Below are 71,700 nucleotides of genomic sequence, written 5' to 3' on the forward strand. Positions count from 1 at the left end.
CCTCACCCACGCACCGAGGGGACACGAGAGCGCGTGGCTGGGTGAGCGACGTGCCCCACACTAGACACCGGATAGGTGCGAAGTCAGAACGTGAGCAATCGCATGATGGGTGGATCAGGCAAACACGAAACCAAATATTTAAAAAAATACTGTAAGAATGGCAAAAGAGAGACCGAAGAGAGAAGTCTTTAAAACCTCTACATCATCTGCCCCGATTCGGCACCTCCCCGGGCTCTGTGTTCCAACACTGAGGGCTTTCCCAGGCACGGAGCAGATGCCCTGCGCTCAGCCCCTCGTCCACTGTTACAGGGTGGGTGCTGTCACAGAGACTGGGGCTCAGGCTCCAAACGTAGCCCGCCTGGTCCGGGTCCGCTTTAGTGCTGGAGGTACCGTGGCCTGTGATCTGCTGACCCTACATCCCATGGGGAGCATCGTGGGTGTTTTTACTCGCCTGTGGGAGGAGGTAGGCCTCCGTCTCCCTATTCCCTTAGGACTGAACAGGTACACGGCGTACACAGACACAGAGCTCCAGCGTCACACCTGAGAGGTAGGACGTGAACTTGGATCTTCCGGCCCAAAGTCTGTCTGGCTGTCCAGCTCCCCGAGCAAGCAGAGCCTGGTGGGAGGACCGAAGAGCGTGGCGGCAGGGAGCGGAGAAGGAGAAGCTGCTTCCTCTCTTTAGAGCCCAAGGAAGCAAGGCACTTCGGAATTAGGGGGAATTAAGATGGTGGCAACCAACTCTCAAACTGGGGGCTTTGCCAGGTGCGTGTGGATGTCTTCCGGGACACGTAACCGGGAGAGGGGGTCACAGAAGAGAGCCTGTTCTTTGAGTCAGAGGCTCTCTCGAAGTGAAGGCTCTCCTCTCTCCTGCAGAACCCCGCGCACGGAGCGTGCTGCACCCCAGACCACCACGTGATGCTTCCCGTGGGGCGATTTCACAGAACGTCCAACTGGAAGAATCCTGCAGATTCTTGCAGCAAAGGAGTGACTTTCTGGTCATTTGCAGGGAAGAGTGTCTCCCTTTTAGTGGCCAATTCAGGCCCGGCTATTAGCATTTGAATCAGCCAGCCATGCTGTTTTGATTGAAGAGAGAAACCCAGCCTTTGTTGTTGCAATTTAGGGGCGTAAGTAATTTTCTGTGCTCCTTTAATCAGTTCAAACAGTCGGGGAAATGGCAATATATAGGAAAAGTGTGGTCTGGCCTCGGAAATGCAAATGTGGCTCCTGTCCCGAAGATTCCCCATGTCAGCTTCTGATCCCGCCTGTGGCAGCTCCCTGAGCTCCGGTGACCTCCCTCGGCCGGCTGTCCTTCCCATCAAAAATTGGCCGAACGTCTTCAAAATATTCTCTTTGTTTGGATTAAACCGATCCAAGTAATCACAGAAACGCGCAGACGGGGGTCAGCTCCTTTTCCGTGGGCTGACCCCTGCTTCCTGCCCCTGGATGTGGCCAAGCCAAGGGTCACGTCCAAAACATCAGTGACGTTGAGGTCCCCGAGTTCCTTGGGGCACTTTATAACATGTAATTTACTCGCTTAGGAGACATCCGATTCACTTTTGTACCTAAGAAAACTGCAAAATTTTGAGTTTAAATAGATGGAAGACCAAGTTTTCCAAAATCCTGTTTGCTTTGCTTTTCTGCATTTGGTCTGCATTACATTTGCTTATCTCGTGTGTGTCTCTGTGTGTGCGCGCAGCCTTGGGCGAAGACTCTGGACTCTTTGCAACGCAGTGACTAGGGAAAACCCACTTAGAAAAAAAGAATGCCTTCGCAAATTGACGCATTTGCTGCCAAGCTGGGAGCAAAGTTTCACCCGGTGTGTTGGTTTTTGCACTGATGCTTGGGCAGAGGCCTCGAACGTGTGGGGTGCATCTCAGCGCTGCAGGGCGTCAGCTCCCCGGCCAAATGGAGGGTGACGGGGTTGGCCCAATCTCCTCCCTGAGCATTGACCCAAGGCATCGGTAAACACCCCGAGGCCCCAGGCAGGGGTGCCCCAGGACCCCGCCCTCGGGTGGTGGGCTCAGGTTCCAGCCAGGGAGGGGCTGCAGAGACAGGGGCAGCAGCCTGGCCAGCTCTGCCCAGCAGAGGTGAACCTGGTGAACCAGGCTCAGCACTAACGTGCCTTCGGACGGCATGTGCGCACACCAGACCACGTTTTGTGGACTCTTCCGGCTAACATATTTGCTAGCTTCCTTTCTCCACTCCAGTCCTGTTTAGATGGCAGGCAAAGTCTGTCCTTGGAGACTGGGTTCCACGCACTCCGTTGAGCTCTTCCCTCTTGGTAGCTGACCCATCACCTCCTCCAGGAGGCATTCCAGGATGTATCTACCTCTTTCATGAGCTCCTGCCTCAGTTGGGGCTGAACTTGCCCATCCGCAAGTACATTCTTTAGCTGTTTGAGCTCCTGGTGCCTCAAAAGCCGGCACCGCATCTTCTAATTCTTGTGTACCCACCCGTGGGCCTGAGTCCTTTCCCAAGAAAAGCAATTTGTCAACAGCTGTTCCCCAGGAGCTGATAAAAGGCTGTGTTTGTTTCTACCTTGGTGTTTGCTGTATCATGTGTACAGAGACAAATGGCAGGCCGGGCCTTTAGGCACCTGCCTCATCCCAGCGTGAAGGGGCACCTGTGCGGGGGCAGCGGCTCTTGCTTCCCCTCGGCCTGCTGCCCCCCGCCCCCCCCCGCTCAGAGTGCCCAGGGCCTTGCTGTGGGCTTGTCCAGGGGGGCTCACCCTGGACCCTGCTTCACGAGCCTCACTGGGAGAAGCAACGGGGAAGGAAGGAAGAAGTCCCCTGGGGCCTGGCCCAAGGCCACCCTTAGTAGCCGGTGACACTGAGCAGTTCTCTTGTTGGCTCTAGAGTCTATGTCCTCGAACATACTGCAGCGACGGCCATCATTACTCCATGTTCTCACCGAGCTGTTGTGAGAACCAGTGGGGTCTGCAGTGGTCACCATGGTGTTATGGGGAGGGAGACGTCCTTGCGGCGGTCACTGTGGGGTCTGTCGTTTGACCTGGGACAGAGCCCAGGGGAGGCCACAGGTCCTCAGCCTCCAGGGCTGATGGAGGCCTGAAGGGAATTCCTTACGAGACAGCTTTCCCTCCTCTGTCCCCAAAGTCACAGGGTAGCCTGGGATGCAGGCGGGGGAGGGGACAGCACGGGGACACATGTTCATTGCTCACTAGCACTGAGAGCCAAGTGGCAGCTAGTGAGGGCCCGTGCAAGCTTCCCTGAGCACCTGTGTCACTTCATCCCCCTGACATCCCTCTGGCTGATCCGAGTTCTCATCACAGATCAGAAAACAGGCTCAGAGCTATGAGGCTGTCGTGTCCACACCCACAAACGGCCCAGCAGAAACAAGCCCCGCTCCGGGAGCCATCCCTCCAACCATCAGCTCTTCTTTGGCCCCAAACTTCCCAGACTGAGGCCCATTTTATTGCCAGACTTTCTTTTTAATTCTCTGAAGGAGTGCAAGGAAAATGCAATTTCATGGGCTATAATAATGGGTGGGGTTCATACTGAAAATCCGTATAATCTGTGTAATTCTTCCGAACACGAAAGCATGTTGCATGGGATCCGGAAGACCTTCTTCACCCACCGTTTACCTTTGTTCAAGATGAATATGAGCCAAAGACTCCGGCAAGAGAAAATATTGGGGACATTCTGACAACAGCACTGTGTGTTCAAGGAGTGCCGAGCTTGACAGCTTGCTTCTGTGTTTGCTTTTCTCTGCTTGGTGCGACCCTGAGCAGACTGCTGGAGAGGAACGGCTGGTTTGCAGATGTGGACCCAGAGGGCAGAGCTGGAGAGCTGGTCAGTGTTGTCTTGGGCTGACGCCGCACAGTGAGGCTCTGTCTCAGGTCCAGGGGGGCCGTGGGCGAGGGGCCAGCACCGGGAAGCTTCCCTGCTGCGTGTTAGCAGACTCTCCAATGACAGCTCTGATGCATGCAGGAGGGCTGCCTGTAAGCAGTGGCCACCACCTAGAGTGTGGGATGAAGAAGCATGCCATTTGTACCCAACTGCATTTCCATTCTGGATCTTGATGTGGTGGCCAGAGAACAGAGAGGTCAGTTTTAGTTTTACAGGGATAAAAATATAACCTTGAGTCTGACTTAAAAACAAAGCACAGCCAAAGCAACGCTGGCCTTTCCGCTCTCTGGTTTCTCTGCCCCGTCCCTCCACCGCCAGGGCGCTGCCCAGCGAGGCCGCTACTCGGGTGGGCGATCAGCAAGATGAGCTCCCGGAGTATGATGGGGGACGTAATGGTATTTCTTGGCAATAAGGAACTCTCTCCTAAAATATCAAATAGTATGCAATGAAAAAAATTAAAATATGAATAAATAAACCTCTTAATGATCCTTCTAGTCCAACTTTACAAAGTTCTGTTTTAAAAGTTATTGCTCATATTCTGACGTTAATGAAGATGGCAACAACAAAAGCTGAAGGTCACGTTTGCTTCCCAAAGCTGGATTACCTGATCCCAAGTGGACACGGGCTACGTAGAGTGTGGCCAGGGCCCAGGGGCAGGAGGACAGGGGACGTGGGGCCACCTGGACAGCACGGCCCACCGCCCACAGCACTGCCCACCCTCCGCTTCCTGAAAGGCGACAGCCCAGCTGGTAAAACAGAAGATCCCAATCGGAAAACCAGAGGACACCGAGCAGCCCAGTGTGGCATGTGAGTGGTCTAGAAAAATGCCAGAAAGGATAAATATTGCAAAAATCCCAAGCTGCAGATTTTGAGAATTGGACAGTGACAGGGTAAACGGAATTGAGAGCTAGGAGTGCCAGATCGAGTGTGGCAGGCTCCCACGCTAGATGTCAGCCTGAGCCCACTTTCCCAGGGAAGCCTTGCAGCGGGGCCCCGTCCGAGGGTGGGTGCTGTGCTGTCCCTCCCACCGAGCGATGTCCGCCCCTCTGGCCACAGATGGGCTCTTCGCTTGTCTGTCTACCCCTCCCCAAATGCCCCCCCAGTTGGAAACCCAGTGACGGGGGGAGGGGGGCACACACCGGCTGTCTTGCTCACCACAGTGCCCCCTGCTCCTGGTTCACTCACTGGCAAACAGCAGGAGCTCGGTTAATTTTTCTTGAAGGAATGAATGAGCTCCTTCTGGTTCAGTTTTCCGTCTGTGTCTATGTAGTGCCCACCGCCCTTCTCGCTCCAAGGCAGGATGGCATCATGGGCATTCCCGGTGCTGATTTGACTGCTGTCTGCCCCGTCCGCCTTTGTCAGCCTGGCCTTGCTTTCCTCCTTGTGTCGTTTTGTACAGTGGTTATAGGGGAACCTACTGTAGGGTTGTGAGGACTCAGCTGAGTAAGGTCGATAAGGTGCTTTACGTCCACCTAGCACGTGCCACCAGCTCTCTGACGCTGAGCTCTTTGTACAAGCCGAGCTCCACATCCCCAGGTAATGCAGGGAGCCATCGTAGAGAGCATCCAGTATGTGGTGGAGTACGTGCTCCTTTGCCTGGCACCCTACATCCGTTCCCATTGACCAGGTCTGCCAGCAGAAGCAGCATCGGCCAGCCTGCCTCTTACCAGGGAGAAACACAGTTGCAGCCCGGCCTCTGGTTAGGTTCAGTGGTGTTTGTGGGGCAGGTGTTTTTAGTGGTATCATTCTGATGTGGCATGGGAAAGCCTTCAGGACGAGGCACCTGGAGGCAGTCTCTCACTACCTTGCAATCTTGTCAACATCCACTTTTTTTTTTCGGAGTCCTTACAAAGTTACTATTTTAATAAATAATGCACCTTGCACTTTAAAGTGTAACCATCATACTCTTTCACCATAAAGTTGAAGCTTAGCCCAGAGGCAGGTGGTTTTTAGAAAGCCTGAGAAATCTGGCACACACTCATTGCTGGCCGATGGCTGGTAAGGAGTTGGGCGTTCCTCTTAATTCCAGTTGACTCTGTCACAGATGGCGTTCTTCTGGGCACCCAGATGTAAACCCATAACTGAAGACAGGACAGGATCATCTCACACCCGTTGTCCTCTGATCTCTGTTTCCTGGGTTGTCCTCAAATTCTACTAAATTATAGATGCTTTACGGATGTTAACTTCAGGCCAACACATACAGCAGGTGTACGCTCTTGAGTCATTTTGTCGTTTGGATTTTCATGCAAGTTGCAACAGAGATTTTTTTTTCTGCACACACACACGAGCACATGCATGCACCCACACTCTTGTTAATAGTGATTTGTTTTCATTTCTCTGGTAATTGGTTTTGGTGAATATTAGTGTGTTTTGTTAGAAGCAGATACAGTTTTATTTAGCCAATATCTGTGGCTCTCAAAACATTTTCCGAAGCAGAATTGTTGAGTATAAAATGCTGATACAAAATTTATATGCTTTATTTCCAAAATTTTGAGGAATGTTTCCATGATTTCCCCAGTGATCGTAATTTCCAATCTGAGATATAATAGCCTTATGGATTCATATGATCAAAAAAAGAGGCATAGATATTGACAAGTGTGAACATACACACAATAAAAAATTTACAAGTGAAACAGTCCTCAGAGAGCCACTGAATGGGGAAATCTATTGGCAAGTGTTAGTAGGTTGTAGTGTTTAACGTAAGATTTATAAACTTGGGGGTGGTGGTTAAAATGCTTAAAATATATTGTATATGATTATGTACCTATGATTTTTCTTGGAGAAAGGATTCATAGAGTGTTTTTTTTTTTTAATTAAGGTTTTAAAGGGGGTCTTTGGTCCAAAAATGTTTGATGTTATGAAGTTCAATGAAGTGGAAAAGATCTTATATTTGCAGAAAATAATGTGCATTGGCATTAATACCATTTTTAGATTTGCGTGGAGACAAAAATAATTTAAATATAGTTTTCAAGTCTCTCTGTCTCTTTCTCGTTTCCTTTAGGATTAAGCTTCCAGAACACAAAAGGGGTGAGCCTGCTCCTCCCAGGATGACCACAGTACCTCTGACTCTGGAACAAGCGATTCAAACTCACCACGTTGTGGTTGGCTCCTGTCTTTTCTCTGCCCAGGGGGTTAGATGACATAGAGCCCCAGGAAAGCAAAGGAAAGTTAAGAGTGGGAAGGAAAAAAGGAGATGTTGGAGGATGGGAGGTTGTGGTCAAAGCAGGATGCTGAGCAGGATTTCTGAGTCTGAGCAGCTCTGGGCAATGCCCAGAGGCAAGAGAGTGAACACCTGCCCTGGGTGGAGTAGGGGCAAAAGTCACAGGGATTTTGGTACTGAGAATTAGATGGGTCAGCAGCCTGAAGAGAGGAGAGTCCCAGGATCATAGCAGGAGTGGCGTGGTGGTGGTGGTAAATTGTTTCTTAACTCCTTGGTGAATAAGAAAAATGGCCAAGAATTAGGGTTCTAAGAGGCAGTAGGTACACTTGGCTTTTGGAGTTTATATATAGTTTTCCCTTTCCTTCATTCCAGGAGGCCAGGACAGCAAGACGATATTGGACCAACTATGTGGACCAGGAATGAGACTAGCATCTTGCCATGATGGAAAGGATGAAGAAATGTTGAAATTCTCAAACAATTAAATGGCAGATTTGTTTCTTTAATTCAAAGTTATGATAGGCAACAATAGCATCATCAACTAAATCATATATTCATTATAAATGTGACATTGTTCATACAGAAACCCAGAACCATGAATGAGAACAAATAGAAAAAAGAGTCAGCAGAATATGACTCACAGAGGGTCGAGATAACAGAAATGAAAAGATGAAGAAAATACCTAAGTATGATTTATATGTTTAAATTTTAGAAAGAATTTTTAAATTATGAGTAAGCATTAGGAGACTCTTAAAATAAATCAAAAGTGTTTGAAAAAGAATGAAATAGAGCCTTTAGAGTGGAAAATTAATAAATATAAAAATAATGAAGGGGTTAAAGAATAGGTTCGACATGCCTGAAGATAGTGAACTATATAGATCAAGACGGATTATCCAAAATACAGCACAGAGAAACAAAGCAATGGAATATATAACAGAGAGGTCAAAGGAAGCAGAAGCTCTAGTAAGAAAATCCAACATACGTTTAATTATAGCTCCAGTAGGAATAATTGAGAGAATGGGGAAGAAGCATATATCAATGAAGAAATTTTAAAATTCCAGAGTAGATGAAAGAAACCAATCCTTAGATTTAGGGATCCCAAGGAATCATAAGAGCAATACATAAAAAGAACAGCGAATGTAAAATGAAAATCTTTAAAGAAGCCAGGGAGAAAATACGGATCATTACAAAGGAATAACAATTAGAAAAACAGATGACATCTCAATAGTAACATTGAATAAATTCTTGTAAATTATTTTAGTGAGAAGAAATAGAAAATTTAAATAGTCCTAGTTATTGAATACATAATTTCCAAAACCTTCTAACAAAGAAAATGAGAAAACTCTAGGCCCCTATGATTTCCCTGGTGAATTCTCCAAATACTTAAGTAAGGAATAATGTCACCATTCATATGTGAGCTCTCCAGAAAATGAGAAAGGAAGGCACATCTCTCAACTCTTTTTGTGAACCCAGCATAACCTAGAAGGCTGTTCTCATTCAAGAATGTAGCTGTAAAAGTCCTAAGCAAAATCTTAACAAATTAACCCCAGTAATATAGAGTTCATTTCAATAACTTCTGCTCTAATAAAAATTATTGCAATTGATGAGTAAAAAGGAAATTACTCAATTTGTTAGTGTACCTAAAAATGTATTTGTAAAAAAATGTACTTAATGGTGAAATATAGAAACCTTTCTGAAGTTGGGAGCAATTGAAGGATGCCTGTTCTTTTCATTTCTATTCAAGACTCTTCTGGAAGTTTGGCCAGTATTATAAGCAAGAAAAAGAAAAAAGAAGCTACAACATTTACAAAAGATACAAAACTACTTTTTGTAATAGAAAAATCCCAAAGAACACAACAAGGCAAGAAGGTACCATACGTTTCTGGAAAATGGTTAACTTTAAAAGGGAGAGAGGGGCTCTTGATGGGGAAGGGAACTTGGATGCTGGAAATGGGCTATTTCTTGACCTGGGTGGTGGTTACTAAGTGTTTGCTTTATAATGAGATTCTGTATGAGATTTATATGAAATTTTATAATGGGATAAGTGTCTACATAAAAATTATAAAAATTTTATAAAATAGTTTTTTAAAGATTACATTTATGGTAACAATCAAAATTATCTATGAGTTAATTTGGAAAAAAATGTGTAAGCCCTTTATGAAAAAAAATCATAAAACATCGAGAGACATTAAAAAAGACCTGTGCTCTTGAATAGAAATACCACATATTTAAATGGTGTGAGTTCTCCTCAATCTGATTTTTAGATTTAATGCAATTTCAGTAATTTTTCATGGAATTTGACAAACTAATTCTGCAGTTATCATAGAGGAGCTACTGGCTGGAACAGGTAGGACACACTGGGAACAGAAGGTGGTAAGGTGGGGCTTGTTCTACAAGATCTCAGACCCTGATTTACTATAGCAATTTAAATGGCACTTTTTTGGTTCAAGGGTGGATAAAAGCATCCGTGAATTAGAATAGGGAGAGCCTAGCATAAAAAATCAGACTCCAAAATCAGATGCATAATGGAAGCTGCATAGCAGATTTGTTGCTGATCTTTGGTGAGACAGTGGATGATTTAGCAAACGGTGCTTGGACGATTGGTTTTCCCCATTGAGACTGGATCTCTGCCTCATCTCATGCACAGAAGTCAATTCTATGTGGATTAAAGTCCTAAACGTAAAACGACAGGACTATGAAACTTTAAGAATATAGGAGGTTATCTTGGGGATAGGAGTGGCTCTCTTAAACAAAGGCACAAAGACAGTAAAATGGAAAGAACAGGGTGATAAATTTGACCATGTTGAAATGGAGATTTTCTTTTCACAAAAAGACATCATCAAGGACGGGAATAGTCTAGTCACAGAGTGGGAGAATGTTTGCTGTTCATAACATCGACAAATGATTGGTACCGACATTTAAAAAGAACTCCTGTAATTGAATATAAAAAAGAAGATTCAACAGGATACTCAAAATCCTTAGTAATCAGGAAAATGCAATTTGAAACCATAACATTCTTTTTAAACCTAACAGGAAAAATGATAAAATCTGATGATATCCATTGTTGGGCAAGCTGCAAAGCGAGTGGAAACTCACTCACTGCAGGTGGCATATACAATTGGTGTAACCTCTTTGGAAAACAATTCAGATCTTCTGGAAATACTGAAGGAAGACATTACCCAGAAATTCCCTTTCTAGGCTTATAACCCAGCTATGGAAATTCTTGCACCAGAGCATTAAAAGATACGTATAAGAATTTCCTCATGAACTCATGAGACCAACAGGGAAATTTGAACACTGACTAGATTTTTTAAAAAAGATTTATTTATTTATTTTAGAGAGAGAGAGAACAAGCAGGAGGGGCTGGGAGAGAGGGGGAGAGAGTGAATCTCAAGCAGACTCCATGCTGAGCACAGAGCCCAACACTGGACTCTATCCCAGGACCCTGAGATCATGACCTGAGCTGAAACCAAAAGTCAGACGCTTAACTGACTGCACCACCCAGGCGCCCTAAACACTGACTAGATTTTTGATGATATTAAGGAATTCTTTTTTAGGTTTGATAATGGTATTAGTATGGTTAGCTTCACCCAAAAAGAATCCTCTCTTTAAGGGATACATACTGCAGTATTTCTCTTATGGATGAGGCCCTGACATCTGGGATTGCCCTCAGAGTGAGCTGTAGGTGGAGGAGATGGGGTGACGGGTCAGACGAAACAAGACTGCCCACAAGTGTGTCCTGTTGCTGCTGGGTCATGAATCCATGAAGGTTCGCCATAGGATTTACTCTCTAGGCATCTACTGAGCTGGTTTGCTCAGCCTCAGCGCTGGTCCGCATCACCACACCATCATCGGGAATGTGATGGAGCCACCAGATACCTGGGTCCACGTAGTGAGGGTCTTCCACCCAAGTGAGCTGACCTGCCCCATTTCCTTTCCTTTGTTTCTCACGGTGTGTCTCTAGTTGATTTCGTTGAATCCTGTGATTTGAGCCTCTTCATTTGGTCTGTGAGTCCTTCTGTTCTGTGATTCCTGCAGCAGCCTTCCTGGTCGTGAACTTGAAGGCTATCTCTGTAACAGAGTCATTTCCCAGCGTGCCAGCACTGGAGCCCCGCTGTCCACAAGTACCTGGGGCTAGGGAGGGACATGGGAGAGGAGTTTATTTGGACTACTGTGTTGAGAACAGACTATAGGGGCAAGATGCTCGTGCATGGCCAAATGGATAGGGAAGCCAAAGGCACGTAAAGAATTTGCCAGATGGGTCTAGTAGTTTAAGCCAAGGATTATGGCAAATAGTTGATCAGTGGTTCGATACGCTTGTCACATTTTTTGTAATGGAAGGTGTTTCCGCAAGCACACTTTTTATAATGATACTGCTCCGCACGTTGCAGTCCTGTAGATCTCAATCTTCTGCTAGTCTGCTAGTCTGTTAATTGGAGTGCTTGTTTTCCAAAGACTCAAGAAACAAGTTGTGGCCCTGTATTGGGCACCGAGCCCATCGATTTTAGGAGGACCTTTGCCTCCTCAGTGTACAACTGAAAATGGCACTGATTCAGAACGGCATCTTATTAGCCTTCCCAGATCTTTCCTTGGAACCAGCGTATCTGTGTTATAAATGGTGACAGAAACTCGGGCTACAGGCTACAGGTGTCAGATGATTTTCTCATTTGAAGGCCACGATTTACCTGATCTTTAATCCCATTCTCTGGCCAACTAGCCAACTGATGACTCGCATTATTGCCTGTTGTAAAAAAATAACAAGATTCCCACATATTTAAGTTTTAATTGGGTTTTTAAGTTTAAACACAATTTTGTTTTGCCCGGGATGTGAGAAATCCATGACAGCATATAGCCTGAACTCAAACCTTGGCAGAGAGCTCTATACGAGCTTCCTTCACGACCTTCAACCTCCCGAACCCCTCCCAGGCCCCGGTGAAGGAGGTCTCATAGTAGCATGGCGTTTGCAAAAACCTTCCTCTGGGGTTAATGATGATGGTGGGAAGCTGGGCAGCAAGTGGACAAGCATAGACTGAGTTAGTAAAAGACCAAGGAACATGACTTGAGTTTTCCTACTCCTGTTTTGGAATCACTGTAGTCCACTCGCATCACTTGGCTTTCTCGCTGTGTGACCCTGGGGAACTTCTCTACCTCTCGGGTCTACATTTACTTTACTATGGAAAGTTTCAGAGGGGGAGGAGATTAGCACAGACTTCCATAGGGTTCTGTGGAAGGGTGATGAGGAGCAAGTATTCAGCCGTAAGCTCTAGTCGGCTTTTGCTCTTCCCTCTAGTTTCCAACCTCTCTCACTGGATGGAGAATTGTTTAAGGGATGAGATTTTCCTTCCTCCTAGCATATTGTCATCCTTCATATGATTAAAGTTTGTTTCAGATTTCAAAAGTATTTAAGCCAACCTGTTCCCTTCCCCAAACACACACACACCAGGTCTCCTCTAGGCCTGGCTGAGCGCATGTGGTGGGCGAGGGGAGGAAGGTGCCTTTGTTCCCACTCGCATGTGCAGAAGCTGGTCTAGTGGAAACTAGGTGGGTTTAGAAGAAGAGAAGTCAGAAATCCAGCTGCCGCTCCGTTGTTTGTCTGCGGGCCTTAGCTGCCTGAGCATATGAGCCAGGCCCTCGGCCCCGGCAGGGCTGCTGCTGTCCGGATGGTGCTGTGGACCATTCCTTGTGTGCAAGAGGCCTCAGCTCCCGCGGTTGAGCCGGGGCTTGGGCTGGCAGTAGCCCGTCGGCTGTGTGAGTTCGGTTGTACGCAGAACGTGCCAATTCTCACTTCCAAATGGACCACTGCTCGAGGATCTCTCCTCACAGCCCTGCTCAGCCCTCCTGTGGCCCCGTTTTTAGCATCAGTCTGGTACCTGATATGTGGGGAGCTCCTATCTTAGTTCCTCCCTCCCCATCCTTCCAACCAGACACGGGGGAGCCAGGCCGGCTCCCCTCGGGCACTTCCGTCCTCTGTCCTCTCCAGTGGGCCCCGCCCGGCCCCAGCTGCAGCCTGCCTGGCTCTGCCTTTGTCTTCTCTCTCCTGCCCCCAGATTAGCCACCCCCAAACCATTCTTGTAATTTGATCGCTGTCTCAGTCTTTGTTGTTCATTTTTTGTCTTCATCTGTGTATTTATGGGAATTTCTATAGGACCCCCCTGAAAGTGCCCCACTCGTTTCCAGGCTACCCTGCAGACCTTCTCAGGATCTTCCCAACTATCCTTGAAGATGCTGAAAGCCCACCCCCTTCAAGCAGTCTGCTCAGGGCCTCACCCCCCTACCTCCCGGCCCACTGCCCCCTTTCACTTCCCATATCTCACACTTAGCACGTCTGTCTCAACACAGAATGTCCTGCCGGCTTGGCCTTCCTAGATCGGGGACTCTGTCTTTGAATCTCTGCTGTCACGAAAAGGCCACTCTCTCCTAGCTGCTGTTCTCATCTTGGCCCCAGAATCTCTCGATCGGGATCTCTATCCCGATGCTCTCTGCCTTGTCGGGTCTCCGTGTCTCCACATGTCCTCAAATCCCACGTGCAGCCTTGCTGCTTCTCGCTGGCTTCTTCCACAGAAAGCGCGGTCTGCCCTCCGCTCCCGGGCCCGGAACGGCCCTGTCCCCGGCCCGCACCCCCAGGCTGCCTCTGCTCCCTCAGACAGACGTCAGGTCTGTGAGCTCTGAGCCCCGGCCGCTGCACCAGCCCTCGTCGGAGCAACGATCACAACCCTGCAGGATTCGGCCCTAAGGTCCGCCCTTCCTGCTGACGAGCGATGATGGAAATCAGGGCTGGCCAGGCGTGGGTCCTTCCCAGGGAATAGATTTGAGACCTCATACGTCATTTGGTACCAAAATGGGGTTTTCCAAAATGTAGGTGTAGGTATAGAGAAGATACAAAGAAAGGAGCGAGACGGTCCCACGGTGCTATGCGTATAATCATCACCTCGATATTAAGTGGAGTCTCCCGTCAGGATTTGCGGGGTAATTTTAAGCCTGGAGGGAGGCTCCTTCCCCTTCACACTCACTGCTTCCTCTGGAAGAGTTAACTTCTGTTCGTTCTTTGGGCCTCATTTTATACACAGTGTCCACAGGGGCTCCCCCGTAACGTCTCTGAGACAACTGACTGCACCCACGCGTGTGCGCCTGAAGAAAGACCAGGCTCGTGCATTTTAGTGAGTGTTGGCTGACGGGGCGGCCTGCGTCGTGACGATGCTCCCGAGCGTGTGTCCAGGTGGATCTGGGGACAGTGGCCCCTGCTCCTCCTGGACACACCCTCCAGGCTGCATTTCAGTTTTGCCAGCGGGGACCCGTCGGGTCCCCAGCACAGGCTGAGACCTGGCGTCGCGGTGAGTGGTCGGAGCCTGCATCTCGCCTGTCTTCGGGGCGTGACGGCGTCCACTGCAGCGGGGACCACGGAGAGCCGGCCACGGGCCGCCCTGTGCGGGGCGAGTGAGCGGGGTAAGGGGATCACGTGAGGCCAAGAGCCGAGGCCGGAGGGTGATGGGATTATCTGTAGGGATCCGAGGAGAAGCGGCCCCGGGGCAGAGGGAACTACTGGAAGCAGACGATAAATCCAGAAGCCTGCTGGACCTTCTCGGTGAGGCCCCGAAAGCCGTGGCCTCTGGGGAGCAGGAGCAGAGCCTCGAGGAGCGGGAGGCCCGCAGAGGCCAGTGCGGCCAGGACCGGGGACCTGGGGGAGGGAGGGCCGCGCAGAGGTGAGCTCTCTGTCCCACGCAGTAGAATCAAGGGCCACGGAGGCCGGTGGACACGTCACAAGCCACTTACTGTGTGCAGAGAGGCCCGGGGCCACAGCCGCGGGAGCACGCAGGCGAACGGAGCAGGCGTGGGGCCGGGGGGCCGCAGGGAGCCCCGAGGAAGACCCGATGACGGCAACAGCCACGGCAATTGGGCCACGGCCGGCCGGACCGTGGAAGGGCTCCGGCTGCGTTCAAGGGAGGTCAGGAAACGGGACCCCACTTCCACAACGTGAAGAAGCCCGCGCCCCAGGGCTGGACGACACGAGGTGTCCGCACGGGACACGCTGCAGCTCCCCCCCCAGCAGGGGACAGCCCGGCCGCGCCCCGAGCTCGCCTCTGCCGCCTGGACGCCGGAGGGCCGGCAGCCGCCGTTCCGGGTCGGAAGGCCCGGGTCGGCCCAGGCGTGAGCCTCTCGCCCCGCGTGTCTGTTTGCTTTTCATGTGTCAACTGTCAGGAAACCATGCGCCGTCCCGTGCCACACGGAGCGTCTAGTGAGGGGGGACCCGGCTTCCGGGCTCTCTGCAGCTGACAGTCAGCGGGCCGCGGCTGAGGGGGTGCCCACCGCTGAGGGGGTGCTCGCTGCTGAGGGGTGCCCGCCTCTGAGGGGTACCTGCTGCTGAGGGGGTGCTCCCTGCTGAGGGGGTGCCTGCTGCTGAGGGGGTGCCCGCTGCTGAGGGGTGCCCACCGCTGAGGGGTGCCCGCCGCGGAGGAGGCCGTGTGGCGCCTGCTTGACGGCCTGGCGCAGGGCCCCGGAGCTCAGGGAAGGCAGGACTGTGTGTTTGCCGCAAACCAGAGGCACCCCAAGGAACCCAACGGCCTTGAAAACATGTTAAGGGTGAAGAGTCCAAAGAATTACGTGATGCAGCTTTAAAACCGATACTAAAATGAACTGGGTTTCATTCAATGGGAGACAAACCGACCAACTGGTGACAGAAATGACTTGCTAGGAAGCGCCCTTCCTTCATGGTCTTCGTTTTAGGACTTGCCGACGCCTTTGGCAGCTCGGCTTCCCGGGGTGGGAGACTGAGCTCGGTAGAAGGACAAAACGAACAAAGGCGAGGAAAACCCGCCAGCATGTGCCCGTGATTCAGGCTTGAGGTTTTTATGGTCACACACACACTACGTGTCTGCGTGACACACAGTATATTCTACACGGAGCGCGAAGTATAGAATCAGAAAATAAATGTAGTGTTTCTCCCAGCAAAGAAGGGTCCCCCAGTGCTGTCCCCTGGCCCCCTGGCCTTGAGCCTGTTAGGGCATCATGGGTGCCTGCTCCTAAAAGACAGACGGTTTTGTTGCTTGGGAAGGGTTGGGCCTGGGGAAAACTGCCTCTCTGGGAATTGAGGGGTGTGTGTGCGTGTGTGTGTGGGGGAGATTTCTGGTAAAGGGTTTGCCAGGTTATTTTGGGGGTGACCATCTGCATCCTGAGGTCCAGCCATCGGCCCTTTTGGGTATTTCACTCGAATGGCTGGCTTCCCAGGCAGAGACAGACCTTGGGGGAGAAAGAGCTGGGAGCGCCGCCTCCCTCCCAAGGAGGCACATTGTTACCAGCCGGGAATCCTTTACAGCTGGGCCTGAGGAAGTTTTTGGCCGTAAACTGTCATGCACCGCAGCCTTCATTGAAAAGGCTGGAGAGTGCAGGCGCTTGCCCTGAGAACCAGGGAACAAAGATCCAGAAAATGCGGCACAGAAAGGTGGGGGGACGAACAGGTAGTTAAGGCCTGCAGAGCCCCAGAGGGACGCACAGTCAGTTACTCCCAGCCTCTAGCTCGGCCAGCAAGTGGGGCTAAATTTCTGGGGGCTGTTCTCGAACACTTGGGACTTTCCTTCGTGGAGGGGAAAAAATGTCATTGCAAACGTTTGAAATTTAACATTCTTTTCCAATGGAGTTTTGTTCTTGTTTGGTCATGCCCACTGCTGTTAGGGGAGCCAACTGAAATCAGAGCCACGGTTCTGGAACGATCTGAAAGTCCTCCGGCTTTGGCGAGCTCTTTTGGATTTTGGGAAAACGACCCCAAAACGGTCAGCGTGAGACAGCTGGAGTCTTAGGACAGGGGGTGTTGGACTCGTAGCTTTGGACCCTGGTTTTAGAGACCCTCAATCGCCACCGGGGACCCCCCTTCCCCCCCCCCCCACCTCACACCCAGCTTTCCCCCTTTATTCCAAGGGCGGAGGAAGCTCAGGCGGTCTTAGGCCCAGAAATGACCTCTGAGACACTTTTATTCTCTTAGGAAAGACGCACTCACAAGCCCTCCAAATCCCATGGCCCCCGAAGAGCCGGATGGAGGGCGACTCAGGAGGGTCCGGGTGTCAGGGGCAAATGAGGTCCTTTTGGTGCCTCTTTCCAGAAGAAAAACTCCCCCCTCGGGTCATCCCCTTGGGTATCCCAAGCATCTGAGACAACAAAAGAAACTGAGAAATGCCGACAGTATGGAGGCGCGCCGGCCTTCCCGACTCTTCAGTACCCATTTGGAGAGGGGCGGAAAATCAGCCCTGGAAGCATCCCCACTCCGCCCGCGGGGCAGCAGGAGTCCCCCTTTATCGCTGGGCTGGCTCCGGGAAGGCGGAGGCCCGGCGCTCCTCCGCCCCCGGCCGGGATCCCTACAGCGGCTTGCCCCGCGCTTCCAGACTCCCGAGCGAGCCCGGCCAGGAACGGGGTAGCCGGGGCGCACAATCCGAGTCCTTCCGGGAGAGCCCCCTAGCTAGGGCGCGGGGCTGTCCTGGACGGGGCGCCCCGCCCGATGCACTGGCTGTTCCCACAGGGCGGGGGGGGGGGTGCGGTGCGCGCGAAGAAGACCTGGAAACAGCCCGGAACCCCACGCTCGGGCTCGAGTGGTGGGCAAGGGGCTCCGAGGCGCACAGCCAGCGCTCCGAGCTTCTACTTCCTTCTCTCTTCCTGGGCTCCCGTTTTGGGAGGAATGTTACTGTTTAAAGAGACCTTATTGAACTATTTCCTGCTCATTGTCACCTTTCCTTCGCTCTCCTCGCGGAGGTTCTCACCGAAAGGTAATAAACCACCCGCTCCCCACACCCCCGGGCGCGGCGGCTGGCCGGGGCCCGGCAGGGAGGCGCACCCCAAACCCCGCTCTCGGGAGGGCTCCCTGGCCAGCGCCTTCCCGCTCCCACCTCCCACAGGAACAAAGATCAGCCCACAGAAGCCACGCAAACTCCCAGGTCACACTGAGTGCACGCGCAAACCTCGTCATCAAAGTCCTCTTTTCACACAGGAAGCGGGAAAACTTCTAAAAAGGGCTCGTTTTGTTGATCTTTGAGTATTTCCCTCTGTGGGCGCGGAGCCCAGCCTGCGGCAGAGACTCCGGGCGCGGGGCTCCCCCTCCCACAGCGGCGAAGGCGCGGGAGCAGGGGCCGCCGGGGTGCGCCGCTCCACGGGCTCAGGTGTTAGCGGAGACACCTGCCGCGCCGCGGGCCGAGGGACGTGTCGGGGCGACTCCGCTCGGTGCAGCGCCGAGCCTTCAAAGGAGCGAGAGCCGCGGGGCTGGGCTCGCCGGGGCAGGCCGGCCGCAGGGGAGCCCGCGGGGCGGTCCCGGCTGGCACCCGTGGGAGAGGTGGGGCGCGTCGCCGGCGGCCCGGCAGCCCCTCGGGGACGTGCGGGCCGGGGCGAGCTCGGGCGCCCGGCTCCTCCACCCCCACCGCGCCCGCGGCCCGCCCCGCCGCTTTGATGGAGGTGCAAACATTTGGGGGAGGGCGGAGGTGTCGGGGCTGGGCCGCGGCGCGCTGGGCCCGGGCCGGGATTGACAGGAAACAGGCGCGGGAGCCCATTGTGGGCCCCCGGGCGCCCCGGCCCGCCGGTCGGGTCTGAAATGGCCGCGCGCGGCCAATGGGCAGCTGCCCCCGCACTTCAAAGGGCGCGCGGCCCAATCCGCCGGCCCCCTCCGCGGCCGCCGCCGCTCTATTTATGGGAGGGGACGCAGTTTCCCTCGGCAGAGACCTACTCTGGCCGTGCCTCGCGGGAGTTCAAGTGGAATAACCTCCCCCCCCACCCCCTCCCCGCCCCCTCCCCCCCAGATCTCGGTCCGCGCCCTCCTCCGGGGCCAGTGCTGGGAGCCCCGCGCCGTCTCGGCAAAGCGGCCGCCGACGGGGGTGAAGGTGGCTCTCGCGTAGCGAGTCGGGGCTTCGGGGGGCGGTGGGGAGGGGGCGGGCGGGAGGATGAGCTCCCCCGGCGCCGAGAGCGCGGGGAAGAGCCTGCAGTACCGAGTGGACCACCTGCTGAGCGCCGTGGAGAGCGAGCTGCAGGCGGGCAGCGAGAAGGGCGACCCCACGGAGCGCGAGCTGCGCGTGGGCCTCGAGGAGAGCGAGCTGTGGCTGCGCTTCAAGGAGCTCACCAACGAGATGATCGTGACCAAGAACGGCAGGTAGGCGCGCCCGAGCTCGGCGTGCGCCAGGCGTTCCGGAGGCCTGGGGGACACTTGCCCGCTGTCCGAGGTTTTCTCCCAGTGGGGGTCTTCTTGCTCCTTTCCGCTCGGCTAGGGAACAGAGCCCTGTGTCCCCTCATCGTCACTCTCTGGGGTTTTCTCCGCGGAAGTTTGGGAGAAGTCTCCCAGACCCGCGTCTTGCCCGCTCGCGGGAACCCTCGGCCAGGTCCTCGGGGACCCTGCCTCCGGGGGCGGTGGGATAGTGTGGAGGACGCTGGGGACTTGTGGGGGGCTCTGGGAAGGCTTCTCTTTGCCCCACAATGACAGATGCCTCTGTCCCAAGCTTTGTGCCTTAGGTCTAAAGGTCTAAAGGCTCAGATCCGGGGTCCTCCGGCTGCACTCCTTCCTTTGCAGGAGGATGTTCCCGGTGCTGAAGGTGAACGTGTCTGGCCTGGACCCCAACGCCATGTACTCCTTCTTGCTGGACTTCGTGGCTGCCGACAACCACCGCTGGAAGTACGTGAACGGAGAGTGGGTCCCGGGGGGCAAGCCTGAGCCTCAGGCGCCCAGCTGCGTCTACATCCACCCCGACTCGCCCAACTTCGGGGCCCACTGGATGAAGGCGCCCGTCTCCTTCAGCAAAGTCAAGCTCACCAACAAGCTCAACGGAGGGGGTCAGGTAGGTGTGATGAAGCCTGCGGGGCGTGGGGGGGGGGGGGGGGGAGGGCGCGGGGGGGGGGGGGGGGGGGGGCAGGGACAGCGCCAGGCGAGGCCGGGTCTGCACCTTCGGCGTGGTGGAAGGGACTGTGCTTGCGCGGGAGGTGACATCTGTCCTGGAGAAACTGCCACAGCCTTCCTCAATTAAGCCTTCAGTGTTGTTTATAGTAAACTGATGATGGTAACACCAAGGCGGGGAGCGCGGGGGAGGGTGCAGAGCTTCACCTTTGACGGCTCAGCAGGTCTCAGGCTTTGGGGAACTTTTGCATTCAAGTCTTCACCTTGCCTAGAGGTAGAGAAAATATCAGCCTTGATGGTAAGCGGTCACTTTCCAGCTAAATATATGCCATCGTGTTTGCTGCGTGGTCTGAACAGATTTGTAAATTTGTTTTCTTCTAAGAATGTCTTTACTTGGGGGATTTTTTACTGGGAGGCCCCATGTTCAAGCAAGGCGCAAACAAGCTCAGGCTTTTAAAGATGTCTCTAGCCATCCTGGAAGCATTAGGACGTTATTGTACCCGGTCAAAGGATTTCCCGATGGGCATTCATTCCCTTTAATGGTGTGTAGCACCTCACATTCCTTTCCTTAAACCAGTTGTGGGAAGCAGCACCTGAGGGGAAACCCACCAACTTCAACAGTAAAGACACTTTCTTGTGAGCTACAGCATTTTCTGCACCTTGGATGTATTTTTCTTCTCAACAGCAGGGCAAATGGATGTCTTGTTATCTGAAGGTCTTGTCTGTGTGCTTCCCTCAGATCATGTTGAACTCCTTACACAAGTACGAGCCTCGGATCCACATAGTGAGAGTTGGGGGCGCACAGCGCATGATCACCAGCCACTGCTTCCCAGAGACCCAGTTCATCGCAGTGACCGCTTATCAGAACGAGGAGGTGAGCGGCCGGGTGGGCATGTGCCCCCTGGGAGGTCGCAAAGAATGCGGACATCCTGTGTGTTGGTGTACTTTAGACTGAAAAGTTATGCCTTTTCAAATAATCTACTATGACCATAAAATTGGGACAGAGGGGAGAAATTTTAAAATGTGTGCCTGTTTAAGCATTTCTCTTTTAATTCTCTGTTAAAGTGTCTATAAAACTAGAACCATCTCCTAAATTCTCTGAGTGAAAAGAACAAAATATTTAGGTTAAGTTCTATGAGAATTTCTTGAGAACAAGATGAGTGAGAGAGGCAATCTTTGGAGATCTTCCTGAAAGGGTGGGGGGCAACCCTCCAAACCTGGGCAGTGTGAAGGGTCATCTAGAAACGAAATACCGGTTAGTGCCTGTAAATCTCTAAGTCTGACCCCAAAGTACAGACATTTTGTGATTAGCTGGTTAAGTTGTCAGGGTTGAGTGCCAACTAGAGGTAGCAAATCACTATTTCCTAAGCAGATTCAGGGAATGTTTTGAGCCATGTTTGGGTGATTTATGCACACAGAATGTTGTCAGCAGTAGGTTAAACTCACTGTGAATTCCACTCAGAAAAGCAGCATTTAAAAACTTCCATAAATGTACTGTTCTTTGTTAAATATTACAATTACTCAGCCACTTCAGACCCAAATAGAAAAATAGACCTGGAAGAAAGTCTGATTATGTTTGAATATTTAAAGGAGGGGGTACTGATGTTTCCCAATTTCTCGGGACTGAATTAAATCCTCTGGCTAATGGACAATGTACCAGTCAATGTGATTTCTTTTTTTTTTTTTTTCAGATCACAGCTCTTAAAATTAAATACAATCCATTTGCAAAAGCTTTCCTTGATGCGAAGGAAAGGTGAGAGAATTCTAACTATACCCTTTGGGCAAAGAAATATGCAGAAAGAGGAAATATTGCTGCAAATGCTATTTTCTGAATGTTCTCCTTTTTGACGACTCAATACACTTTTTTGACAGAAGTGATCACAAAGATATGATGGAAGAACCTGGAGACAGCCAGCAGTCTGGGTACTCCCAATGTACGGTTTGTTGCATTCTGTCCCCACGTCCCTTGCTTCCGGGACGAGGCTGCTGAGAGGCAGAGCTGGGGATGCAGCCGACAGCGGGTTTCTGAGTGTGGCTGGGGAGCAGACCGCCCAATGTGGGCCCATGATGTTGGAGCTATGTTAGTACTGACTTCAACCTCTGCTCTACCTGAGGGCTGTGGATGCGCATCTGGCACTTGGGACTCTTGACAGAGAAGCCAGGGGAGAACTTACCTGGGCTCGGTTGTTTGGCTCCGAGGCAGCTCCCACCGTGGCTGTGTCAGATGGTTGAGATCTTGGTGGGGTTTAGACTCTGCTCTGTTGGGCAAGTGGAGAAGCCAGCTCGTTATAGCCACTTTGAGATGGTTTCTCTTGTTATTAATGATGGCAGACCGAAGGACCACCTTTGGAAGGATGCTTATGAGCAGATGTGGTTTTTCCTGTAGCCCATTTCAGTTCCAGGAGCGGCCCAGCAACTCCGGCTGGTTTTGGTGGTGGGGACAGTGGCTTGTAGGATGGGGAAAGTGCTTTAAGTCCAGCTTCCTTTCCGAGTTCCACGAGCCAGAGCAAAGTGGCACAGGTCTAGGGAGCAGTGTCTGTTAGGAGACAAAGTTTTGTGTGGCTCTCCTCTCTATGCAGGGAAGGGGCTTGGAATTTAAATAACTGACATTATTGGGAGAGAAAAGTTAGTGCTTGCTGCCACTTCCAGAGGCCGCGGGGACCAACATGGCCCATTCTGCGGACACTCGTTTTCTGTTCTCTGTTTCTTCGTTGATCGTCTTCTGGGCTAATTTAACAAACAGCTCTCCTAAAGTGGCTCGTGGGCTGCCATCACTCGGGCATTTGATGGGGGGCAGGCTTTGTGGGCAGATCCGGACCTTTCTCTCATTTCAGTGTTGTCTGAAGCATTGTTTGTTGTTTGGAAGTTATAGCCAGAGTAGTTGTCCTCTTAGAGGTTGCTTTCCTGAATTAAAAGCAACAACAACAGACTTAAAAGCAGGCAATGGAGAAGAGATTGGAGTGTGAGAGGCAGGCAGGGTAACATCAGAGTGATTTTTCTGACGGATGTGCACAGTGGGGAGAAGGTGAGCCTAAAGCAGAAGAAAAGTGGGCAGAAAACAACACACGTCCAGCCAGGACACAGCTCCCCGTTGTGGTGAGGTGGTAGGAGCAGGCCAACGGGGCGGGGGGGGCACCACACACGTGACTTGCCCCGTGTGTCTCCAGCGCATCTGGCTCTGAATTTTGTGTTTCTATGTTTTTTCATGCTCAGCAGGTAGGGCTTGGAAGCTGATGGGCCTGGGAAGATTCTGGCAGGTTTGAATAAGAGAGGTTGAGGAAACAGTGGGCGTTGGCTGAGGCTGGGGTCTCCCAGCTCTTCTCAGGTGCCCCGTGGGTTTGGAAACCCTGGTCAACCCGTGGCCTCTCATGTGGAGCTGAGGCCCAGATGCCTTAGGACTTGGACTGGGGACTCAGTGCAAGACACTATGCGTCCTCACTTCATCGGGGACCCCTCAGGAAGAGACCCACCGATTCCAGGTCTCAGCTCTCCTGTCCTTTAAATAATGGAGGTAATGCAAATGCCAGTTACTCAGCATTCTTTTCCCACAGCAGGGGGGTGGCTCATCCCTGGAACCAGCAGCCTGTGCCCACCTGCCACCCCCCACCCTCAGTTCGGAGGGCCCCTCTCACTTCCCTCCACGCATGGCTGTGAAAGGTACCCCGCCCTGAGGAACCACCGGCCATCCCCCTACCCCAACCCTTACGCACATCGGAATAATTCTCCAAGTAAGTCCTAAGTCAAAGTCCGCCTGGGGTATGGGGGTGGATGGAAAACCACTGCAGGAAAGGCCTCTGTAGGATGGAGACCAGAGATCAGGCTAGGAGAACCTCTTTTGGAACACACACCCAGGCCAGTTCTTTGGTGGGCTCAAGAGGGACCTTTATTTCAGGTCCAAGCTGTGGCCGCTGGCTCAGCCGCTGAGAGGTTCAGACCAGGGGCTGTGGTGCCGAATGCACTCAGTCACTGCTGGAACTTTTTCACCCTACAACTGTGGGTCCATCTCTAGGGGCCCAGGTTTGGATCGTTTATGAACCTCTCTAAAGTGATGGTGTTGGGTCAGCCAGGTATAACAATTACTGGCTTAACTAGAGCCACGCACGATTTTCCGTGACTCCCACTGATCCATGAAGCATGTTTCTCCACATGTGGTGGCTGGAGCAGCATCACCTCGGAACCGGCCCAGGCGGGCGGAATCAGCAGGCTTCCAGTGATCCCGATCGTGCTTATGGACTGTGAACACAGGGCTGGACCGCTGAGAGCCCTTTATCTAACTTCCTCTAACACCACGTACGCCCAGACTTAATTTTGTCTGGCTCTAAAAGGAGGAACATAGCTAATGAACACCATAAAACAATTAAGCAATTAAAGCTGATTTGAAATGAAAGGACCTTATTGATGAAGAAATAGTCATGGGGTCTTGTTGAAGCAGCGCTAGACTCTGAGGCTAGAAGATCATATTTTAGTGTTGCCCGGAGTAATGGTTTTTAAGGTGTTTTCATCTCTTAAGAAATAATATTTTGGGAAAAGGCAGGTTAAAGTTATACTTATGTTTATTTTTGAGGATAATTAATCCCCAATCAAGTGATCGTAGGATCCCTTTCTACAGGGCATCTATTGATCTGAAGATAAAGAAAAAGCTTGGGTTTACTAGAATTTATTTTCTAATATATACATTTGGCCATAAATATTTGCCTTTGATGACCAGTTAAACAGGCCAACGGATAGTCTTCTTTTTTTAAAAGATGTTTTATTTATTCATTTGAGAGAGAAAGATAGAGAGAGAGCACGAGCAGGGGGAGCGGCAGAGGGAGAAGCAGACTCCCCACTGAGCAGGGCGGCTGACGCAGAGCTCGATCCCAGGACCCCGGGATCATGACCTGAGCCGAAGGCAGACCCTTAACCCACTGGCCTGGGTAGTCTTCTGTTCCATATCCCAGACTCATTTTGTTTTCAGTGTTGGATAGTGCCAGTTGTTGCTAGTATTTCACTGCATTCTGTCGCTCCTGGAAGACCGCCTCCCCTCCAACTAACGACGCTTTCTTCGCCCCACAGCCTATTCTGACAATCCATCTGCATGTTTGTCCATGCTCCAATCCCATGACAGTTGGCCCAGCCTTGGGACGCCTGCCCATACCAGCATGCTCCCCATGAGCCACAGCGCCGGCCCACCCACCGGCTCTAGGTAACGTATGTCTGGACATGATGCGCACTGTCCTGGGACCCTGAGTGTGACATCATGCCATCTCCATCCATTGGTTTTTATTCTGCCCCTTCACCTGTGGGTGGCTGGCTGTTACTGGTAGTTGCATCACTAACCCGGGATCCCAGGTTACATGACCCTGGGTTACTGTTCCAGTCTGACTTCTGGGAGGACCAGTGGCCCCCTCGGGGTGGCATGGATGGAGCTGGGCTGTAACAGAGGGAAGCCAGGGCCCCCATCCTGGCTCTGGCACTTACTAGTTCCTATAGAGGACACGTCTCTTAAACTCTCTGAGCCTCGTTTCTACAAGAAAAAATATGTTATATAACCCCAGCTTCAGCATGTCTTTACAGAGCTGTTGGGGTCAGCAGGTGAAATTTGAAGGAATGTTTCTAGAACCATTTTTGACAAGAGCTATTAAATTGAGGGAAAAAAATGTGTTGGCTTTTCTGTGGTTACAGGATCAAAGTCCTTAACATATATGCTGGTAACTAGTACAGAAAAATGAATATTTTATTGTTAGCTTGAAAATAATGTACCGGGAGATTGGCTTAAAAATCAAGCTGCTTGGTAAATGTATTGCTGTTTTTCATAGGATTATTATAAAAAACGAAGTCAAAGCTGAAAGTCAACTTTCATTTTCTGAAGAAACAGGCTCAGAGATATTAAATGATTTAACAAGTTGTTGGCTCAGAGCAGAGTGAATCTATAAACAAGTTATCTTGACTACGAAAGCAGTGCAATTTATTGTATATAGAATACCAAAATATGCCCAAGATTTTAATTCTTTTGTCTCGGAAACAATTCCTTTATAATTAGAATCTAATTGTCTTCTCTTAAAAAATAAAGCAAACAATGCACAAGGCAGCCAACAATTCAAGGGCCCAAAGGTCGCTCGGAAACCTGCACATAAATGGACTAACCTGCAGGTTACAAACAGCCGGCCTTGGGGACCCCATAGTCCCATTGCGGCCCCATTCTGATGGGGCATCTCAGAGCTGTTTCTTCTCTCTGTGAAATGGGGATAGTAAACTACTTCGTTCAACTCAGGTTTGTTTTTGAGGTCAAATACATCTGAAATACAGAACAGGGCTTGGTGAACAAGACAGCACAGTATGGAGTAAGGGAAAGACATTTTCTCAAAGCAATTTTAGCATAGTTGGATGCTGTTTAAATCTGCGTTGCTGGACTGAAGGACTTCGTACTTGTTTCTAGCTGCTTCCTCCATGCATCGGGAAGCGGGCTCGCACCTGGCCGCAGGCCGGGGTACCCACACGGCCGTGCAGGGCAGGACTGGTGTGCGTCCGGGGCTAGCTCCCGGCTGCTGGTCCCGCACTGCATCCCGCCGGCCTGCGTGTTCCTGCGCGGGACAGAGCGCGGGACGGTGCTTGTATCGAGCACCTTTTGTACCTTCATGTTCCAGGAAGGTGCTGTTTCCACGGCCAGAACCCCAGCGGCGGGGCGGGGCGTGCTGATTAGCACAGACACCTGGGCACACCCCCGAAACCTCTGATTCAGGGGATCCGGGGACCTGGGGTCTGAACGAGAGCGCCAGACGCCCAGCCTGGAGGGGTTGGCAGCAAGAACGGCTGGCGCCCCGGCCGGAGCGTGAACCGCACACAACCTTTGCACGCGGGGCCCGCAATTTTGTTTCTTGTTGACAGATAGAGAGTGGCTTCTGTGGCGCCTCAGGGTGTGGTTGAGAGCCCCCGGCCTGTTGGGAAGACGCCGTCGGGCGGTGATGGGGAGCGGGAGGTCTCGGTGTTCAGTCCCTGCGCGCTGGTCCCGAGCCTCGCTCCACCTCTGCTTGCCTGAGTGTCTCGGTTTTCCCCTTGCAGCCAGTACCCCAGCCTGTGGTCTGTGAGCAACGGCGCCGTCACGCCCGGGGCTCAGACGGCGGCCATGTCCAACGGGCTGGGGGCGCAGTTCTTTCGGGGCTCCCCCTCGCACGCTGCGCCTCTCACCCACCCGGCCCAGGCCTCCTCCTCCTCGGGATCCCCGCTGTACGAAGGGGCCCCCACGGCCGCAGACATTCCCGACGGCCAGTACGACGCGTCGGCCCAAGCCCGCCTCATAGCCTCGTGGACGCCCGTGTCACCACCTTCCATGTGAAGCAAGGCCCGCGTTGTGACAGACGCAGGACTTCTGTGTGGGGCCTCCAGTGTGGATTCGGTTGATCCCCGGGTACAAAGTGGCAGCTCACGTGTCCAGGGAAGGAAACAGGCCCTATCACCCTCCCTTTAAAATGGGAGGGATCCGTGTTCTGTTCCCCAGGAGTGCGTGCCCACCGTCTGGGGCCGCCGATGCCCGCAGGTGAACTGGGCCTGGAAGCCATGCGGCTGGCCAGACTTACCACGATTCACAATAAAAATGATTTGCTAGGGTCCAGAAACTTTTTGTTTGTTTCTCCTACGGCCCATAGGTGACTTGGCACATCGGAGTCCGTAAACCCCACCAGTCCTACTTGAGCAAGAGAAAAAGCACACTTAATTCTCTTCCTTGTTGCGCGGGGCTGGTTTCCAGGCCCTTGGTGGCGCCTGCCACAGTGGACACTGCTGTGAAGGACAGAATCCTGTCAAAGCTGAGGACAGCAGATTGTAGTAGAAACGCAGATCCGCCTGCTCTGCCCACTAGAATGTGTTTATTTTGAGCATAGGTAGTTAATCTCTTGTATTGTTAAACCTATGATTGTTTATATTTTTCTTTTAAGTAGCCAAAGACAATCAGCAGGAAACATTTTCTGCAAAATAAAGGCAATATCCAAATTTGGTTGGTCTAGTTAGTATTCAGACTCCTCTTTTTTTGGGCGAGATTTTGTGAAAGCTGGTGCGAAGACCTTGTCCCAAAGGGGCATTTTAATCTGTTGTGAACCTTGGTACTTTCTCAAGTGAGCTGCAGAATGGGAAGTGAAATCTGCATGTATTTACTCAATGCTAATTACCACAAAAATGCAAAAGAGGACAAATGATTTTCCAGAGATTTAGGTAGACAGCACTGAACCGTGGATGATAACAGCGTAAAACAGTAAAGATGAACATGAGATGCCTACCCGATTGGAGCAATTCAAACAAAAGCACATCAGATGAATTGACAAAAGTTACAGCTTACATGTTTGGACAACATGGCGTTTATAAATATCTTTACTGCTTGTGTTTCCAGCAGAGAACCGGGATGGTGCTTTGTGCTTGACTGGGGCAATTTCTCCATCTAGTGGCTGAATCCTTGTTTTGATGCTACTTGTTGGAGCTTGATTGATCCTCAGAACCCCTGCTTGCTGAGCGTTACGGATGGCCGGCCCATTGGAGCTCGGCCAGTAAGGCGGCGTTATAGCGGTGTCGTGGACCGTAGAGGTTAAGAGAAATAAGGCTGAGGGGTTTTGAAACTTCCCAAAGGAGAGGAAGAAGTGTTTCTAAAAGTCAGCATTGCTCACTTATCAGTTAGCTCATTGACCCCTGAGTTATCATTGCCCGGGGCTCAGTCCACGCTCGGGCTTCCTTCGAGTCCACCTGTGATTTCTGGGCCACACACGGATCCCAGTTCGCACGAAGTTCACACTTACTGAGTGTGAACCTAGAACCCCGTGCCAGAGCTGAGTGTTTAGGGTATCGTGTCTGCCATACAGGCGGGACGTAGTTCTCCTCAGCAATTTGCTCCTTCAAAGTTTTTCTCGATGCCATAACTACTAGATCTTATCGCCGCTCACATGTAGGTATAGCCTAAATCAGACGATTTATTGACAAATGTATTAGAAGAATATTTTTTGGATAAACCGCTGCCCGGATAGAACTGGGAAATGAAAGCGGCCCCGGTCTGCACTGTGGCTCCTGCCCAGCCCAGGTACCAGCAGGGGCTGCTGGGGAAGGGCTGGACGTCGAGGGCGTGGACAGTCCCTTGGGGTCCCGCGGCCACAGCACCGGGAGCCCACCTCACAGAAAACTTGCAGCCCTCTGTAGCCGGCTGCTCTGTGAAGGCTGCCACCAGGGTCTTGTCCTCCTAGGGTCCACTCGAGTGCCCGCCCCCTGGCAGGCCGGCAAGTGTCAGGACTCCAGGAGTGACCTGAGGGCGTAAGAGGAGCCTGGGTGGAGGGTTCTGGAGGGCATGGCCAGGGAACCCGGGGAGCCTGAGGCACACGGCCCTTTCTGCAGGGGCCTTCGACTCTGGCTGGAGAGACTGGTTTTACATGTAGAAGACAGGCAGGATCTTGGCACGTTTGAGTTTCTAAGTGTGACCCAGATTCAGGGAATTAATATTTAAATAAACCAAACAGTGTTTTTCTGGTTATGCAAGGGGGCAGTGGCAGCCACATGGTGCAAAGAGCTTGCAGTTTGGTGCAAAAGACCTGGATTTGAGTGAGAGTTACCCACTCCAAAAATTCAAGTTCCTTATCTGCAAAGATGGAGAAAGAAAATGCTCGTCTATCAGGGTTGTTGTGAGAAATGAAAGAGATAAAGGTCTTGGAAAGTGGGTAGAAACAGTGACATGTGCTATAGCATCGTAGATAGGATTCCAAGCCAATAAAACAAATCGTTGCCTGGCTCTATTTATGGAACCCTTAGAATAAGGTATTGCTGCGTATAAGAAATCTCGAGATCTTGTTGAGATCCTTGGCATCTGTCCTAATTCAGAATGCAATGGGAAAGTCCTATGAATTATCTCTCTACCAAGATTAAGGTAGGTTCTAAATTTTTCACGAACAATAAATGTATAGCCCAATTTTTAAAAAAGGAATTATACAATCTGAACTCCTTGTCTTTGGGATTACAGAGGGCCTGACTCCCTGTATGTATATAAGGTGAAAGTGACCTTTAAAAATTGATCCCTGCCACTTTGAATGTATGTGGCCAGATTGTTTTATTCTTTTTTCTTTTTTGGGGAAGGTGGTGGTGATAGATAGGGATTATGCCTTCTAAAAAGAAAAATTACTTTTCAAAATATGTATTTAAAAGGAGAATGTGTCATGAACACATTCCTGACCAAGAATATGAGCAAGGGAATCCATGATATCTATGTAGGATTAAGATGGCACATCTGTAATCAGGTTAAAATTACAGCCAACCAGAAAAGTAGAAGCTCACATAAAGTTAAAGGGATCTAGACCCCAATTCTATTTTTCTGGCCTAATATTATATATATTTAAAAAAATGTGTTAGCCCACACTAGAAAATTATAGAGCTCTGTAATAAAAACACTACCTTTGGATTATGGCAATATACCCAGAAACCTACAAGTGGGTTGTGATTAAAATCCTTTCTCCCCAGTTCCCAAAGCTATAGTTTTGAGAAGAAAAGCTTATTTTTCTCATATCTAAATATGTTTATAATTCTAATGTTTTTTTCTTATGTAAAAAAAGAAGAAGCTAAATGACTGTCTTTTTTTTTCCAATTAAAAAAAAAAATTCCTGGGGCGCCTGGGTGGTTCAGTCGGTTAAGTGTCCAATTCTTGATTTTGGTTCAGGTCATGATCTCAGGGCCACGGGATTGAGGCCCACATGGGGCTCCGAGCCCAGTGGGGAGTCTGCTTCTCTCCCTCTCTCTGCCCCACTTCCTCCCCTTCTCTCTTTCTAAAATAAGTAAATAAATCTTTAAAAAAATAATTCCAGGGCGCCTGGGTGGCTCAGTTGGTTAAGCGACTGCCTTCGGCTCAGGTCATGATCCTGGAGTCCCCGGATCGAGTCCCGCATCAGGCTCCCTGCTCGGCGGGGAGTCTGCTTCCTCCCTCTGACCCTCCCCACTCTCATGTGATCTCCCTCATTCTCTCTCTCTCAAATAAATAAAATCTTTAAAAAAAAAAAAAATTTTTTTTAAATAATTCCAAATTTGGAATTATAAATAAAATTTATTGTTTTTAAGTTTTAAAACATATTATTATAAAACTATGATATCATTAGCCTGCAGAAAGTTAGTATTTTATCAAATAAATTTTATATAAACATAACAATGCAGTGTGGGTTTATAACATGCTTAAGCAAATATATGACCAAAGAGCTTTAGGGTCGGGGACACACGTAACCATAGTGGTGTAAAGTGCCCACACTACCCGAAGGCGTGGGCGGTGATGAGTGGAAGGTAAGTGCCATCAACTCAAAAACAACCATGAAAATAACAGAGTTGTAGCTCAGAAGTCAACAAAGGAGATAGAATGGAATTATAGAGAAAATATTCAGTTCTAAACAAGAAGAAAAAGGGTTCAAAGAGATGGGACAATTGGAAAACAAATAGCAATTTTAAACTCAGCCATATCGATAATTATAATCAATGTAAACGGTCTAAACAAATCAAAGGCATAGGTTGTCAGACGTGGAAAGAAAGCAAGACCTGTGTTCCCTACAACCAATGCACTTTAAATCTAAAGACACACATGTGTTAGAAGTAAAACCATGGGAAAAGATATGCCACGCTAATACTAGTCAAAACAAAGCTGGAGTGTCCGTGTTCATCGTAGGTCAGCTGGGTTGCAGAGCACAGAATAGTCCAGAATAGGACAAGCAAGGGGAACAATGGTTTGGGAACCGCCTGTAGGACACAGGACCTGGGCCTGTCCATTCACGTCTTCCACCCAGAGGAGAGGGCCAGTGACACCTGCTGTGGGTCGGTGACTGGATGCATCTCTGATTCTTCCACTTTTCAGTTGGGAATATTTATTGTGACTGTCTTTTGTTTGCAGGGCATGGGGGGTGCGGCAGAAACCTTTTATTTCCTAGAGTGGCATCCAGACATGGTGTAGGTCATGAGACTGAATGTTGAGTCTAATGCTGGGATCATCTCTTCCCACCCGAGATGCTGTGACAGCTCGCATTATTGGCCTAACTCTTGGCTCTTGCCTGTATCTGCACCCTTCACCATATGGGACTTCTCAGCTCCTCTCCCAAAAGGCAGAGTCTCCTTTCTCACTTTTCACGTCCCCAGATTAGCCTTGTTACCTACTTTGGCCAATGGAATGTGGACAAGAGGTACAATATGTTAGTGGGGAGACAAGGCTCCGTCACTTTCTCAAGAATGTCGCTGGGAGTTAAGCTCTTGCCTTCTAGGCCCAGAAGGTGTATGTACGCAAGGAGCAGAGCTGACCCGCGGAACTGCAGTGCCAAATGGAGCTTCCCCTGCAGGCCCACGAACATTGTTTCACGTCGCTAAGATTTTGTGGGGGTTTGTTATGCAGCAAAAGCATACGGATACTGAAATTGGTCCTTAGAAGTGGGATGCCATTGTGGCCAGAAACTAAAATGTGTGAGATTAGCTTTGGGATGGCTGGTGGAAGGCCAGGAAACTTTTAAATTTGGGAATGTGGCTCCCCATATTCACTAGCACAAAACGTTTGGTAAAACTGTTTACTGCAGCAACTGGGGAGTCAGGAAAGTCACCTGGTGAGTGCGTGGAACTGGGCAGGTGGCACCCACACAGAAGACTGAAAGTATAATCCACCCTCTTTCAGCTGCATGTGGTTAAGACACAAAGAGATGAGCTCAAAAATGAACTGGCCAGTCTCCAAGCAAAATGTAGAGGGAATTTACAGGCTCCAGAACTCGCTAGGAAATCATTCCTCATGTCCAGTCTGTCCAGCTTGAGGCCAAGAACAAATCGAGAGTACTGCCCGCACGGGATGGCTGCGGGATGAAGACCAAAACAAGGGTCTGAAACAACCTTTGTTAAGACTTCTGAATGGGTCAGGGGGATTCTAGAAAACTTTTCAACTGCATAACATCTCTTAAAATCGTAAGGACTTTATCTCACAACTGTCTGAACAGTCCAGAGAGCCATGCAGCCTGAGCATCCCATCATGTGTTGGCGACTTATCCAGCCGTAACTGTGGGCATGTGCAGCAGTAATCTGTCATCACATTTCCACAATTCTCAAGGTGCACCTCAAGCTGAGCTTGTGGTGACACGGTATGAAGGGAGGTGCCCAGAGAAAGGAGCTGGGAAACATCCCTTCACCCGAGCTCAAGAGGCATCCTGAATCCCAATATCTTCTCCAAAGACAGCAATAGGGCACACCATGGAATAAAAGATGAAATTAATTAAAAGAGGGAGACCTAGGTGAATGTTCCTGACAGAATCTCATACCAGCCTTTTCACTCCTCAGAGCCACACATCCAAGATTTAGCAGAGATAGCACCAGATTCTAGATAAGGAGCAGGAGGACAGTGTTTTAAAAAAAAAAAAAAAAAAAAAAAAAAAAGGATCTATTTTATCCAGAACATGAACTCTTCAGGGCAGCAGATTGTCCCATTGGCTACTTGCTGGGCCAATTGAAAAGTGCTCTGAACCCAAAAGACACCAGGAGCTTCCATCAACAGTAGACAAGGGAAAACAGGAAGGCATCATACGGAGGAAGAAAAGAGGCCGCCAGGGGGTGCGGAGGCAGAGGTGATGGCAATGAATGTGTTTGGAGAGGGCTTCAGATTGTCGGCGGGGGCGCTACGCTCTGGTCCATGTCCATGGATAGCCATCGAGTTTGGGAGGACTTCATGGTAAATGAGAGAAAACATGAGAGAAACAGCAAAATCTCTCTGGGAAATCTAGAAACAGAACACGACTCTTTGATGGAACGGTTTGGCTTATGTCTGGAAAGATAGAGCAGAGGGTTTAAAGAATCCTATCTGTAGCCAGTAGAAATGTGGTCACCTTTAAAGGTAAGGGTCAACAGCTAATAAAAAAAGACATGAGGTTGAAAAGTTGGGGCACCTGGGTAGCTCAGTCAGTTGAGCGTCTGCCTACAGTTCAGGTCATGATCCTGGGGTCCTGGGATCAAGCCCCTGCATCGGGATCCCCACTCAATGGGGAGTCTGCTTCTTCCTCTCCCTCTGCCCCTCCCCACACTTGTTCTCTCTCTCTCTCAAATAAATACATAAAATCTTTTTTAAAAAAGGACATGAGGTTGAAAAGTCAGAAATCTATAGAAATGTTATAAGGGTCTACAAAGAATTCTTTAAAACTGAAAAGGTAATATCTTACTGAGCTAAGAGAAGGTCAAGTACGAACTCCCTTGGGCTCAGGAGAATAAGTCAGACTACAAAGAGCACAGAGTGTGTATCAGAATACATACCTGACCACAGAGAGCATGGAGCAGCTGCTGCCAAGAGCAGAAGGCTATGTAAGCTCCATTCAGAGCTCCAAGAACAGATCAGACAATACCAGACAGCTCAGGGGGCCTCCGGTGACGCTTTTCCTTAGATTGGGGATGAACACGGACGATTCTCCACCTTGATTCTCAGGGTTGGAGCACGGTGATGAGAGCAAGCAAGCGATGCGAGGTATCAGGTGACTCAGAGCTGGCTGGTCACTGGAGCGAGAATGTAAAAATTGAAGAAGGAACACGGACAAGTATTTTCTGGTTAGAACTCTATGAGCGATAGAAGGTAAGAGAATTTATAGCCAAAGTTTCAGTTCAGTGATAACAATGTGAATCTTGCTGTCTTCAATGGTAAAAGCTCACCTGGAAACTGAATGAAATGCCTAAACTTGAACGTTGAATTTCTTAGTGAGTTCCATGAGCACGGAGACCTGGCTTTGCAGGGGCAGCTGAGTCTGCAAGATTGTGAGTGGGAGGATAAAGAGAGGAAGCTATGGGAGGCAAATAGACAATCAACAACGTAGAGCAAATTTTAAAAGAGTTTTTTTTTTTTTTTTTTTTTTTTATGACAGGAGTTTATTTTAAAAAGAGCTGGTGATTTCTGGCCTGCTGTTCATCCTGCAAGGAAGAGCAGTTGCTGGTCAAAAACATGCTGCTTGCCTGAGCCAGAAGTTATAAATTAGAATTAGAAATTAGCCAGTGACCAGAGACAGAAAACCAGTTTCAGAAAGACCTCATCATGCAATCGTTCCAGGGAAAGGCTTTCTAACTAGAGATGTACCACCCTGTCCCTCATTGTTGGGACCCAACCAACCAACCACTGGAGATAAGTCCAGCAACTCTTTTCTACCCACAGCTCAAGACTGACATGGTTGCCCTGACTGGACCCTGCCTGGATCTAGGTGTCCATTAGAATTATCCAGAAATCTTCTGTCTCTGTTTTAGACCCTGCTCCTGCTTTATTGAGGAACGGTAACCAACAGGCCTCTTCTGAGCATCCTTGACTGGTGAGCACCCCGTCCACCACTGACGCACACTAGGTTGTATCTTCCTTCTACACCTGAGCCCAGAGATGCACCAAGAAGTGTCCCCCATGGAGACATCAGTGATGCTTCCTCTGGACCCAGGGCCAGCTTCTGATAAGGAGGGGACAACAGGCTCCTTGGGCCACACCTGTGTGTTAGCAAGTGTTCTTTTTCCTTTTTTTAAAAAATTAAAAAAATTTTTTAAGTAAACTCTACATCAAACATGGGGCTCGAACTCATGACCCCGAGATCAAGAGCCGCATGCTCCACCGACTGAACCAGGTTGTTTCTCATTAAACAGGCAGTAGCTTTGAGGTTTTTCTCTTCTTAGTCTTCATTTGCATAGGTTTGGGGTTATGAAGGGCCTCATGTCTTAATAGTAGATAACTTTGGGACCTGAAAGATCAAACCAATCTGTTCAGGGTCTTATTTCAGAAAAGACTTTTCTGAATTTCTTGTCTCTTTCTCAGAAGGAGCAAATAATCCATCCCTAACAAATGAGAGAATCATTTTCATGGATACCCTCTCTTATCCTGCTTTAAGAACAAGGCCTACACTTGCATGTGAGGAAAGGGATAGCGACCCTGATCCTATGATCCTACATGTTGTATCTGATATTTGTACAAACATCTGCCTCTCATCAAGTCTCTATGTACCTACCTCCAATGACTGCATGGTTAGAATATCCCATTTACACAAAGAATTTCATGTGCTTCCAAGTTCCTAGTGAGTTGTATATTGATTACTAAGTTCCCTAATTCTGTAGGACTTAACTTCATCCTTAAGCTGTGTTAATCAGTTTTTGGTGGGCTAATGCTATATAACAAACAACCTCAAAATCTCAGGTACTCGCAAAAACCAAATCCTTATTTCTCACTCACATTGCATGTCAGTGTTTACAGACTAGGGTCTGCAGCTCTGCTCCAGGCAGGGGTGGTCTGAATACTGTCCATGGGTTTTTTCCTCAGGGACTAGGCTTAAGTGAGACATCATCTGGGTATACAGTTCTCACGGTGGAGGTTGGGAGTGATAGGAGATCCAGCAGAAACTTCCAACGTTTCTTTTTTTTCTCTTTAAAGCTTTATTTTTTTTAAAGACTTATTTATTTATTTTTAGAGAGAGAGAGAACGAGAGCAGGTTGGGAAGGGGCAGAGGGAGAGAGAATCAGAAGCAGACTCTCCGCTGAGTGTGGAGCCCAATGTGGGGCTCGACCTCACGACCCTGAGATCACAACCTGAGCTGAAATCAAGAGTTAGATGCTCAACTGACTGAGCCACCCAGGTGCTCCAAGATGTATTTATTTATTTTAGAGAGAGAGAGAGAGAGAAAGAGAGAGAGCATGCTCACGAGCTTGGGGAGGGACAGAGGGAGAGGGAGAAAAGCAGGCTCCCCACTGAGCAATCTGAGCCCCATGTGGGGCTCGATCCGATGACCCTGAGATCATGACCTGAGATCACGACCTGAGCTGAAACCAAGGGTCAGAGTCTTAACCATCTGAGCCACCCAGATGCCCCCCCAAACTTCCCACATTTCTTAAACCTTTTACTGATAACCGGCAAGCTTTAACTCTCACCCATATTATATTAGCCAAATCAAATCACGTGGCTAAGCCCCACATAAGCGGAATGGGGAACCATAACTCCCCACTCAGAGCATTCAGCGGGAGACGAGAATGAATAGTCAGGAGACAATAATACAACTTATCCTCAACTATCCAACTTTGAGTCAAATAATCCAGTGTGAATACAATAATAATTTTTCCCCACCACAAATGAATACCATTTTTTAAGTAATAGCTTCTTATGACTTTTCATGTGTATAATTAAGAAATTTTGTGTTTCAGTTCTAATTAATGTACCTCCTGTGTTTGGCAAATGATTTCAAATGTCATTAAAATATACTATTTAAAAAGTCCTCATAAAAGAAAAGCTTATCCCTCCCTTTTATCCTTTCCTTCATTTGTCACCTGTAATTACTTTATAACACCAATTTACAGAGAACCTGCGTTAATAAACATTGTTCTTAAAATAAAATTTGGCTCTACAAACTGGAAGGAGAAAACATTATAATTACAAAGACCTTTACATAGCAAAATCCCTTAGAAAACAAACAACACAAATAAAGCAAAAGAAGACTTCAAGCCAGATACTTGTATGTGAGCTGAGCTGCCTTACCAGGTAAATGCTGGAAAAATGGCAATGCCTGGCATGGGACCACTGCGAGCATCCATACTGACCTTCCCTGCAGAGTGGTTTCCCTGCTGAGAGTTTGAAGGATCCTCCATACAGACTCTTTCCTAGCGTTGATCTGCTTGCAGAGGTTCTGGAAGCGGGGCTTCCCCTTCCTAACTCTGCTCACTATTGCCCTTCCTCCACTTAAAAGGAAAGCTTTACTGCTGACTCACCGGGATCTTCATTGACTCAGGTGTAAAAGCCTCCAGACATCAAAGAAAGGACAATTGTTCAATTTCAGGGCATCATAAAGGTCCCAGACTCCCCCCAATAAATCCCATGAGAATCCATATGGTAGAAGATGCTCACTTCCCAACACCCAGATGCACACCCCTTTGGTTCCCGCCACCCACAGAAGCAAGCTGGCCGAACTGACTCCCAGTCCTTAGATCCTGGGAGTTGGTAACTGCTGTCATTTTGGGTGCTTATGATGCGTTTGTCACTATTCTGAGTGCATTGCATGGGTCAACTCAACCTCCTAAGAAACTGATCCTTTTTTTATAGCAAAGGAAGTAGAGGTAGAGAGCAGTGAACTGTCTCGTCCAAGATCACACAGCTGGGAAGTTGGGGGTGTAAGATGTGTGCCCAGGACCCTGAGTATGTTTGACTTGGCAGGACTAAGTCAGGCGCGCTTCCCAGATCTGACATGTGGGACCAGGGAGGGTTGACAAGACGCACAGACATGGCTGCCATGGTTCCCAGGGGGAACCCAAGAGGTGTCTGATAGATTAAATGACATTATACAGGGGAGATGGTGTGACGTGGCCTTACCAAAGCCCAAGGCCGCATGCTGGGGCAGGAGTGGCTGGAGGAAGGGGGTGGGAGCAGAACGTGATGGTAGCGAGCGGGTGTCGTCAGGTGTGAGCGGGTGTTGGAAGAGAGTGGAGCGCCGACCCCCACACCTCCACCATGCTTCTGTCCTGCCCCCTTCTGTTGGCAAGGACGTACTGAACGCACATGTGTGCTAACAGTGAGTTAGGCTGGGGAGGAAATGGGGCAGGTGAAACCCATCACTCCATCCAAAACAAGAGAAGTTCTAAACGAAGACACACTTGAATTATGCTAAGTCTTAGGAGAAAGGGCAACCTGGGCCGGGACTGCTTCAAGGAAGGTTGTGAAGAACTCTTCTCCAAGGAGGTGACTGAAGCCAAGCCTGCGTCTCAAAGCCCCAGGCAGGGGGAGATGGGTGGGAGCGCTTTCCTGGGGACCGAACCACAAGCAGAGACAGCACCCAGAAGGTCCACATGGATAGAGCGTACAGAGCCAAGAAGGGTGGGAGGTAGTGGGAGAGGGGGCCGGACAGGACCGGGCAGGCCTTGTGGGTCAGCCAAGACATGCATGGTTTTTAAACCGCGGTAAAATACATACAACATAAACAATTTACCATCTTCACCATTTTTATGTCTACGGCTCAGTGGCTTCAGGGACACTCTCATTGTTGTGAACCATCCTACCATCCATCGCCAGAACATTGTCATGCGAATGGAAACTCTGTCCTCTTCAAACGCTCTCTCTCCTTTCCCCTCCCCCAGCCCTTGGCACCTAGTCTTCTCTTTTCTGTCCCTGGGGATTTGATGACTCCAGGGCGTCACAGGAGTGAGATCACACAGGGTTTGTCTTTTTGTGACTGGATTCTTTCACTGAGCCCAACGTCCTCAGGCTCATCCTTGTAAAAGGGAATTTCCTTCCTTTTAAGGCTAAATGATATTCCATTGTTTGTATCACATTTTAAAAAAGATTTTATTTATTTGAGAGAGAGAGAGAGAGCATGTGCATAAGCAGGGGAAGGGCAGAGAGAGAGGGACAAGCAGACTTCCTGCTGAGTGGGGAGCCCCACACGGGGCTCAATCCCACGACCCTGAGATCATGACCAGAGCCAAAATCAAGAGTAGGGCGCTCAACCGACTGAGCCATCCAGGCGCCTCTTCTTTTCTTTTTTTTTAAAGCCTTAAAAAGAGTTAAAATTTTACTTCATTAGTCTACCAACTGTAAGACTGAATGAATTTCACAAAAGAAGAGGTGTCGGTTGGGAAGGGCTTGGTTCAGAATGGGCTTCACAATGGAAGCCATCACACCCGGTGCATCCCCGGTGATGACACAGAAGTGCGGAGCCAACTGATAAGGTGATCGTCTCACATTCTGCAAGGGCTTTTTATAATAATTGCAGTGCTGATATGAAAAGCATTGACCATCTTTCAGGAAAAGAGAGTTAATATTGAACATACTTATTTGATATTAGCAATGTGGTACCATTCTAAAATTTGGAGAAAAGTATTTTATTGACCCAAAGATCTTGCTAAGAGGAGAACTGAGATGTTGATCACATCAACCTTTTCATGAGGTTTAGATGGAAAAGTTTACTTGAGTCTTTGATTTGAGATTAAAATGTGTGTAGTTTATAATGCAAATTCATATGAAAAGTTGCAAAATGGTTTGTGCTTAGAAAGAGTGATTTTTAAAGAAGATATTTTTAAATAATATAATCTTTGGATTATAATGAGCATTGTTGAACAGATCCAAAGAAAAAGCTGATTTTAGATGATTCATGCGTGCTTCTTTTCACTCACTAGGAGAGTCCACTTTAATTTTTATTTTTTGGCTTAAACAACAGAAATTTTTTTCTCACAGTTCTGAAGGCTGGAAGTCCAAGATCTATATGCTATCAGGTTTGGTTTCTGGTGAGACCTCTCTCCTTGGCTCAAAGATGGCTGCCTTCTCTCAGTGTCCTCACATGGTCTCTCCTCTGGGCGCCATTCATCATATTGGCTTAGGGCCCCACCCTAAAGGCCTCCTTTTAACTCAGTCACCTCCTTAAAGATCTTAAATGCAAACATGGTTGTATTCTGAAGTACTGGGGTTTGGGACCTCAACATACAAATTTTGGAGGACACAATTCAGGCCATAACAACCTTCCTAATACATTCATAAGCAAATCCTAACTGTAAAGAAAAAATGAAATCTCTTCCATCATGTAGGAGAGTCCACTTTATGCTTATGATTTTTTTTTCCAAAATGGCTTTTGAGCTGTGGAGTGTGTTTCGCCAGGAATATCAGGATCTGTTGTTTAACAACTAATAAATGAAGATACTGAATGACCAGAGAAGCGAACCCAAGGATGCAGGAGTGGCAGTCTACCACGATGGTGCAGTTGTCGTGGGAGTGTAACAGCTCAGGCTGTCGACAACGGGGCTGCTCCCTTCTGACTGGGGAGCTGGGATGTTCAGTAGTGACTCCACAGAGAAGCTGAAAAGGCAAATCATACCATCTGTGACTTTGTCATCTGTTAATGACTCTCCCCAGTCAATGAAAAGGGAAAAAATTTTTTCAAATTTTTATTTAGATTCTAGTCAGTGAACATACAGTGCAACATTGGTTTCAGAAGCAGAATTCAGTGATTCATCACTTACATACAACTTCCAGGGCTCATCACAGCAGGTGCCTCCTTAATGCCCATCCCCCATCCACTCCCCCACCCCCCAGTGTGTTCTCTACCCTTAAGCGTCTCTTATGGTTTGTCTCCCTCTCTCTTTTTTTCCCCCTTCCCGCATGTTCATCTGTTTTCTTTCTTAAATTCCACATATGAGTGAAATCATACGGTATTTGTCTTTCTCTGATTGACTTATTTCACTTATCTTTAGAATTGTTTCACTAATCATTATTATTATTATATTAATAGAGAGTATTGTTCAGCATAATACACTCTAGCTCCATACATGTTCTTGCAAATGGCAAGATTTCATTCTTTTTGATGGCTGAGTAATTTTTTAAAGGGTTGCCTGAAATTTAGGTTACTTACCTGATCACACCATTGGGTGAGGTGATTCCCTCTTTATGTTTCAGGGCGAGACTGTCTATATGTAGAGTTGTATCTGCCCATCTGCACCAGAAACGGTGGCCCCAGAGCTTCCTTTGTGGGAAGCTCCCTTTCCTTGTGGGAAAGGTTTTGATAAATAATCTGGTTTTCTAAATAGATCTGAACCTATTTGGATTTTCTGTTTCTTCTGTAGTCATTTTTGGAAACTTGTGTCTTTTAAAGATTTCCTCATTTAATCTGTTATTGAATTTATAAACAAAGCTTTTCATAAAATCCCATTTTCTTTTCAGCATGGATAGGAACTCCAATGTTACTGCCTCTGATTCCCAGTCTTTGAATTTGTTTATTCTCTCTGGGTTCTTTTGATCTGTTCAGTTAGAAATTCATCAACTTGAATAGATCTTTTCAAAGAACCAGGCTTGGTTTTTATTAGTGGTCCCCCCTTTTACATTTTCTCTTTCATTGATTTTTTACTTTTCTCTATCATTTCCTTTCTCCTACTCACCTGGATTTAACATGTTGTTCTTTTTCTAGATTATTAAGGTGGAAGCTCAAGGCACTGACTTTCCAACTCTTTTCTCTCCAAACGCAAACATTGAATGTTATATACTTTCCCCTAAACACAGTTTCAGTTGCATGCCACAAATTTTGCTATGTGTGCTTTTATCATTTGCTACAAAATATTTAAAAAATTTTCTCTGATTTCTTTTTTAACACATGAGCTATTTAGAAGTGTTAATTAGATTTTTAAATATTTGGGGATATTCTATATGTTTATTTTATCACTTTTAAAATTTATTGCAGTTGTTATCAGAGAATATACTCTGACTTCCATTATTTGATATGTATAGAGACTCTTCTTATGACCTGATCTTCATGAAAGTTTCATGTACACATTTAAAGGGTGTCTGTTTTACAGCTGTAGTAAGCAGTGTTCCACATGTTAATTTCTTTACGTTGGTTGAAAGCGTTGTTTAAAGCTTCTATAGCCATACTAATCTTACGTGTATCTCTTTAATCAATTACAGAAAGAGGAGTATAGCAATCCATAACTATAATAAATCGTTTGTCTATTTCTCTTTTCAGTTTTGTTCTTATTTTGTCTTATGTATTTTGAAGCTCTGTTGTTAGGTGCATACACCTTGCATATCTGTCTTCTTGATAAATTGATCCTTTTAATATTATGAACTGTGCTGCTAAATCGCTAGTCATATTCTTTGTCCTGGAGTTTTTTTTTTTTTTAATTTAAGATTTTATTTATTTGTCTGACAGAGAGAGACACAGTGAGAGAGGGAACACAAGCAGGGGGAACAGGAGAGGGAGAAGCAGGCTTCCCGCCGAGCAGGGAGCCCGATGCGGGGCTCGATCCCAGGACCCTGGGATCATGAACTGAGCTGAAGGCAGACGCTTAACGACTGAGCTACCCAGGCGCCCCTGTCCTGGAGTTTTTACCTTGATAGTAATATAACCACACCAGCTTCCTTATGCAGAATTTAGAATATATATCATTTTTCAACCTTTTGCTTTCAGCCCATGTCTTTATAATTAAAGCATATTTTCTTATCAGTAGCTTAGAGTCGGGTCTTTCTATTTTATACAACAGCAATTGTCTTTGATTGAAGTGTTTAGTTCATTTACATTTCATGTTCTTATTGACATGGTTTGGCTGATGTCTTCCATGTGCGGATTTTATTTCATTTAACCTACTTGTATTTGTCTTTGTTTCCCACTTCCCTTCCTTTCCTGTCCTCTTTTGTTTTTTCTGGACACGTCAAATATTTTTTGTTATGCAAAGTTTTACTCTTCGTGCTATTACCTATTGGTTCTCCGAGATTATGATATTCATCTTTACGTCATTCCAGTCTAACTTCATGTAAAATTATATTACCTCACAGTCTGTGAAACTTACAACAGCATAATTCTGTTTACTTTCTTTATTTTTATTTTTTTTATTTTTTTAAAGATTTTATTTATTTATTTGAGAGAGAGAGAGCACATGAGAGGGGGGAGGGTCAGAGGGAGAAGCAGACTCCCCGCCGAGCAGGGAGCCCGATGCGGGACTCGATCCTGGGACTCCAGGATCATGACCTGAGCCGAAGGCAGTCGCTTAACCAACTGAGCCACCCAGGCGCCCCTGTTTACTTTCTTTATACTTCCTTCTTTTTGTCTCATATTTTACATTTACATATAAATATAAACATATATAATCCTACAAAATTATTATTTCTTGGTTTAAATAATCAATGTATGATGTAATATTTACCCTTTCTGGTAATCTTCATCTTTTCCTTCAGATCTGAGGTTCAAACTGGGAATTATTTTTAGCATTTCTAGTAGGATGTGTTTGCTAGAGATGAATTCTTTCAGTTTTTGTCAGTGATTATCTTTATTTCACTTCCAATTTTGAACAATATTTTCACTGGTTATAGAATTCTAGTCGTTTTTGGTTTTGTTTGTGGGTTTTGTGGGTCATGACCTTCTGTTCTGGCCTCCATTCTTGCAGTGTGAGGCCGGATGTCACTCACATCACTGGAAATGACCATGTACTACATACGATATATCTCCCCCTCCCCACCCGGGCTTTTAAGATTTGTTATTTATCTTTTGATTTTCACCTGTTTTACCAGGTTACTATAAAGATGACTTTTCTTTGCACTTATCCTGCTTAGGATTTGCTAAGAACTTTGTATCTGTGAGTAGTGTTTTTCACCAACTTTGGAAAATTCTTAGCCATTATCCCTTAATTTGTTTGCTCTGGCGTGTTATATCTTTCCTCTTCCTCTCAGACTCCAGTTACTTGCATGTTAAGCTGTTTGATGTTGTTCCACATATTTTGGTTTGTCCTGTCTGATTTTTCCTCTACTCTTTTCCCCCCTTTTTATTCAGTTTAGATTCATTTCATTGACCTGAGTTCAATTCATTGATTCTTTCCTTTGCAGCATCCAACCTGCTACTAAACCCATCTAATGAATTTTTTATTACTGATATATTTTTTGATCTCTGACATTTACAGTGCTTCTAATTTCTAGTGTTCATGTATCTGCTGAGTTTTGCCATCTCCTCAGAGATGGCATCTGCTTTTCCCCCACTGGATATCTCAGCGTTTTCAACATAAACTTTGTAAAGTCTCTGACTCTTTGCAATTTCTGAGTCTGAGAGTTTCCTCTTTTTTTTTTTTTCTCTTCTGTGGTTTTTTTTTTTTTTTTTTTTTTTTCATGAGGGGGAGAGGGAAGAGGCAGAGGCAGAGGGAGAGAAAAAATCTCAAGAAGGCTTCACACCCAGCATGGAGCCTGACTTGGTGCTCAATCTCAGGACCCTGATTTCATGACCTGAGCAGAAATCAAGAGTCAGACACTCAACCAACTGAACCGCCCAGGCGCCCTGACAATTTCCTTTTTTTAAAACCATAGGTCACTTTTTAATATATCTTGTAATTTCAATTTTCTGCTTTTTTGTAGAAAAGAAGAGTAGCAGTTGAAGTAAACAGCACTGCTCTTATTCTGTTGGGCTGAAGAGAGGATAGGTTGATCTGATCTGTCCTAGAGTGTGGTCTGAGTTTTGCTGTAGTTTGTTAAGTTTAGCTCACAACTGGCTTACATCCTTTGGGAGATGGATCAGCAGAGCCTGGGATTTGAACATGGCAGGAGCCAGGGCCCGTCTGGACTGCTTCGTACCTGAGCCGCAACATCTGAAGGCCTGGAACACCTAGGAGAGGTTGCTGTCTGCAATCTGGCTCATCTCTTGCCATCTGAGTGGCTCTCTGTGCTTGGGTGAGACCCTGCACACCTCACCTCTCAGCCCTCCTCCCCTGATCCGGGCTTTCCCCCTCAGCCCCCAGTGAGGCCCCCAGTGGAGGCCAGTAGAAGACAGTTGGAGTTGGTGCAGGACCTATCTGTGGCTCAGGCTACTCAGGGCTCCAGCCATGCAGTGTAGAACATGCCCTAGTTTCTCCTTATCTCCATCCATCGTAGATTCCTTCTGTTCTTGCCATTCTGATGTGGATGCAAGCATTCTTGGGTGTCTTCCTTCCTACGGATGGCTTGTCACTTTCTAGAGTGTAGTCCATTTATGCGTCTTTGTCTCCTCAGAAATCTGAACAAATGCTGTTCTTTTGTAGCTTATCTCCTTCTTTTTCTTGTTGAGTTGAAGTCAGTGGTCTCAGGAATTTGTTTTTTATGGAGACTGGAAGCAAAGACTCTGCCGATGTGTTATTCATCGACCAAATGCTTTCCGTTTTCTTTCCACTGAATCTTTTCTTTCCTTGCAGTTTAAATGTCTAGATCCTGAGCTGGTCCTTTTTTCATTGCTCATCTTTCAGTGAAATGAGTTTCTTTCTGGCCAGCTGTTGAGAGTAAAGCATGAGCAGCAATTCCCCGTGTTTCCCATGTGTGCACGTTTGTGTAAGTGTGTGTGTGCGTGTGTATGCGTGTGTGCACGTTTGTGTGTCTCCAACCAGGCAGGCATGTGCAGAGTTGCTCATGACGTGTCACTCTTCTTCTGTCTCTATGACACACTTGTTCCCCTAGTGTAGCCTGTCTGTGTGTGTGCTCATTTCCAATCGAACTTCTTGATTTTTAAAGTCCGGATGATCATAATTTAATCCTGAGCTTCTCCAGCACTTCTTTCTGAAACATAGATTTAACCTGTAATTAAATGCATAGTGTTTGCATGACTGCCTCCCTTCCATAAGCTATGTTCGCCATGTAGTCTGAGTTTCTGGGGCCTCATCCGAGTAAGAACCCAAGTACCATTGACTCTCATTCTCAGACACTGAGGCAGGGTTCCCTCACAATGTCTCTGTCCTAATTTTGTGAGTCCTCAGGACAGTGCTCTTTCTCCCCTGGAAGGCATTAGCCCATATGGAATCCCTGTCATATCAGAATGAGAAACCTGCTCTGGGCTGGCTGGCCATGCTGGATGGGCACACAGGGTGCAACAGGGTTTCAGCCCCACGTGCTCCCCGGCTGGGTGCACTCAGCCTTCATAGAAATCTGCTTTTACTGGATCCTTGGCTAGACAGGCCCAGGTACGTGTGAAGGCAGGTGGGTATAGGTTAGTGTGTTCATCCAGCACTTGCCACAACATTGTCTCTGAAATCTGGGAAAGCAGGTTGTACAAGGAGCCCATCCTGAGCTCCTTCCACTCTGGATTCTTCCAAGTAGCCCGTCACAACTCAAAGTCCATGCTGCTGAATAAATATCTGTATTTGACTTAAGGGCTCCCTCTTGGGATCTGAAGCTCTGCTCAGAATCTTCTTTATTTATACTCAGGAGAGGTATGAGTTTTGCAAAAGCCACGCAACCCCAAATAAGATTGGGTAAATTGGACTTTCTTTGCATTCCACAATGAGAGAGGGTGAGAGGTAGTCCAGGACTTATGATGAGGATTTGGCTTATTATTAGGATCCCGGATTCTTTTCTCTGTTTGCTCCACTGTCTTGACCATGTTGGAGTTAATCCTTATGTGTCCCCTTGTCACACAACCTCTATTTCCAGGCTTCCAGTCCATGTTTCCAGCAGAAGAAAGAGAAAGGAAAGGCAGCAGCCATCAGGCATGTCTGTTCCACTGGCCAGAACTATGTCATGCGGCTGCTTGCAGCTGGGGATGGGCGGGAGGCCAAGAAAGCCATCCTCGCAGCTTCTAGAGCCTCTGCAGTGGGAGCAGGCAAGGTGAGGGAGGGCTGCGTAAGCTACCCATATGTGCCATTCAGATGACAGAAGTTTCTCTAGATAATGGAACTTCCAATCTCAGGGAGGCTGAAAGGTTGAAAAGTGGGTAGGTGGCCAAGGGAGTGTCTTTCTGGGTTCCTCATGAAGAACACCATCATCAGCATAACCTTTGACCCATGCTCCTCCTCAGATGTACCATATATTGTGGTTTATCCTCATCCTTTTTCATTGCTTTGAAGTTATACCTAGTTTTTCAGGGGGGTGGGGTTTGGGGGTGGGTTGGTGGTGGGGACGAAGGACAGGGTGGGGAGGGGTGGTGGGGGGAGGTGGGGGCGGGGTGTAGGGGTGGGGAGTGGGTAGTGGGGATGGGTGATGGAGGCAGGTGGTGGAGGCTGGGGTTGGGGTGAGGGTGGGGGCAGGGTTGGGGATGGGGGTGGGGCATGGGCTGGGTGGTGGGGTGGGGGTGGGACAGGGATGGGGGAGTGGGGGTGCAGGTGGGGGTGGGGGGTGGGGGCTGCTGCAGGCGGCGTCTCCATCCCTGTCTTTGTCTGTGTGCTCTGCTCTTAGAGGCCAAGTGTGGGAAATGAATGCCATTCCTCACCTATGTAGGAGAATCTTCTCATCAGGAAAACACACAGTTCAGACAGCATTGAGGAAAATTCCTTGGGGCTGAGTGATTGATGGAAGATGGACCGAGAAACAGGAGGCGGTGTGTGTTCTGATTAAGTGGCACATGTTTTTGAAGAAAGTGGCTCATCTGAACAGTCGCTAAGTGATTTATTTTTGACATGGCTAATTAACTATGGTTGAACCATGATTTGTATTTGACTTCTTCATAAAGTGTTTCTTATAAAAACCACAGCTGGCATTCATGTGACTCGTTTGTAACAGTTACTTTCACGTGAAGGCAGACATTTTCAGGATCTTGCATATCCTCAAGAACATAGCCAAAGAACAGTATTTTGTGAACTAAGACTGTTTCTGAGATGGTTTTATGTTCTTCAACATATTGTGATGAGATTACAGAAAGAGGACACTTAAATTGTTTTAGAATTAGAAACAACCTGGCTTTGTCTTTTCCAGAAGAATCCTTCTGTATTAAGAACATTCAAAAGCAAGAAGGAATTGCATTTAAAAAATCTTGCATTAGAAACATTGTAAGCAGTCATTAAATTTGCAAGAGGTAAAATATTTTGTTGTATTACTTAACTCTATGGCCCAATTTTAAGTTTTGGAAGTGTGTCCACTATGCATGTGTAAGTCTTTCCAGAAATGTATCAGCATCATGGCCTAAGTCTTTATGAATACTTTCAAGTACCTTGTTTTATTTCTACATTCCCACCATTAGAGGTAAGTACACTGTGTGCTCTTACTCATTCTCTTTTTAAAATGAGTATGCCCCTCCTATCTTCTACCTTGGTCAAATGTAGTTTTTTTTCCATAATACAGAGAGTTCTCTCTTCTGTTCTTCTCTCATGAGCTTCCCATCTCCTGCTCTTTTGGGGCATGTCTCACACTGTCACTCCTGTTTCTATTGTACATAGTGACTCTTCAGAAAATTGTGAAAAAGCATGGTCATTATAGCTAACGTCTACACACCCACTTACTCTGTGCCAGGAATTATACCTAATAACGTGTTCTTATTTTGTCTGCACACCAACCCAGTGAGACAGGTGCTGTTCCTATGTGCGCTCCATACAACAGACACAGTGGGGCCTTTGGGATACCGCAGGTTCCAAAATTCTAGCTGTAAATGTCGGAAAACCGGACGAGGGAAAAAGGAGACCAACAGGCCAGTTTTATGCCAATGAAATGCTTTCTCGTAGCTATTTGTCTCCGTGGTAACCTAGATGAGGTAGGTGTCAAATACTTCTACTTTTATCATCATACTGTAGCTTGGAGTTTTCAGACGTGTGTCCAAGTTTACATAATTAACGGGATGTTCAAAGTAAAACCAAGGTCTGTGTCTGTCTCTAAAATCCATGGTTTTTCCAGTACGTCATGCCCTGGACATTTACAGTGGCAAGAGAGTTACATGTAACGTGGTTCCTCTCCGCTAGCACGACGAAATTAAAATTAAATTGTTGGGTTAGTCTGGATTATTCTAAGGTCATTCTAGATTATTTTTAAACAGCATAACTCTTTCAAGCATGACAGCGTATGTTTCAAACAGGAGGACACCTGGCTCAGCTGCTCACAATTGCACACATATCTAAGTTAAAAGTATTCTGAAAAGAAACCTTTCCTTATTTCTTTATCTTGGTAAATTATAGTCATTAACACATAACCCATTGGAAACAATTTCCAGTGGATAACACGAAACTTCACAGAAAAGATTTTAAATATTCTGAAGATGTGATGAAGCCATATTTACTGAGATGCTCTTCCAACTTCTTACAGGTGAAGTTACAGGGATTTCGACCTCTGGTTTCGATGTCTTCTCAACCAAGGTGATCAGCACAGTGGGGTAACCATGCAGCCCAGAGCTGCTGGCTGAGTCACATCCTATTGATAATGATGCTCCCTTGTTGCCTTCTGCCCAGCGAATCCCAAGTCAGGGGGCTTGAAATTCTCGCGTCAGAACTAACCTGTGGCACTGGGTGGATATTTTGTCCCATGCCATGGTGACCGTTAGTAAAAAGTTGCAATGGAATTTTTAGAAAGAAAACATGGTCAGTGTTCTCTAAGTGGGTTTTTCATTCGTTTCCAAAGCACTTTTTAGGTCTCATAACTTTTAGTTAGATGTGGCTGGCGATCCAGCATCTTTCTCTGGGGGCTGGGTCAGGGAGCCATAGATCAGAAACGTCAAGGGGAGGAGGGTGATCTATGACTCGCACTTATTGCAGTCCTGACTGTGAGAACATTCTCTCCAGATGAGGCAAACAGAATCCGTGTGTGCTCCTGAATGCTTGGCTATTCATGAAGATAAACAGGTCTGACCTCAGGGCTCCGAGGGCAAACAGTGGGTTTAGTGGCTTGCAAAGGTAACTGTGCACAAGTAAACAGAGGTTCTCTTGTTCTGCACCTCATCCTGGATGCTTTACCAGGTTAAAGGAAAACCTTACAGTTCGGGGCTGATGGAAAGTGGTGGAGGAGATGTAGGTGCGGGGGAGAGCTGAGTGATGGGGCCCAGAGAGTGGACAGCCTGGGGAAGAGGGTCTTCACTCCCACCTGATTTGGTTGTACCGGCAGGCATCAATGATAAATATAAAATCCTAAAGATAAACATCAGGATATGTACGTGTGGCCCTCAATATTTCACACATCTTAATGTCTTTGGAAGAAGCCAAATAGCATAGCTGTTATGAACGTGGGTTGCAGTAATTGGTTGGACTTGAATTCATGCTCATCTGATTCCAAAGCTGATGATTTTCTGTGATTCTAGGCTGACTCTCTTTGAAGCATGATGCACAGCGGCAGATAGAGAATTACTAACATGAAGCTCAATGTAATAGGATGGATACACACTGAACTTAAATGATTAGAACTCAAAGCCTCTCTGCTCAGTGCCCACTCCACAGCCCACCACTGCCAGCCCCAGCTTGCTGTCCATGTCACTCACCGTCCCCTCCCCTCTGCCTGGCGCCTCATTCGGTGTTCGGAATGTCGTAACCCCCCATTACTCCCACCTTACTTTACCTCCTATGCAAACACTTTCTTCTTTTAAGAAAAACATCAGGATCAGAAACACTTGTCCTGTGTATCTGACCTACAGAAATATTTTGCTTGGTCACAGCATGTTTTAGAAGTAGTTTGAATTCAAGTGTCTTTTCCAGGTAGCCCCCCCCCCCCCCCCCCCCCCCCCCCCCCGTGGTTACTGTTGTTCACCTGCCTGTTTAATTAATTGACTGTACCTTCCTGGTCGTGACAAAATTGAACTTAAGACCCTAATGCATGCAGGGCAATCTGCAGAGAACACATGTTGTCTCACCTCAGATGGTGGCCCCATTCCGCAGGTGGAAACTGTTACCAGTTTCTCACTTTTGGGCGTGTTTCGTTTTAGGTGGTTTTATTTTTTTTTAGTATATTGCATATGTTAGGTTTTGTCTTTTGATCCAATTTGAGAGTCTGTCTTTTAAAAACAAGATTAGTTCAGTTGCATTTATTGTTATGGAGGATATTTATAATATTCACTTTGTCATGATTTTTATATTACATTTACTTGTTTTATTGCTTATTTAGAACATGTCTCCCACTAAGTTGATCTATGTTTTTGTTGTTTTGTTTTATGTGTGTACTTCTAGTAAATGGGACTTCTCAATTTTGTTCTAGCAGTGACTTTTATTTCTATCTTTTTACTCTATATTCTATTCTTTTATGCCTTAAACAACAATTAGGGCAAAAAATTCATCAACCACGCCTTCTTTCTTAAGAATCTGTAGATATTGCTCCACTGATGGAAGAAACATGTTTGGAATTATTCTGGAGCCAGTCTGATAGTTTTATAGGTGACTTCATCTTTTCTTTCTGGACATTTAAAGGTTTCTTCTTTACCATTGCTTTTCAGTAACTTCTGGATTGTTCTGTGTCTGTTTCTCAATGGCTGCAGGGGGCTTTTCAATCTAAAGAGCATATATTTTTTATTTCTTACAGTGCGTAATTTATAGCGTAGTTCTTTATAATGTATAGCTTGGCATTCTGTTCTGTTATTTTGGTTCTCCCTTTTGGGAGAATGTATCTGTTCTATCTCACCTGCATGTCATTTGAATATACCACCTTTTACCCTTACTTCTTTAAATTATTATTCATTTCTACTCTATTTTTCTCAGTCATGTCCCAGACTTTCCTACTGTGTTGTAAGCAGTAACCCCCAACTCCCACCCTCCTCTGACTTTCTGTCTGTATTATGGATGAATTGACTATAGTTCTAGCAGTCTCTTTGACTATGGATGGAAGCCATGTGGTAGGGCTGATAAGGAAGAAATACAGAGCCACCTGGGCCTCTAAAATCATCACAAATCTTCCACATAAACCTTGAACTGCCTCCTTTAAGATCTACACATTACAGAAAATTAAACTTTAATCTTTTTAATCTACTGTAATTTGAGTTTTCTATTTTGTCTAATAATACATGCCTCTTACCTGATATAACATAGAAGAATTACAATTCATATTACCTAATTATGGACAATTATCTTATTTGTAATATCTTGCTGCAAAATATTGCTGAGAAATATGAAAGAAGATGTAGATAAATGGAGAGATATACTATGTTCATGGATGAGAGGACAATATTATTAAGATGCCAGTTCTCCTTAAATTGATCTATGGATTCAAGGCAACTCGAATTAAATCCCAGCAGGGTTTTTAGTGTAGATGTTGAAAAGCTAATTATAAAATTTATATGGAAATGCAAATAACATGGTCAAAGTGACATTGAAAAAGAACAGATTTGGCTAATTTATCTTAAACAATTTAAAGAAACATTACATATTTACATTAATCAAAGCCATGTGATATTGGCATACAGATAGAAAAATATAAATGGAAGTGCAGAAATAGACCCATATATCTACAATCAATTGATTTTTACAAAGATGCTAAGGCAATTCAAGGATAATCTCCTCCACAAACAGTCCTAGGACAATTGGTAGCCATAGAAAAACAAAAACAAAAATGTAGGCCCTTACCTCACATCATTTAAAGCATCAACTTGAGGGGCACCTGGGTAGCTCAGTCAGTTAAATATCTACCTTTGGCTCAGGTCATAATCCCGGGGTCCTGGGATTGAGCCCCACATTGGGCTTCCAGCTCAGCGGGGAGTCTGCTTCTCCCTCTGCCCCTCCCCCTGCTCATGCTCTCTCTCTCCCTCCCTCTCTCAAATAAATAAATAAATAAAATCTTCAAAAAAAAATAAAGCATCAACTTGAAGTAAGTCTTAGGCCCAAATGTAACAGATAAAACTATAAAACTTCTAGAAGAAAACAGGAGAAAATCTTAGTGACCTTGAATTTGGCAAAATTTCATTAAAAGGTCCCCAAAGCCACAAATTGTAAAAGACACACACACACACACACACAAAATCAATAAATTTGATTTCCCCAAAGTGAAAACTTTTGCTCTAAGACACACTGTTATGGAAATGAAAAGGCAAGTCACAGACTGGGAGAAAATATTTGTAAAATACATATCCAACAAAGGACTTGTACATATAGAGAACTCTACTACTAAATTATAAGAAAGCAAACAACTCAATAAAAATGGACAGAAGATTTGAAGAGACATTTTACTAAATAAAATGTATAGATAGCAAATAAAAAATGGAAATACGCCCAATGTAATTAGTTGTTACAGAAATGTGAATCGAAACCACAATAAGAAATCTCTACACACCTGCTATAATGGCTAAAATTAAAAAGACTGACCATATTAAGTATTGGCAAGAATGTGGGAACTTTTACAGGCTGGTTGTAGCAATGTAAAATGGTACATCTACTTGAAAACATTCATAGTTTCTTAAATAACTAGAGAGATATCTTCCATGTGATCCAGCCTTGCTACTCCTAAATACTTGCTCAAGAAAAATGAGCATTTTGTTCCACAGGATACAGGCATACAATGTTCAAAGAAGCTACATTTGTGATGCTCAACAACTGGAAACAGTCCAAATGCCCTTCAATAGGTGAACGGATAATCCTATTTTGGTATAGCCACACAATGGAATATTACTCAGTGATAAAAAAGAACAAGCTAATGATAAATGAAACAGCATTGAAGCATCTCAAAATAATTATGTTGCATAAAAGAAGCCAGACAATAAAAAGTACATGGTCTGTTATTTCATTTATATAAAATTCTGTTAAATAAAAGGTAGTATTTAGTTATAGAAAACACATCTGTGGGAGTAGGGTGGAAGCTGGGAGGGATGTGGATCACAGCGGGTGTGGGGAAAAGTTCAGGTGTGCCAGAAACACTCATGATCCTGACTGTGGTGGTGACTTCACAGGAGTGTGCACGTGTCAAAACACATCAAATAATACAACCTGAATATGAACAATTTATTGCATGTTACTTATACACTAGTAAAGCAGTACACATTTAAAATAAAAAGGAAGATTTCAGATGTGCAGTGGAAGGGTTTGGGAGGGTAGAAAATTGGGTCAGACTGGGGAATGCCTGGAGCAGGGAGGCTGAGCATCCGGGTGAGGGTGGCCTGGGGTGACTGAAGAGAACTGGGATGTGCGGGTTTATAGGTCTAGTTATAGTGACCGGCTGGGGGAGGTGGGTGAGCTGTTCAGGTTGCATGTCTGAGCATAAAGGCCCAGGTCAGGATGGCAAAGCCTCGCTGAGGCATTGCTCTCTCCAGCAGGGGTAGGGCTCTGGGAGGACCTCCTCTACCTGGGAGGTGGGAACCATGGGGGGGGAGGCAGGGCCTAGCTGTGGCAGGGGACAAGGAAGTGATCATGTCACAACCACTTCGCATACAATATTCATATTCATATATGCACACCCACACACATTACACATTCACACTTATATGCATACACACTACAAACATTCATGTATGTGTACCTAACACAAATACATATTCATATATGTACACATGCACACATACACATATTCATATAAACACACACGACAATGCATACACATCACATATTTATATAATGCATATATATGAGAATTTGTATATGCATCCACATTCATATCCATAATACATTCACATACATATATACACATATAGAGTAATATACATGTACACAGTATACATATTTATATGCATACACATACGCATACTCATATACATATGCATACATGTACATATATACACATATAATATACATATTTATATGCATACACTCATACATATTCATATACATGTACACACATATATATACACACACATATACCTTTAATCCTTATTACAACCTTGCCAAGTGTCTCTCATCCCTATTTTGCCAACGAGGAAAATGCATCTCAGAGACAGTAACAAATTTGCCCAGTAACAATCGACATTAATACTAATTAACCAGTGATAAACTCGTGTAGTCCTGATCCTCGTCCACTGAAAGTCAGCCCGGAGTCCCCTTCAGAAAACATTTCATCAGCAGCAGCGGTGCTGAGAGTCGCTGTCCGCTGAGCGCCAGCCTGGCCGCACCCTGGAGCTCCGGGGTGGACACAGGGGCGGGGGCTGCGGGAGCACTGCGGCCGGGCTCCCCGCACTGCTCCCCCCGGCCACCCGCAGCCTGCCGCTCTCCCGGCTCCGGACCTGGCAGGTGTCACGTACCACCATCCTCCGCCGTGACTCAGCTGCTCCGCGCCCTGCGGTGCGCCCCACGCTGGCCCTTGGAATCTTGGGGTGAGACCAGGCCAGCGCGGCTCCTGCGACGGACGGTACAAGGGGCTTGTGTGTCTGAGAAGGTGGGTCAGCTTCATGGAGACGAGACGCAAACAAACTTGTACTTTGTTCCTAAGTGGTTTGTCGTCCCGCGTGTCTGCTGGAAATCGGGATGGGGTTGGACGTGCAGGCAGGAGCAGACTCGTTTGACTCAGCGGTTTGAGAAGGTGCTAACTTTCACACAGCCCTCCTACTTGGCCACCCCTCCTCCCACCGAGGTAGCAAGCTGCCCCAGTAACGGGATAAACAAGTGCGGCGCTGGTTGCCGGGCTTCCCGCCCTCTACCCGCTGCAGGAGCCCCAGCTGCGCCCCGCTCTTCTCTTCCCTGAATAAACCACCGCCGAGGGAGTCTCTGCAGCATGAGGGCCCCTGCTGCTGCAGCCCAAGGGCAGTGACCCCCCCCCGGCCGCTCCTGTGGCCACCGAGACGACTCATGGCCACCATCATCATGGTTCCTCCGTATAAAGTGAAGCTGGTGGAAATGTTCCCCCGGGGCCCAGCCACCTGAGCGCTCGGTGGGGCGTCAGGAGGGAGCCACCTTGTGCCCGCGGCGCCAGGCTCCTGGCACTGCAGCCCCGAGCGGAGGTTTTTCCAGAAGAGTTGACAAGGCTTGCTGAGCTGAGTGGTGTGAGCATGACTCCCGTTCAGTGCTGAGCAAGAGGGTAACACAGGCACAATGTGCTGAGCTAGGGGACTGGGAGGAGAACACTGGGGGGAGAAACGACACAATTCCAGACACACTGTTGGGGGTAGCTGTGCAGTTCCCAAGTGGGTTCGTCAAAGAACCGTTTAGAGAAGTTGGAGTTGGGAGTTGTTGGGGCTTGGAGGGGTCCTGAAGTCAAGGAATGGAACCGGTTACTTACGATTCAGGGCAGTGCTCAGAAGAGGGCTTGGTATCTGAATCTGCGCCGCTATCAGAGTTAGATCAGCAAGGCCCAGAGGAGCTGGCAAGGGACCAAGGACTGGCCATAGGGAAGGACAAAGAAGGACAAAGCAGAGGTGATGGACTGCAGGATGAGGGAGGGGAGCACTCCACTAAGGAGACAGGGTCCCCAGAAGCAAAGTACTGCTCAGGAACACAAGGGGCTAAATGGTGGAGCAAATCCATAGAAGCCAGGTTTAAAAGAAGAATTGCTAGAAAAACAGCTCAGTTTTTCTCCTCCGGTTCCTATTCATCTTGCTCTCTCCTATTTTCTTGGATATTCAGTATTGGATCTAGAACCAGGAGGCTGCATAAACCTCCCGGGCGCGGTCCATAATCTAAGCTGCCCTTTTGAGACCATGAAGCCTTAATAAAAGTCGAGAGGAAGCCGGGATTACTCCCTTAGGATTTAAAAAGTACAAAAGCAGCCTGCCTATTTGAGGAATCTGGGTCCGCAGATGTTTTTCCTGCTCCTATTTTGGCCCAGTCCACATCCACGCCTGCTGATCAGAAAGTGGAAAAGCTGTGAAGATTTTGTCTTGCGCCGCACATAAAGTTTGAAGTAAGGAGAAAATAACAGTCTCCATAGGAATCCAGAGAAGTTGGACATGCCTGGGGAAAAAAATAATGCACGGTTGCCAGGGACTGGCTGTTTTCAGTTGAAGCTATGAGTCATCACTATGGACAAAAATAGTTCACACCAGTGTGGGGAGCCCAGGCAGAAAGTCTCACTGCACCTTCTCAAGTGGGCAGGTGAAGACAAGGACAGCTTTCCCCACGGAACAGATGCTTGTTCATAGGGTTTCCCTCGGTCTTCATCCCATCAGACTGCCCCTGCCTCCCTCCCGGGAACAGAAAGGCATCCCAGCAGAAACGCTTCCCTCTTTGGATGCATCTGACAGTGGAGTAAAGAGTACCTCTGTGAAGCAAATGGATTTATGAACACTGGAAAGTTCTTCAAACCAAGAGCTTTAATCCTGGGATTTTTGTGGGGTTCAGGGACATTTGTGGACTTATGAAATTGAGTGCAAATTTTTTGTGTTGTCTTTTTCTTGTGCACTTTCCTGTTACTAATCTGTTAGAAAAAAACATATACACAAAAATTTCAGAGAATACTGCAATAAACACTTTAATATCTATCATTCAGCTTATAAAGCAAAGTCTTGCAAGAATAGTTGAAGTCATCCCTCTATACCTCTCCCTGATTGTATTCTCCATACTCCTGACTGTAGGAAACCATTCTCCTGAATTCGGTGTTCATTTCCACACAAACAGCTGTATTTTGACAAGACAGACATTTATTAAAAAAAAAAAAACTATATAGGTATTTTAAACCTTTTATTTTGCAAAAATCTTAGATGTAAGAAAAATGTAGTAAAAATAGTACAGAAAGTTCCCAAATAACCTTTATCCAGCTTATCCTGGTATTGAAACCTTATATATCCTTTATGTATCTATCAAAATCAAGAAATTAACATTGGTACAATACTATTAACTAAACCTCAGAACTGTTTCGAATTTTGTCAGTCCAACAATATATCTTATAGATCATCGTGTATTAACACACATAAAGCTGCCAAGTCTGTTGTGTACAAATATGAATTTACTAATAGAGCATTTTTCTAGAACTTGAAATTCTGGGTATATGCACATTAAATATTGATAAAAACTACAGCGTTGTCCATGAAAGAGGCTGCACCAGTTTACATGACCCCCCTCAGCAGATAGAGTTCCTGCTTATCCACATCGTTGTCAGTATTGCCTGTGAGCAAGCTTTTAGACATTATCATTGTGATAGGGGAAAAATGCTACTTCAGCTTTTCAATAACAGCCTTATTGAGTTAAAATTCACATACTCTGGATTCACTGTATTTCAGTGTACAATTTAGGATTTTAGTGTATTCGAGATTGTGCAACTAGCAAGACCATCTAGCTTTTGGATGTGTTCACCACCCATGACTGTCAGTGGTCACTCCACATTCCTCCCTCCCCCGATCTCCTGGAAACCACCAACCTGTTTTCTATCTCTGGATTTGCCTGTTCTGGACATTTCATATATATGGAACCATATGCTATGTGTTCTTTTGTCATGGCTTCTTTCACTCAGCATCACGTTTTCAAGATTCATCCATGTTCTAGCATGTGTCAGGGTTTCATTCCCATCTATTGATGAATAATAATCCACTGTACTGATTAACCACATTTTGTTTATCCATTCATCCTCCAGTGGACATTTGAGTTGTTTCCACTCTTTGGGTGTTGTGAATAATGTTGCTATGAACATTTACGTGTAAGTTTTTGTGTGGACATATGTTTTCATTTCTCTTGGCCATATTCCTAGAAGGAGAACTGCCAGGTCATATGGTGACTCTATATTTAATGTTTGAGGGACTGCCAACATATTTCCCAAATTGCCGCAACATTTTGCAATCCCGTTAGTGATGTGTGAGGGTTCCAAGTCATCAACGTTCTTGCCAACCATTGGTATTGTCTTTCTTTTTAAAGTCTTAGCCATCCTAGTGGATATAAAATGGTATATCATTGTGGTTTTGATTCACATCCCCCTACTGACTAATTATGTCCAACATCTTTTCATGAGTGTTATGTTTGTGTTCCCTCAAAATTCATGTATTGAAATCCTAATCCCCAATGTGGTGATATTTGGAAGTAGGACCTTTGGGAGGTGATTAGGTCATAAAAGTGGAGCCCTCATGAACGGAATTCATGCCTTTATAAAAGAGACCCCAGAGAGCTCTCCTGCACCTTCTCTCACGGGAGGAAACAGTGAGAAGACAGTGGTCTATGAAACGGGAAGCAGACACTGAATCTGCCGATGCCTAGATTTTAGACTTTTCAGGCTCCAGGACTATAGGAAATAAATGTTTGTTGTTGAAGTTACTTGGTCTATGGTACTTTGTTATAGCAGCCCAAGCTGACCAACACAATGTGCTTACTGGCCATTTCTACATCTTGGGATAAATCCCTATTCAAATCTTTTGCATATTAGAAAAATTGAATTATTTGTTCTTTTACTGTTGAGTTGTTTATATATTTTGGATATGAGTCCCTTATCAGATATGTGATTTGCCAATGTTTCTCCCATTCTGTAGGTTATCTTTTCATTTTCTTGATGTCTTTTGATGTACAAAATTTTTAATTTTGATGAAGTCCAATTTATCCATTTAAAATTTTATTGCTTGTGCTTTGTGCTCTTCGTGTCATATCTAAGAAAACATTGCCCAGCCAAAGTCATGAAGATTTAGTACTATTTTTTCTTCTAAGAGTTTTATATTTTTAACTCTTACATTTTGATCTCAGATACATTTTGAGTTAATTTTTGTGTATGGTGTGAGAAAGGGAGTCAACGTCATCCTTTTTTTTTTTTTTTTTGCATGTAAATATCAAGTTGTTTCAGCACCATTTGTTGAAAAAACTATTCTCTCCCATTTTGTTGTCCTGGTGTCCTTGGTAAAAATAAACAAGAAGCTTACTCCATTTCACGTAATTTCTCCAACTCTTTTTACTTCCCTTCAAAAGCCACCTGCTTTGGTTTATTTTTCAGAGTTCAAAGTAGTTACCTTTTTTGTTTTGTCCAGAGATTTTAATTTTAATCAGCAGGAGAACAGATAGTAGTGAGCATATACTGTGAGTGCAAAATTCCTCCCAAAAGGTAAACACAAAACCTGCACTCAAATGATTATAGCAGCTTTATTCACAATTTCCTAAACTTGGAAGCAACCAAGAGAATTGTCATTGACTGACCTGTGAGTCCCTGGAAAAGACTTAACCACAGAGCTTGTCTTTATTTGACCTGACTCAGAGCTTGTTCAGTGGTGATAGTCCTATCCTCAAGGCATTTGTCAAAAACAATCAACTGTAATTGTTTAACATTGCAGCTGCCTGAGGTGGGAATGCTTGTTCTTAAATCTAAGTGTGTTGATGGCTTGATAAAACAAAACATCGATATTCTCCAAGAGATTATAATGGAACTCAGAGTCAAAACAACATAACGTTCACATGTCCAAGATATAATCCAAAATTGCTTAACATACCAAGAATCAGGAAAATATATTCTCAAGTGAAAAAGCAATAAACAGATGCCAACCACAAGATATCCAGACATGGAGATTATGAGAAAAGAACTTTAAATCAACTATTATCTCTATGCTCCATGAAGTAATGGTAAAAAATTTTTGAGATAAACAGAATGATAGAAGTTAATAGTAGAGAAATTAAAATTATTAAAATGAACCAAAAGGAAATTTTAGAAAAATAAACTTATTGAAGTTAAAAATTCATTGGATGGGCTCCACATCAGAATACAGAGGACAGAATAAACTGTCAGTGAACTTAAAGGTAGATCAATAAAAATAATCTAGTCTGAAGAACAGAGGACAATTATTAAAAAAAAAAAAAGAATCTCAGGGATCTGTGAGATTGTGAGGAAATGACAAAAGGTCTAAAATATGTCACTACAGTTCCAGAGCATCCAGAAAAAGAGATTGGTGCAGAAAAAGTATTTGAAGAAATAATGCTGAAAACTTCCCAAATTTGGGGAAGATGTATATTTACAGACTCAAAAAGCTCAATGAACTCCAAATAAGATAAGCTCAAAGAAAACTATGCCTAGACATATCATAATCCAATTGTTGAAACCCAAAGATAAGGAAAAATTCTTTAAAGCAGCTGGAGAAAAGTGGCACAAATCATATGGGGAAACAGTAATTTGAATAACCACAGATGTCACACTAGAAACCATGAAGACCAGAAGATAATGGAACAACATGCAAATCCTGAAAGAAAAGAACTGTCACTCCAGAAATCTATATTAACCAAAAATACCTCTCAGGAATGAAGGCAAACTTAAGATATTCTCAGGTAAAGGAAAAAAAAGAAAACATCATTAATAGACCAAAATATGAAGCACAGTTTTTCATGCTTAAGGAAAATGGCACTTGAGAGAAACTTGAATCTTCACGAATAAAGGAAAAGTCATGACAAATAGATTGGGTAATATACATGCCTATTTTTCTTCTTCTGAAGTTCTTTAAATACTATGACTAGTATATAAATGGTCTAAACACTCTAATTAAGAGCCAGATGTGGGGCTCGATCCCAGGACGCTGGGATCATGACCTGAGCCGAAGGCAGACGCTTAACGACTGAGCCACCCAGGCGCCCCGAGACACACTTTAAATTGAAAGACAAAGATAGGTTGAAAGAAATGGAACAAAAAAGATATCCCATGAGCAAACATTAAGCATAAGAAGGTTTGAGTGGTTTTTATAATATCAGAGCATTACCAGAGACATTTCATTTTTATAATCATAAAAAATAACAATTCATCAGGAAGGCTTAGTGATTCAATATTTTTTTATACTTAATAACAAAACCTCAGATACTAAAGCAAAAATGGACAGAATTGGGAAATACAGATAACTCCACAATTAGAGCTGAGGGTTATTATGCCTCTTTCTACAGTTGATAGAACAAACTGACAATCTGTAAAGATGAGACGATCTGAACAAGACTATCCACCACCTTTATGTAATTGATATTTATAGGGTACTACATCCAATTGCAGAATACATATTCTTTTCCTGTGTACCTGACACATTCACTAAGATAGGCAATATGGCTGCACACAAAGCAAGACTTGATACATTGAAAAGGATCAAAATCTTGCAAAGTGTATTCTCTGAACACAGCAGAATTCAATTAGAAATCAATAACAATAAAATATCTAGGAAAACCCCTAAATATCTAAACACACTAATAAATAATTCATGGGCCAAAGATGAAATCAAGGGGCAATTAGAAAACATTTTGATCTGCAAGACAACAAAATACAACATATCTAAATTTGTGGGAGGCAGCTAACGCTGTGTTTAGAGAGAAGTTGTAGCTTTAAATGTCTAAGTGAAGAATCTGAACTTGGGGAAGAGGTCTATGCTTGAGATGTGGAATTAGTAGTCCTTAGCACACAGGTGTAATGAGCCACACCTGGGCCTCAGGGACACACCAACTGTGAGGAGCATAAACAGATACAGAAAGAGGGGTGGGAGAGAAGCAGATGGGTGTAGTAGGTCTTATTAGCTTCTGAATTAATTCCACCAGCCACTGGGGCAAACACAATTGTCCCCAACTGGGCCAACAGTTGTGAAATTCAGCCCAGCTATAGGCCTTTGGCTGCAATAGCCTAAAAGGCCACACGATGGCGAAACAATCCAGGCGAAGCCTCTTGGGTCACTGAACATTGCTGGTTAGTGCACCCTCTTCTGTGTATGAACATAGGTACTCATCCATTCACCAAATTGCTTACTGGTTCAACTAATATTTATGGAGCTGTTACTGCATGCCAGGTCCTGGAACTACCGCTGTGAACAAGACACTTTTCTTCCCAGGTGTGGGATTGGGGTGCAGCAAAAAGCCAAGTCGAAAAGCCTAATTTCAGAATATGGTAAAGACTTGAGGACAATAGATCTGGGCATTCTGGAGAGCAACTTGTGCTAGTGGAGAAGCAGAGCCATGGACAGGACACGGTTGTCACTTGGGTCAGGACCACAGGGAGTGGACCGCCAGCCCCTGTGCACCATTCACACACCCACTCACAATGGCATGTAACAAGCTCCATGCACACATCTGATTACATTTACTGCTCTTGTCATCTTTTAGCATTGAAATAAATAGCTTTTGTTTTGCCTCGCTGTGGTTTGACTCTCCCGTATGAATCCTGTTTATCTATCAATCCGCTATTCCTCTGTCTCTATCTATCCATCCATCTATCTGTCCATCCGTCTATCTCCTTGGAACCCATTCCAGCTAGGAATCAACCTCGCATCTGCATCTTCTCTAGAACCAGAGAGGTGGGCGTCCCTCTGTATTTTGAAATGGTCATCTCAGGCAAGTAAAATTCAGAGTTTAAATATAGGCAAATGGGAATGTGCTCAGTGACAGAAGAGTGGAGAATAAGAAACCATATTTTATGAGTTGCAGGTGAAGAAAGTTGCGTTGCTATCTGTAGAGAAGAAACCTCAGGGTTTTGGGGCAAAATCAGGGCAAAGCGAGAGTCTTTTGTATCTGGAGTGATTGTATGGAGAATAGGGAGAGTGCCTGCTCTTGGTGACCTCAAGGAGCAGAACTAAAAAAGTCTCTAGGAAGCCAGTTTTGATAGGATAAGAGATAGATCTTTCTACATTGTAACTAGGTAAAGGTGCATTGCCCTGCACATGGGCATTTAGAGAGGGGGTGCTGGGGGCGTGAAACAGTAGATGATGATTGAAACGTAACTTTTAAGGTTCTTCATCATCCTGAAATTCTCTGATTTTTAAGAGAAATTGAGACAGGAGACTGTAGAAAGAGGAGTCAATAAAAGAAACAAGACAAGTTGGCAAAGTTTGGAGTAAAGCAAGAAAATACAAAATGGAGTCAGGAAGCCAGGGGAAGGGGTTTGGGCACTGGGAGCTGCCTAGGGCTGCTTAGTGTCGTCCATGTGGAGACGGAAGACAGAGGAAACCACTGGCTATATGTCTATATCTGTCCATCTGTCTGTCTATCTATCCATCTATCTATATCCGTCTGTCCATCTGTCTATCATCTATCTATCATCTATCTATCTATCTATCTATCTATCTATCTATCTATCTATCTATCTATGCCATCCATCTGTCTGCCTATCTATCTATCCATCCATCCATGCATCCATCCATCCATGTATTCATCTATCTATCTATCTATCTATCTATCTATCTATCTATCTATCTATAATCTATCTACAGATTGTCACTGGGACCCCTGAGCTTCAGTATAATAGGACAGTTGCAGCCAGATTGCAAGGGGCCCGAGAGAGGGGCTGGCAGTGTGGGTAAACAGAGGACTCTATGCACACGTGTGTGCCATGAAGGGGCAAGACAGGCTTGGAGGTGACTGGGAGGCAGGACGGAGAAAATGTGTTTTAGTTTCTTCATTTGTTTGTTTAAGGATTTTGCGCGTGGAGAGAATTTACCCAGCAGAGTAGATGGACAGGGAACCACTGAAGATACAAGTAATTGTGGAAAGACTTAATTTGTAAAAAAGAGTCCTATCAATATTATGGGAAATCACATCAACATATCTGGGTCAAGGAAAAGTGTTGTGTGTGATGTTGTCATGGCAGGATTGAGTGTGGAAAAAGCGGCTGAGAAGCAGGTGAAGAAAGGACCAGAAATTAAAAACCAAACCTGGATTTGAACCCTAGCTTGACTCCTACAATTGCCAGGATCTTGGGCAGGTCACGTGACTAGAGGAATCTTGGATTCCCATCTGTCAATAATAATCAAACGATTGCTACAATTTTTTACTGACACCTAGCCCTGTGCTAAGTCAGTGCTTCCCATGAATCAGCTCATGGAAGTCTCCTAACTGTGCAGCTGGTAAAATGATCTCCCAAGGTCACAGGGCCCATCTGGTGCCTCTTCCTCTAGACGCCAGGATACAGGGCCTTCCCTGCTGTCTGCCTCTCACAGGTGTTCTAAGGGTTAAGAAATAATGGATATTCAATGTATTGTGATAATTATAGGGGGATTATGACCTCCCATGATCTGATAAATATGCTTCTATTAATATAACCCAATGTTCCAAATGACCATGTTTCACAGGAAGCACATGATTAAGTCTGGGGGCATTTGATTGATTTGAAACATCTGTACAACAAGTTTACTGTAAGGCATTTAGAAAGATAATGAAATGAATCCTTTTTTAATGTGTATGACGTCATCTCACACTTGAAGCTGACTCCGGGTAAAGCACGCTCCGTTGAAAAGAGCTTAACTGCTGACCTGGAGCTCACTTTATACTCCTCCAACTGTAAAGAATATTTGTTTTGTTTTCTTTTGGTCTTCGGGCAATGTCATGTCCTTTCTTGTACGGTTACTCCCTGAGCCTCCTCCGCTGTGTTTGAGAGCCAACACAACTTAACCTCTGCCCCGCTCTCCTCCTCCCTGGTACTCACAGCGGGGAAATACATCTACCGCCTCGCCTGTTGTTCCAGAAGCCTCTGTGATTCTGAGCAGTGCAAACACTATCTCAGATACTGAAGCCCCCCCCCCCCCCCCCCCGAATAGGGTTGTTTCTGGGTCTCTACCTCCCTCCTGTGGATTTGCTTCTGTCAACCTTCTCCGCGACCTTGCACGGATCCTCCAGCTTGTTAATGGTTTACCAGTTGGAACCACACTGACGTGTGAGCTCACGTATGCAACGCGCCCCGTGAGAAGCAGGGTCTCAAGCTTCCAAATCCGGGGATTTACGTGTTGAACTTCTCTCACAGTGAAACGTCCTGCGTGCTGCTTCTCTTTCCCCTGCTGCTGGTGCTATCTTAGATGGATGGCAGGAACTAGAGCACCGTCAACAAAAAGTAGTGAGTCGTTTGTTGTTTTAAAATATGCAACCAAAGCCAAGAGTACAAAATGCATTCTGAAGACGAAGACATAATTTAAGTTGGACTTCACAACCTGATAAGGGCTATAATTATTTTTTTAAAAACTGACACTACAGTGTTTTTATGCACTTATGGGAACATAGTTTTGGGGCCATAAAATGCGTCAGTGGCCTTGCCAGATGATAAGGATGAAATGTGAGCAGAAATAAAATAGTGCATGTCTTCGTAAGCTCCCAGTCAGTGGGACAGGCCATTGTTGGTGACGTCATGAAGGGATGAAATGTCACACGGACTGTGACCGGCGGCATGGGGCAGAATGCCTGGGTCAGTGGTGGCTTCTCAGAGTGGAGGTTGACCCCGTCCTGGAGATCACAGCTGCAGGAAACTGCCGCTGACCCAGAGCTGGGTCTTTGAGAAGCTTTGCGTTTCCTTTCTGGCCTGATTCTTCTACTTTCTTCCCCACCAGTCTCTCCAGCAGATGCCTGTTCTCAGTCTTGAGGGGAGAGGAAGCAGCCCAGAATATCCATCGGGGCCCCTGGATTCCTATAAAATCACTGGCCTTCCTGCCAGTTCCCCACTCCTGCACATAAGAGAGTACTTTGTAGAGATTGTGCTGTCTTGTTATTTTAAGGGAATGAAAACAACGGTACCTCCAGTTATAGAGATAATGCATATATATGTAGACAGTTCAAGTGAAACAGAAAATTCAAAAGAAGAAATTAAAAATCATTAAAATAACTTGCAGCCACTGTTATTCAGTAAACTTCCTTTCCAGATTTCTCTTTGGTCAGGCGCAGATGTATTTTTTTTAAACTTTATTGAAGAGTAATTGACAAATACAATCTTATGTATTTAGTGTACAATGTAATGATTTGATACACATGCATCGTAGAGTGATTACCAAGATCAAGAGAATTAGCACACCCATCACCTCACCTTGTTCACCTGTGTGTGTGAGTGTGTGAGTGTGTGAGTGTGTGTGTGTGTGTGAGTGTGTGTGTGACATTTTCTTTATCCATTCAAAGGGCACGTAGGTGGTTCCCATGTCTTGGCTATTGTAAATAACGGTGCAGTGAACACGGGGATGTTAGATATCTCTTCGAGATACTGATTTCATTTCCTCTAGGTATGTACTCAGAAACAGGATTGCTGGATCCTATGGCAGTTCCAGTTTTAATTTTTGGATGCACATCCATTGTTTTCCATAGTGGTTGCAGCAATTCACATTCCCACAAACAGTGCACAAGGGTTGCCTTTCCTCCTGTCCTTTCGATAATAACCACCCTAACAGGTGTGAGGTAACACCTCACTGTGGTTTGGTTTGTATTTCATGACGGCGAGCGATGTGCCTGTTGGCTTCTGGGGTCTTGTTGGCAGAAATGTAGGCACACGCGTGTTGATATCAATTGGATGTCACATTGGAGGGTCCCTCTCTTCCTGGTACCTATGCCACGGGCTTCTCGGCACATCAGTGCTGAAGATGAGGGTCCTTCTCTCTACTGTGTGTCACTTTCCACTGAGGGATGTAATCCCCTGGCAGGGAACCAGTCCTGCATTGATGGACATGAATTCACCTCCAATTTCTCATTTTAAACAATGCTCAGGTGAATATCTCAGCACATACATCTTTGTTTATCTCTTAGAGGTAAGTCACCAGATTCTGTCTTTACTTTTAGTAGGCACAGGGAAAGAAGGCGGTGGGAGGACCTCACTTCACTTAAGCTTCATGAGGGGCATTCCCACACCCTTTGCCTCTCCTTTCTCCCGTCTGCAATTCAAGAGTCCTCCCAGTAAAGCCGACTGGCCTATTATAAGGGGGTTGTGTTTCACCAAGTACAGGAAGGCTAAAAACCTAGTGGCCTGGGGCCTCCTTATTTCTGGTAATTCATTTTTCTTGTTCCTGTTCTCTGTCTATGGTATAGCAGGTAAGACTTTTATTTAGGGGATTTGTAGGGGGAAATTGGGGCCTCCATAAGGAGCCTTGGGGTGAAGGCATCCCAGCAGGGTGAGATATCTAGCTCAGGGAATTCTGCAGGCTCCCAGGTCCCAGACACCCAGGCAGGGATGTGCCTTGGAATGGCATCTTACTGGGCTGCAGAGATTCTAGAGCTGTTCTGATCGTCAGGCTTTTGAAAAGAAGCTGTGTTGCCCTGCTCTCTGTCAGGGTCAGTTAGCAAATAGAATGTCATGGGCCACTCACTTTGTGCTGTCATTTATCCTGCAATGAACTCTGTCCACCGTGCATGGGCTCTTTTCTGAACCTAAGGCGGATTCCTACTTTTGTTGGTTTGAGACAAATGTAATCCCAGAGCGGACACCTGGGGCAGCCACCAAGGGGAGCCCCAGCTCACCCCAGCAGCCCTGGGTCACTCTGGGCAGAGCCCTTGGGATAGGGCACAGAATTTAAGTCCCTAGAGGACACATAGCTCTGGGTTTCCCAAGGCATAACATGAAGACACTACATCTTCATCATTTTTCATTGTGAAATAGAATTGGTGAATTGTATCTTTCAATTGGAGTAAAATGTTTTGTTTCGCAGAACTGAGTTGCATAAGTAATTCAGTTTTAAAGGGACAGTGGATGAAGACTGAGCAGGCTTGCTGAGCGGGGCTCTGTTAACTGTGGGATATGACTTTGCTTCTCACACTCCTGACTGTTCAGGAGGGGAGGAAGCCTTGACTCAGGATTTTTAATGGGATCCCATCAGAGTTCTCGTGCTGAGTCTTTGCAGTGAACTTGCCGGAATAAAGGGAGGATATTTCTCTCCCACTTACGTGGTTTTGATTAAGAACAGTCCTGTGGCTGGCATTGGTTTGCTTTCAAATTTATAGACAACTGCCCTTCTGGGGCATGAAAATACGTTTTCTGTTTATCTTCCTAATCTCTCCTGAGAGATCATCAGTGATCTCCAACGCAGTGATGTCCAACTGCCTCGGGCACCGCTTGAGCTTAGTTGACAGTAAAAGCCACATAAAGCCTCCCAGGTTTGGACTCTTTGGTCTTTTTTTTTTTAATTTGGCATTTATTTTATTTAAAATATTTGCATAAGGTAAAATTCACTTTTTTGGCACACAGTCGTATGGGTTTTAGTATATACGATTTTTGTAACCAGCAGCACAAACAGGATACAGAGCAGCTCTTACATGCAAACAACTGCCTCGTGCTGCCCCCATCCCTAGCAACCCTGGCTGGCTCGCTGGCCCTGTGGTTGTTCCTGGGCCCGAGTGTCATACGGGTGGGGCCACGCGGTATGTCCACACGACGCTGGCTTCTTCCGTTGTCAGCGTAATGCCATGAGGTTTGGTGTCCTGTACTCTGGGTCCGTAGCTCATTCATCCCCATCACTTGGGTGGCATCTGTGCTGTGGACAAACCATGGTTTGCTTATTCAGGTACCACTGAAGGCCATTTGTGTCCCTTCCAGCTTTTGGTGATTATGAATATGATGCTGTAAATACTCACGCACAGGTTTTTGTGTAAAGATACGTTTTCCATTTCTCTGGGGTAGATACCTAGAAATGGGAGAACTCCAGGCTGGGCCACATGGTAAGCGAAGGCACACCTCCCCAAGAAACCGTCTGGCCTTCCTGACCATGCTTCCTTCTTTGTTCTTTCCTTGGGTAGTTCATTCATTTCCAGGTTTTCACTTGCGCTCCGTGCACTGAGATGCTCCAAATCATCGCTCCAGCTCAGACATTTCTTTAGAAACCCACGTTGGATTATGACATTGCTTTATGGACACAGACAACTCAACAGCAGCGGACAGAGGCAGCTCAAACGTGACCCGTCCAGAGGGAGCTCCTGAGTGTCCCTCCCGAACTGAGCTGTTTGCTTCCCATCTCAGTAAAAGGCACTGCCTCCACCTAGGTCCTTCAGACACAGGGTCACCTTGACTCAACCCTTCCACTCTCCCTCTTCCTCTTCACCAGTAAATCCTATTGATTTGATCTTCAAAATATGTCTTAGGACCGCCCACTTTTCTCTGTCCACACCACCATCATCCTGAGCTGGATTATCCCAGCAGCTTCCTGACTCGTTCACCTGTTTTTGTTCTTGCTTTGTTCATCAACCCAGTCTCCAAATAGTAGCCAGAATGAACTTCTAAAGGTATAAGTCAATCAGGCTACAGCACACCCCTCAAGCTCCCAATGGCCTCCAGTGCAATATTCGGCTTGTGCCTACCTGTCCAGCTGCAGTTCCTGGAAGTCTCTGCTTGCCCCACCAAGCACCATCTCTGGGCTGTCAGGGCTGGAAAATGGCCAGTATGTTCCTGCAGCATGGCCTGGGATGCCCCCCTAGTCCCATCACACGCCCTGTGTTTCTCATCCTTCAGGCCTCCTTTGAAAGCCCATCCCTGACCACATCCCCTAGCATAGATTTCTGTGCCTTTTTCTATTGCAACCTGCTTATTTCCCTTTTCAGGCTGAAAACAATCTTCAGTTTCTCAATTCTGTTAATTTTTCTTCACTAGAATGACTGGACTTTGGGCTCTGCAATGTGCATTTACTTTTGAGGGTTTCAATTCCACTGTAAAAATGAAGGTTTGTCAATCAGGGTGAAAACTTAAGATATGTTAAGTATAGAAAAGGAGCTAGTAAGCAGAAAGCTTGTTAGACATGGCAGAGTTCACAGATCATGCTAAGCACAGACAAGTAGTTAGTAGTGTGTGAGAATTAAATAGATACAAAGAGATGGAACACACAGACACCTAATATTCATGAGTTGCTTGGGTACTGAATATTCATGATCCACTAAACACACGAAGGTGCCAAGTATTTATGGTACACTGAATAGTTATATGCATGATATGCATGATAGTAAATGTAGGAGTCACTAAATATTAAGGATACACTGAATGTACAATAGTGCATACAAATATACACTAAATATACAATATATGTGCACTTAATATCCGTGAGGCCATAATTCAGCCATGTATTGGTGACACCCATCCTGGTCTCATGTGGTCTCTTCCCAAGAAACACAAATAAAACTTGTCCAGTAGAACAACTATGTGTCATTGGCCAGGGCACCATCTTAATGTGGACCCCCTTTTTTTTTTATAATGTTTTATTTATTTATTCATGAGAGTCAGAGAGAGAGAGAGAGAGAGAGGCAGAGGCAGAGGGAGAAGCAGGCTCCCCGCCTAGCAGGGAGACCGATGCGGGACTTGATCCCAGGACCCTAGGATCATGACCTGAGCCGAAGGCAGACGCTTAACCATCTGAGCCACCCAGGCGCCCCAATGTGGACCCATTCTTGCTCAAAACTCAACTTTGGCCCCCATAACAGCATCATCATAAAAAGGCGATGCAGGAGAAAGAGAGAGACAGACAAATAAACAGAAGAACAGATGGATGGATAGATAGATAGATAGACAGATGAAGAGGCGAGAGAGAGAAGAGATATGAACATGGCATACCCAGGATTCAGGTGGTAAGATCCTCCCTGCTTGTACCTTATCCTAAGTGTGCTAACTTACCCAGTCTCGTTCCTCTTGCTGCTTTAGTTGATTGTAGTAACGTGCGTGACGTGAGCATTACATTCTGCCGGTGACCTCTGGGATAGCTGACCCCAGAGAGTGCTTGGAGGCTGCCATTTTCTGTAGGTGATTGTCCGCACAACGAGATCTCTGCTGCACCCCTCCCAGAGCCCAGACGGTCTTGTGCTTGAATGCCCCACAGACATTCGGTCTCAGATACCGAGTCTCCCCTAATGGTGGTGCTCCCACTGGCATCTGAGGTTAATTTGCTGAAAGGGAGTTTTAAAAATCTGCATGTGTATTCTTTTTTTTTTTTTAAAGATTTTATTTATTCATTTGAGACACGGAGATACAGAGAGAGAGAGAGAGAGAGAGAGCATGAACAGGGGGAGAGGCAGAGGGAGAGGGAGAAGCAGGCTCCCTGCCAAGCCAGGAGCCAGACGTGGGGCTCGATCCCAGGACCCTGGGATCATGACCCGAGCCGAAGGCAGACACTTAACCATCTGAGCCACCCAGGCGCCCCTCTGCATGTGTATTCTTTTAAAAAATGTCAGTGGCTTTTATTATTTTGGGGTTAAACATTTTTCTTGGGGCGCCCAGGTGGCTCAGTCAGTTAAGCGTCTGCTTTCGGCTCAGGTCATGATCCCAGGGTCCTGGGACC

The 71,700-nt window shown here is 46.4% G+C and overlaps 1 protein-coding gene across 3 annotated transcripts; it reads left to right on the forward strand.

The window, feature by feature from the left end:
• The first annotated feature begins 18,932 nt into the window (after positions 1 to 18,932).
• TBXT (T-box transcription factor T) lies at positions 18,933 to 27,188 on the forward strand. 3 transcript variants are annotated; one of them, XM_032408274.1, is made up of 8 exons: positions 18,933 to 19,138; positions 19,553 to 19,817; positions 20,613 to 20,747; positions 21,565 to 21,626; positions 21,746 to 21,807; positions 23,425 to 23,601; positions 24,929 to 25,058; positions 26,915 to 27,188. In XM_032408274.1, exons 1-8 carry the CDS (start codon positions 18,933 to 18,935, stop codon positions 27,186 to 27,188), a joined length of 1,311 nt encoding a protein of 436 aa, XP_032264165.1. The 3 variants fall into 3 exon arrangements, with proteins under 3 accessions (XP_032264165.1, XP_032264166.1, XP_032264167.1); XM_032408275.1 differs by having other exon boundaries at positions 23,428 to 23,601; XM_032408276.1 differs by lacking the exon at positions 23,425 to 23,601.
• Positions 27,189 to 71,700: the final 44,512 nt, after the last annotated feature.

This window comes from Phoca vitulina, unplaced genomic scaffold (genome assembly GCF_004348235.1).
Source record: "Phoca vitulina isolate PV1807 unplaced genomic scaffold, GSC_HSeal_1.0 scaffold9, whole genome shotgun sequence".
NCBI classification, from domain to species: Eukaryota; Metazoa; Chordata; class Mammalia; order Carnivora; family Phocidae; genus Phoca; species Phoca vitulina.

Excerpts from the sequence above, each read along its gene's own strand:
- TBXT (XM_032408274.1), top strand. The coding sequence starts at position 18,933 with ATGAGCTCCCCCGGCGCCGAGAGCGCGGGGAAGAGCCTGCAGTACCGA. Across the intron at positions 19,139-19,552 it reads ATCGTGACCAAGAACGGCAG|GAGGATGTTCCCGGTGCTGA; the intron begins GTAGGCGCGCCC and ends CTTCCTTTGCAG. Across the intron at positions 21,627-21,745 it reads TTCCTTGATGCGAAGGAAAG|AAGTGATCACAAAGATATGA; the intron begins GTGAGAGAATTC and ends CTTTTTTGACAG.